The 72,089-nt window shown below is 39.5% G+C and overlaps 1 long non-coding RNA gene across 2 annotated transcripts; it reads left to right on the forward strand.

Annotated features, from left to right (window-relative positions):
- Window positions 1–13,568: 13,568 nt before the first annotated feature.
- Window positions 13,569–41,295, forward strand: LOC138741847 (uncharacterized). 2 transcript variants are annotated; one of them, XR_011343812.1, is made up of 3 exons: window positions 13,569–13,773; window positions 16,615–16,817; window positions 41,187–41,295. It is a non-coding gene; the product is annotated as an uncharacterized lncRNA (long non-coding RNA). The 2 variants fall into 2 exon arrangements; XR_011343811.1 differs by lacking the exon at window positions 41,187–41,295 and adding an exon at window positions 22,929–23,130.
- The last annotated feature ends 30,794 nt before the right edge of the window (window positions 41,296–72,089 follow it).

A 72,089-nucleotide genomic window follows, 5' to 3' on the forward strand; every position in this document is an offset into this window, starting at 1 on the left:
GCCTGTACTGTCCAATGACACCCAATTAACCAACAACCAGTGTACGTTTTGAAGGGTGGGAGGAAACTGAACACCTGGAGGAGACCCACGGAGACAAGGGGAGAAAGTAAAAGCTTACAGACAGCACCAGATTCAAACCCACGTTGCTAGCGCTATAACAGCGTTGCACTAACTGTCATTCAAACCCTTTATCTATTGTCTGAACAACAAAGAATATAATCAGAACCTGCCTCAGAAGAGTTAATTGTGTGAGTGAAATTTAATTCTCAGTTAACCCAAAGCATGTAGTTAATGACTGAATATGCTGTAATTAGTGTATCTATTTTGTACTGTTCAGGTGGATAACCTCACCAAACCAGCAATCCTGATGGCATCATTAACACTCACTGCTTAAAGAAATGAAAGGATTGAAATAAATAGCATATTAGCATTGATTTTAATTGCCTTGAATTTACATAGATCTCTCAATTATGGATTATCTATTTCTACTATATTGAAAAGGATAAATAGCTCAGGAATATGTTATTTGATCCTCTTCACTGGGGCCTAGACCTCATGCTGTTTACAATCAAAACCCCCTGTTTCAATTTATTATTCCTTTCATTTACTTAACCTGTGCTCTGAGAGTTTTAAATTAATATATTAAATATGCAAATATAACATGTCAATGGTAATTGCATTTATCACAACCAGGCTTAAAACATTGTTTCAAAATAGCTTGAATAATGAAAACAATTCCTTTTAGTTTATAATTGAGAATTAAAATTGTATAAACCATTGAAATGACAGGAGGAGATGAATCCATTTGCACAGTGGAGCTAAGATGTGCATTATTTTGTATTTGTTATTTTCCTTTAAACAAAATGCTTACAAAAGCACAACTTCCACATAATGCAAACCTCAGGCAGCTGTGGAGAGACACATATGCTGCACAGATTTTATGCAGCGGAGAAGCTGAAAGGTTTCACAAAAGTGTTTTCAAGTCACTTTAGGATGCCTTTGATTTACATATAGCAGCTCATCTTAAATAAAAAAAAGCATCCTGAAATGCAGGGGTCTTTTGTATGATAGCAACCATTGCTGTGCACAGATTTTCTTTAACCTCTCCCTGCCATTCTCAGACAGTCTGCAGAGAAACATGCTGCTAAAGTGGGCCTGAGGTTGCTTGTTAACTAAAACAAACACAGATGCAAAAACAATGTTTTAATCACTTTGCAAAGCATGATAACTATGTTACAGCAATAAACACTGCCACAAACAGCTAGTCTCACCCCAAGAGAGTCTGCCTCGTGGCTTACAAGTCACATATTTATACAGACAAAATTTCCAGTATTCCATATAAATATGTTTCTTAGAATTCTCTTGGGATTTGTTAATCAGGTTCATGCCCCTTACCCAATGGTTAATTGTCTATTAATGCTTTGTAAAGTTCCTTTTCAGTCTGAGCCTTGTTGAAATGAACAAAAAGGAATGGAATGCAGTTTGTTTCTCTCTCCCAGTCAAAATTTTAAAACATACATTTTCAGTGCCTCACCTGACTGGTGAGGAATAATTTATATGTAGCCAGTCCAAAGAGCAATATCACGTGGCTATAAATTCACTGCAACAGTCACAGATCCAATTTACATGGTTGCAAAGAAGCCCAAGTTGCTAATAGAACATTACCAGATAGAACTTGGCTACCAGCTGGATAAATAGCAATTAGTGCACATGCAAAACTCTAGGGTTTGAGGAAAACTTTAAATAAAAATCTGGATGGTCAGAGGTTCAGGGAGATAAATGTTGATCTTAGAACCTAGAATTTGAAGACCAAGCTGCTGTTGGGGAAGTGATTCAAATCAAGGATGTTCTGGAAAACATAGCTGGAAATTGGAGGAATGGAGGATACAAGGGAGGGTCAAGACATGACAGGGATTGAACTCAAGATTCAGAATGATAAAACTGAAAAAGGACACTCCAGACTGTGACCACAACTGTCCAGGATGGTGAGCACCACAGTCCAATCCAGGACCACCACAATCCAGGTTGGAGACCATCGCAATAGAGTCAGTGAGCTTTCTGCATTTTTCACCAATACAGGATAATTGGTGCAACTGGCCAGGTTGAATTTCCAGAAAATGAGTTAATTTTGACTCAAACCCACATCCTTGCATTTTTGAAGGCAATAATTACTGTGATTCCTAAAAAAGATAGTGACCCTTTGAAACCTTCATCTTATAGTCTTATTTAATTATTAAATGTGGATTATAATATAATAGCAAATGTTTTAGCAAATATAATGAATAATTGGTTACCTAAATTAATTAATATGGCTCAAAAAAAAGCAATGTTCCAAAAATGTAGGTAGATTGTTTAGTATAATTCATTTAGCTCAAAATAGAGATGACTGAAGTGTTGCTTTGGCTTTAGTTGCAGAAAAGGCATTTGATAGATTAGAATGGGATTTTTGTTTAAGACATTAGAAAAGTTTGGATTTGGATCAATTAAAAAAAAAGGATTAAAACACTATATAATAGTCCCAAAGCTAAATTAGTAACAAATGGACAGGTGTCTGTGTCATTTAAATTAACAAGATCAAGTAGACAAGGATGTCCCTTGTCACCATCTTTATTTGTTTTAGTTATACATTCACTTTCCCAGGTGATTTGTTCTGATTTACAAATTAAGGGCTTTATGGTAGGTCAAGAAGAACATAAAATCATTTGATTTGCAGATGATATTTGACTGAACCTGAGTCATCCATCTTTACAAAGATTATATGCCCAATTTGAAGAATATGGAAACGTTTCGGGTTATAAAATAAATTGGGTTAAAAGTGAAATTATGCCTTTAAACAGTAGGTGACTATACTCAGTGTCAGAGAGATACACATTTTAAATGGCCAAAAGAAGGTATGAAATATTTAGGAATATGTATGGATAACAATTTAAAGAATTTATATAAATTGAATTATTTGTCTTTACTTAAAAAGATTGAGGAAGATTTTTTAAAATGGATAAAATTACCTATAACTTTAGTTGGAAGGGTGAATTGTATAAAGTCAAATGTATTTCCAAGGATACAATATCTTTTTCAAATATTACCAATATTAATACTTCAAAAAATTTTTCAAGAATTAAATGAACAAATAAGGAAATTTCTCTGGGAAGGTAAAATAGCAAGAATTTCTATAGAGAAGTTAATGTGGAAATATGAATTAGGAGGATTTACAGCTTCTTAATTTTAAGAATTAATATTGAGCAGCACAGATGAGATTCCCTGCTTCTTTTTTGAAAATGTAAAACCAGCATGGGTTAATATAAAACTGAATGAAATTAGAGAAAAGAAACCAGAAGAATTTGTATATAAGTGGGAATCAAAATCATTGGTGGTTATTGAAACATTTAATTAATGTTTAAAATAAAATAAATCAAGATATTTGTGGAGGGTTTTTAACACCTAAAATGCCATTGATTAATCCTCTTTTTGTTTTTTCAAGAGATAATCAGTTCTTAAATATATGGTATCAAAAAGGGATTGTTAATGTGGAAGACTGTGATGAAAGAGGACAATTAATGTCATTTGAACATTGAGGGACAAATATGTTATACCATGTAATGTTCTTTTTTGTATTTTCAATTAAGGGCATATTTGAGAGATAAATTAGGGTTAACAATATTTTTGTCTAATTGTACTGAGGTAGATATTCTTATTGGCAGTGGGATGGTAAAAAATGTATCTCTTTGATCTATTCGTGATTGCAAGTAGGAACTCCTAAATTAGGATTGTATAGGCAGAGATGGAAAATGGATTTTAATATTAAAATAGATCAATAAATTTGGGAAATTTTATGTTGAGATTCTATGACTAATACTATTAATATAAGGTAAAGATTAGTTCAATACAATTTTTTACATCCATTAAATCTTAAACCACAGAAGTTGAATAGATTGAAATCAGATTTATCAGATCAATGTTTTAGATGTGGTGAGGATATAAGATTTTACATACATTCAACATGGTCTTGTCCAAATGTGAGACCCTTCAGGGTGTCTATAGGTAATTTTTTTTTTACAACAAGTTACATGAGTTGTTTTTCCATTAAATCATGATCTGTTTTTATTAGGTACAAATTGAAGGTACAAATCCTAATTGAAATGACCAATTTTTCAATTGAAATTTGTCAAATTAACATTAGCAGCAGTGAGAAAATGTATTGCAATTACTTAGAAATCAGATATATCTTTAACTCTGCCAAGGTAGTACACTAAAATTCAAAGTTGTATTCCTTTTGAAAATTTCCCTTAATTTAGGAAATAAATATTCTCTGTTTTTACAAATTTGGCACCCATAAACTCAAATAATGGGATTAAACATATTGATATCCTTTCTATCCCTCTAGCCCTGCAGATTTTTCCTCTTTATGTTTAAGTTAGAACTGATTAAATGTACTGCACAATATCTTCTTTCTTTCTTATATCTTTTTTTTTTACTTTTTAAAAATGTTTCATTCTTTTTGGGAGGGGGTTGGGTGGGAAGGAGGGGATTTTCGGTTTAGGATGAAAACCATCATGTATGCAATCATTTTTTTATTTATATTGTGGTATTATAATGATTGTTGTTACTGCATGTATGAAATAATAAAGCATATAAAAAACCCACATCCTTACACATAATGATTTTCAAAGCCATTGTATATTACTTTCAATTTATCATTCCAGTTTCCTTTGAAGAAATCATCCCTGATTCAAATAACATCCAGCATTTATCAAGAATCCTTACACTGTAATGTCATTTTGCAATTTTTATTAAAATCTATTCAATAACATTTTTTTTCAGCAAGTCCCATTTAGGAAAATTTTGGTCAGGTAAATGGATGGTGGGGGGATATGGAAGGATATGGTTTGATTGCAGGTCAGTGGGATGAGGCAGAATAATAGCTCAGCACAGACTATAGGGTCTGGTTCTGTGCTGTAATGTTCTATGGTTATCTCACTGGTAATTTGTGTGAGTTGGCACCTCAGTGCTTCAGGTAATCTCTTGTGATGTGAAGACTGCATACCTCCATCAGTGTGGGAGTTTACCACACCATGAAAATGGACACATCTTCTCGTCCTCAAGTACCTGACTCAACAGCTTGCACATTTGTTAAACAGTGTCATGAATATCAACACAACATTTTCCAGTTGGATGATATAGATTATGATGCACGTGATGGATTAGGCTTATAATTATGATTATTTTGTTTTCATTTCTTTTTACTTTGTGAAGTTTCTTAATTCCCAGAATGCCTTCACATTTGTTGTGTCATGCTACAGATCTCCTGATATGCTGGTTTAGACTTTGCTGAGGTGGCAAGTTACATAGGGTTTGTGCCTTTTAAGTTGTTTCAGATCCTTGATAAGAATAGCAAGAACATCATCCATTTATATCAGTGGTGTTCAAACTTTTCTTTTCACTCACATGCCACCTTAAGTAATACCAATGCCATAGGTTCTCCGTGATTATTAAGGGATTACTGAAAGTGTAATGTGCGTGGAAATAAAATGTTTGAAAACCACTGTTTTAATCGTACTTAATTGACTCATTATGTGCAAAGTTTCACAACTCCAAAATGGGCCAATGACAATTTTTCTCAAGCAAAATATTTCAGTAACAATTGGGTCTAGAGCAATGATTCTCCACTTTCCCTTCCCACTCACATACCACCTTAAGCAATCCCTTACTAACCACAGAGCACTGATGGCATAGGGAATACTTAAGGTGGTATGTGAAGGGAAAGAAAAAGGTTGAAACCACTGATTTATATACAGTAATATCTTTCTGATTCTATGTTGGCAAAATTGTATCTAAACTCGACAACAGCTTCATGAAACAACATATTGGCACCCAACCACATCAGAAAAAGATGAGGATGTAAGACAAGAAGCTTGGTCATAGATTCAGTTTTAAGGAGTTTCTCAATGGAGAAGAGAGAAGTAGAGAAAAGGAAGTCTATGGACAGAAGTCTGAAGCTTGGGACCTGGCACACCCACTGGTGGTCGAGGTATTAGGGATGTTGAAGAGGCTAGAAATGATCAAGTGGAGAGTTGTTGGACTGGAGGAGATATCCCATGGGAGATGTGGAAATACATTGGGGAATCTTAAATCTGATGTTTTGTTTAACTGGGAACCAGCTTATTTCAAACAAGTTGGAAGATAGGTAATTGGGATGGAGTGAACCGATGGACAGGTTTGGAATTATCTTGTTTACAGAAAGTGAAATAAAGACAGTGGAGCTGCATGAACGGTGGAAGCGCAGGAGATACACAAGTCCTTCAGGAAGACAAAGAGTTGAGCCAGGCATGACTAAGCAATGGATTTTGGAGATCAATAGAAAAATGCATGTGAGATCCAAACTCAACTCAAGGTCATGAGCATCAAGGTTACAAGTAGTTTGGTTCAGCAATGAATGGATGCTCATAGGAGGGATGGAATCAATGACTAGGGAGCAGAGTTTACAGCAGGAAACTGGATTCAGCCTTGCCAAAGAGGTAAAACAGGATAATAAATTGTTCACAGCTGTTTTGGGTATACCATCATTAATTATAAAGACATATGGAATGTATATATTTCAAGCATTTTATGAATTTGTGCAAGGTATCAAAGAGGAATGGAGAAATATCTTAGTTCACCTCCACCTGTGGAAAGGCAACATAATTGCGCATTCATCTCTCCATAACGCCTCCAGCTGAATGATGTCTGTTCAGATCCATCCTCAGAGTGAGGATATGGACATGATCCAAGGAATAAAGAAGCATTAGAACAACTCTGATATTTCTGCAATCCCTGGGCAGACTCATTGTTTCTGTATGCTCCTGCCTACTGCATCCATCTTCTCATATCTGGATGTTATCTGATCTCCCATTGAGCAGTCCCTTCCCACCTCTATTTCTGACATCTCATTGCTCCCACCACCTCACCTTCACCATAAATAATCCTTGTACACATCTATTTTAATCAGGGGGGGCCTCATGCCTTCCCTCTCTTTCCTGAATGCCAAGCCATTCAGTCCTCCTCAATCCAACACTCCCATCCGCTCAGTGGAACATTATCCTTAATAACTTCTTGTCTCAATAATGGGTCCATAGAAGTACTTCTAAAGTCATAAAAAACACTGAAGGGAGGACAGTCAGAATTATTTTCCCAGGGTCACACATGAAGGGGCATGTGGTTAAGGTTGGGGGGAGGAAGTACAAAGGAGATGTTCTGAATAAATCCACCATTACTCATGGAACAGGTTACCAGGAGTAGTGGTGGTAGCAGATAGAATCTTAGCATTTAAGAGGTTTCTCAACAGGCACATGGATGTGTATGAAATGGAGGGATATCTATTGGGGCAAACAGTAGAGTTTTAATTTGATTTGGACATCATGTTTAGTATAGACAGGTGGGCCAAAGGGCCAGTTCCTGTGCTCTATTGCTCTAGAGGGTGTCAAACTGAATTGTTAACTGACCATTTCTCTCCCTAGATGCTGCCTGACCTGCTGAGCCCATCCAGCTTCTCTTTGTTGACTCAAGATTACAGCAGGCCCAGTTCTTGTGCTTCTCTTATTCCTGCACTGTTCCCTGTAGTCATATCCTGAATTTTAAAAAAAATTATGCATGAATGAGAGGTCACGGAGAGAACTAGTTCCTTCTTGCAAAGTTCTTTGCTGTATAAGTAAAAAGAAAGCAGAGTCTATTAATTTAATGACATATTTAGGTTGTACCACAGTTGAGTACAATTTGGCCACATTCTGTCCAATGCACTGTAGAGCAGCCTTTGAAAGCAGGGATAGCAGACTGTGACTGCAATGGTTCAGGAAAACAACTCACCACCACCTTATCAAGGGGAGTCAGAGATGGGCGTGCATTAGTGGTCTTGCCAGTGACCCACTGATCCTGGAAAATGCTACATTACAGAGAGATCTGAACTGGTATTTTAGTGCTGTACTGAGGGAGTGTCTGCCTGTCCCACATCGGACTTGCCAGCCACAAACGAGCCTGCAGCTGACGTGGATATTACCCCCCCATAAATCTTCGTCCGCGAAGCCAAGCCAAAGAAAGAAGAAGAGGGAGTGTAACACTGTCAAGACACGAAGAGTGGTTTTAACCATCTTCATTGATATTTGAATGGGACTGGTCTGTTTGTGATGAATCACAGAGGCAGTAGAGAAATCGCAGCAGCTCTGTAACGTTCTGAGGTGTTGACCCAATTTGGAGGGACAGCTTCCCCTGAACTGAGATTACTAAACCTAGTCTTGTAGTAAGAGCTGAGCAGAAATTCCTCAACACAAATATTTAGAACTTTCTATCCCATACTGAATCAGTTTATTTTCAAAAGATGATTGTTTAGATTTTTGTACAGAGAGGAATAGGAGATTGGCAATTTAGTGGTTCCTACTAAATAAAGAAAGAGTCTCAGGACACCTTATGGCCTAGTGTTTTTTATGAACATTTTCTTATTAACCCTGCATCTCCTTACTGAAAAGTCTGAAGAAGAATCTGTACTGGGGGGTGTGGGGGAGAAGAGCAGGTTGGAGGTGCTGTTCACTGGAGTCTGCACTGGGGGTGTAGGGGAGAGGAGGACATTGGGGGTGCTGCCTACTGGAGATTGCACAAGGGGAGTGAAGGAGAAGAACACAGTGGGAGTGTAGCAAGGCTGTTCCGATCACTGACTAGATCCATATTCCTCCCTATCCCCCAGTGACTTAGATTCACCTCTCGCCCAAACGTCTACCAGTTATAGACCGAGCATTCTCTACATCAGAGTCCAGTACCTTGACCTGGGCCTCCATTTTAAGTGTACTGAGATTCAGAACTATGCAGTGAGACAGGGCTAACAGCCCTCACATAACCAGAAGAGAACTTGGTGACCAGAGTGTGGGTTAGTTCACAGAAATTATTGCTCTTAGGGTCATCAGGATTGGGCTAGGCATGAAGGTCAGATTATATCTGAGCAAACCTCTGCACCAAATCTTGGCAATCTCCAGAATCCTACCAATCTTCACTGCGCATCCAGGCAAACTCCATATCGTGTCTCTGCAAAAGTGTGGCACAGTTAGAGTAGTGTTTGGGGTATTTGGGATGCACGATAATAATCAATATCCTGATGTTGTTTCAAATGAATCTCAGGTCAGATTGTAATACTAAACCTGAGCAAACTATGATGTTATTGCAGATCCAGCAACCTGGATTCAAATCTGATACTGTCGGTAAGAAGTTTCTATGTTTTCCCCATACAGTGCTCTGCTTCCATCCAACCCTCCAAAAATTTATGGGTTTGTAGGTTAATTGGTATATTTAGGTATACCTGGAAAGGCCTATTACAGTACTCTATGTCTAAATTAAATTTAAAAAAATGATTAATTACCACACTGAATCCTAGCAAATTTTACAGCCGATCTTGGCAGCCTCCAAAAATATCCTGGAAAACGCCACAATGAATCACGACATTATTCAACAAATCTCCCACCACATTTCAGAAAACTCCAGCAGTGTCAGCCTATGTTTCAGAATATTCATCAACCTGGAGATTATTCTCTCTGTGGTCATGTTAAGATATTCATGAATATCCTGAGATTTTTGGGAGCTCACAGAGAGGAAAATACAGGATACTCCATGGAAGTAAATGTTTCTCCATTTCTGCTGTGGCTTCTTTCAGAGTTGCATGGTGTTTGGGAAAGTAATCACAGGGTTCTCCCAATGAAGGTGAACCTGGATCCTGGGAATCTGGTGGAGCAGTGAGCTACCAGGGACCTTTACTGAACCCTCCCTCACCACCGGCTCAACCCACCACAAACGTCCCGGATTCTGCTGTCGTCAATTACCATCAAATACCTTGACAGCTGATGGACCCTGCCTCCAGGCTGCACTGTCTGACAAAACTGTCCAACATCTTTCTTTTTCAATCTTTTGATTCATTTTTGAGAAAATAATAATATCAAATAAAGAAAAACAAAATATTTTTATTAAAGAGCAAAAAATAATTGACCTATAAATTTTGAAAATAATTGAACCCCAAAGAGAATTTTTTTTAACTCGTTTTAGTAGTTGAGGGCATAATTTTCTCCACAGAGAGGGATGCCATCACATCCAATAATCATTGAGGACATGTGGGAGGGTCGTCTTTCCACTGCAGCAAAATGAGCAATCACGGAAGCAAAAGCAACTATATGGGATTGAGATGAGGCAAAATTAAGTCCATTGGTCCACTCATTCCAAAAATAGCAATAGAAGGGCTCGGAGAGAGATTTATATCAAGAATTAAAGACAGTGAGGTAAATACCTCTTTCCAGTTATTATAAAGGGAGGGACATAGCCAGAACATATGATATAAAGTACCTTCCTGTCTGACAAATTGACTATGTATATCTGAGACAGTCAGAAAGATTCAAATTTTATGATCAATGTGCTTAAAATGTAAAAATATAAAAATAGATGAAACACAAGATTCATTTAAAACCAATTAAGGACAATTATATTTATCATTGTTCACATTTTAAAATGCAACTTACCTGCAGCACTGAATCACAAGATTGGAACAGGAAGCTGTTCAGTCCTTCAAACCTATTCTGCCATTCTGAATAGCTAATCCTTGTCAGTGTTCCTGCCTCCTCCCCATGACTTTTGATTCATTGATCAGAAATCTATCCATTTTATTCTTAAATTTACCCAAGAAGACTACACACATAACTGCCTGTGACAAGATGTTCCAACTCTTTGAGAGAACAAATTCTGTTTTATCTCAGTCTCAATTGGACGCTCCTTACTTTCTCCTTATTCACGTGTGGAAATGTCCCCTCTCCATTTATCCTGTATAGCCTCCTCAGAATCTTATATAAGACTTTGTAACTCTAATAAAATCACTTTTCAGTCTTTAATCTCCAGGGAGTCCACCTTGTTGAATCATTCATTGTCAGACAACTACCACATGATCATCCTCATTGAGTCTTCTCTGAAACATCTTAAATAAATTACTTCTTCTCAATCAGAGGCTCAGAATTATTTGCAGCATTCCAGATAAGGGTTGTATAATTGCACCAAGACCTTCACACTACACCCTCTTTCAGATAAGGACCAATGTTGATCCCCTTCACCCATCAGCCCCTGCTGCCATCATATGCTCATCTTCTCTGTTTTTTGTGCACAAGGAAATGAATATTCACTACATGGGTGTCAGGTGGAAGCCACTGCATGTTTAGTAGGCCTGGCCCAGGATGGACATTCACAATCCATCGTGGAGTGCGTGCATTTAGAACAGAATGGCCAGCATTTTTTGGGGACACTTTTGTCCCGGTCTGGCCATGCAATAACAAGTGCTGGATGTTCATTTCCAAGATGATTGCACAGCTTCCATTCACACAAGCATCAAATTTCATAATGCATATTGTTCACGATAATACCTCACAAGAACTGAGAGATATCTCATTTACACTGCATGTTCACCATCTGTTGGACAAGCAATTCCCTGTTGATATGTGCACAGATCTTGGAGCTAATGAACTGGCCCTCCTACTAGTTCCCAACACATTTTGTAAAGACTGGCAGGCTTATGGGGTGTGATCTGTCCATTCACTGAAATCATTGTTCCTGGTTATTTTCTTCCTGGTCCTTCACTAGCTTGTAAAGAACTGCAGCTAAAATCCAGGCAGCACATTTCCAAAATGTGTCCAAATGCAGATGTTTGAAAATGACTGATACTCAGATTATGGCCCTGAATTCTCGGAAAGTCATCCAATAGGCATGACTCTGATATTAGTTCAGCAGAGGTGTCCAGGTGACTGTGAGACTGAGAGGTGGTGCAGGAATAGATCCTGTTGAGGGATGCCAGCATCTCCTTGTGTAACTGTGCACACAACTTCAGCGGAAGTTGCCTTAGCACCTTGGGGCACAATGGACATTAAAATGATCATGACATTTTCTGGTGCAGTGATCCTCTGCGATGCTCTGGGACTCTGCCGGGATTTCTCGGAAGATTGGTGAGATAATACATGGCAGTGTTCCCAGCAATAGAGAGAGTGCAGAAGAGATTCTCCAGAATGTTTCCTGGAATAGAGCATTGTAATTCTAGTGAGAAATTGGATGGGTCAGGTTTATTTTCATGAAAATTTAGGAGGCAGAAGGATGACCTTGTGAGGTTTATAAACTTATCTATGGTAACTCTATTTGCTGTATCCCTATACATCTTTCGTCTCCAAGTAGCTGTCCAATTGGCTTTTAGTTATTCTCCAACTCATTAAGGAGTTTATAAAGTGCCTAATGCACTAATGAAAATGCCGAAAGGAAAGGAGTGCTGCTCATTTTAAATATCAATCACTTCAATGTTTGTCGGGTGTTGTAGAGTGTGTTCTAAATGATACCATCATCATGCAGTATACTATACTGCGCCATTAGATGAGATAGATGGTCAGAGTTTTGGTCCCAGCATTAGGGGAGTCTGGAACAAGAGGGCACACTTTTAAGACAGGAGGGAAGAAATTTAAAGGAAATTGGGGAATCCTTTTTATACAGAAGGTAGAGCTTCTCTGGAGCGAGCTGCCAGAGGAAGTAATGGAGGCGGATACAATTCAGGTGTTTAAAAGGTATTTAGGTAGGTGCTTGGACAGGAAAAGAGTAGAAGGATATGGGCCGCATGCTAGCAAATGGGACCAGTGTCAAAGGTCATTACGTGAATATGAATGACATGGGTCAAAAGGATGAATTTCTTTGCTGAACAGCTCCCATGAGAAGTAATGACGGGGAGGAGAAATCCCACAGCCTTGAATGACTCTGAGAGAAATGTTGTGAAGAACAGATTGTGCAGAGAGTTTCATTTCAACTGAAGTTCTGAATGGTATGTGGTGTGTAGAGGAAATATTTGAAGATTATAAGTGAACCACAAATTACAAAACAATGGGCCAATAACAGAAAAAGTAAAAAGAGAGCAGCGAGGAGATTGGCAGCATTGAAGGTTGCAAGAATTTAGCTTTCGAGCTTCATTCACCTCTGTTGATTTGGCTGCAACCAACCAAATTGGCCTGGATTCCCCCTCACCTCCCCCCCCCCCCAACCCATTCCCTAGCTTTGAATGAAGCCAGACTCTGAGAAACCCCATTAGATGCTGCATCACACTCTGATCTCAGCACTCGCTTAACTGCTCTCTCTGCTCAGTGGAAGCAATAAGAGGATGGCAGTGCAGTCCACTTTAAATACAGGAAAGAAAAATATCATTTAATATTTCATGAGCCAGTGAAAGTGAGACAAATGATTTGGTTTATTAAATGATTGTATCAGATTGATGCAAAAATTATTCAGATAGTCATTTACTCTCCCGTTATGAACCAACAAAGGAAAATGCTTAAAAAAATCTAATTATTCTTTATGACCAATTTATCTTCTCCAACTCATTAAGAAATTTCATAAAGAACTTACGACACTAATAAAAATTTAGAAAGGGGAAGATTGCTGTTCATTTTGAGTATCAATCACCAATATTTGATCAGGTGATGCAGAGATTGTTCAGAATGGCACTAACCATTGTCCCATTGTGCAGTCATTAGAATTGTCATCGGAGGGGCTGATATAACATTAGTGATGAACAGTTCCGCCTAATACCTTTTGTAGATGAAAAGTTATGAGACCAGCACCCAGAGGCACAGGTCGTTGATTGGAGTTTAAATCCCACCAGGTTTAAATGCAGATAGGAATTTTTAATCCAGAACTAAAAGAAAGCTCGCAGCTCACTGGACACTATCTAACTCCTAACCAACAAATGGTTGACCTCAGTTCAAGGTGAGTGGCAGATAGGTATCAATACTGTCATTGCCAATGACCTTCACATCATGTGACCCATAATGTAAAAGCAAGAAGACTTTGGGTGGGACTCAGTCTGGCGTAGTTTAAAGCTTCAATCTAACTTAGTCAAGGGGGTGGATATAACTGAGTGATGATAATGAAGAATTTATTGCCATACACATTGTACAATGTACATATGCATCAACATTCTTGCTTGCTGCAGCCAAATAGGTTCCTGTTAAAAAAAAACTATGAAAGTAAACCTTCTGTAGCCACCTGTCTTTCTGGGCACTTTCATTTCTATAACCAGGCTGCGATGCAACCAGTCAGAATCCTTTCTGCGGTGCACCTGTAAAAGTTTGATGGAGTATCCGTAACTTGCCAAATCTCCAGACTCCTTAGAAATGAGAAGGCGCTTGTGTGTCTTCTTCACAGTGGCTAGCTCCAGGAAGAGTGCTATGAATTATGGACTCCCAGGAATTGACTTCCTTCACCTCCTTCCCATCAATGTGGATAGGTGCATGGTCCCTCGGCCTCTCCTTACTAAAATGAACCAATGAGTGGGCTCCTTGTCCACTCCATCACTATTGAATTAATGGAGTAACAAATCACTCTCTTTCTGCAGGAATTAGCTAACTTCCAACTCAATGAGTAAAGGCTTCCAAAGAAAGCCAAACATGCCTTTATTGTGGGAGTAATGCCACAATTTCAGAAGTACATTTATATCATGTTTGTTCATTGATAGAACACTGCTTTCAGTCATTCAATGTAAGCGCTTGGAGAGGTTATCGTAAAGTGTCCATTTTGTGAGCTGCCTCACAACGCAGAGCACAACTGATTTTTCTTTGAACTTTGTAGCTTATAGGAACAATTTTAATCAATCTTTTTTGAATTCTCTGAAGAGACTGTTTAATCATTTGAAAAGCTTCCTTAAACCCCACAATCTTTGAAAAGGATGAAATATAATTTCATAACTTTGAGAAAGGCAAATCAGGATGGCACAAAAGATCAAAGTGATTCTGTGGATGGATGACAGGATTTGCAAAAGTATAAAACTCTCAGGACATGATGCTATATGCTATTTCCCAGATAGAAATAAAATCTATCCTCATGCAGCTCATCATCGATATATTTTATATATATTTATCTCACACACACACACACATATAAAAAGCCATCCCTGGAGGCCTGGATCCACCAATTCATCTTAAATGACAAGCAAGAAACAGTACTATTGGTAATGGGGTAACCTGATGCAACATCCAAAGGATGTAATTCTCGGAACTTACAATCCAGCCATTTCATTTTGATTGTTACTTCAAATTTCCTATTATTTTCGATCAATGTCCTGACCTGTGCATGCATGCCAAAAATTCAGTGCCAATCCTTTCCATTCTGTGGTGGCAGCCTGTACAAATTTGATTTTATTAGACATTTCTTCAATACACAGTTACTATAATATTGTTGAACGTCTGTATGATAGGTCCAAGGCCAAGGCCAAACATCAGATTTGAGGAATTTTAGCGTAGAACTAACTGTGCAGATTACTGGAAAACAATAAGATTCAGTTTCATTGTGCCATCTAGAAGTGACATCTCCAGCTCCTGGCATTTTGACAAGTGAGGGTCCAGCCTGCTCGAAGGCTCGTTAAAACGCTCAGAGGCATCTGTCATGAGTTGTGCCATAGCTCAGACATGAGCTTATTAGGAGAGTGCTAGAGGTCGCGCCTAATTTCCCAATCCACTGGTGAGACCAGGAAGAGCCAGGTGGGCTGGAAGAGTGGTGCCCTTCCTAATCTGATACAGAGCCTAAACTGGGCTTAAATCTGGTAGCTCGTTTTCTATTGGGAGCAATGTTTCAAATGTATTTATGATTAATTGATTAATTACAGGTTATTTGTGCTTAAATCATGCCAGCTTGTTGATATAATCTCACACCACCTATGAAAAGAACGGTGAAGATCACATGATTTTACTTTACGCTGTATAACTGAGGTGTCTCATTCAAGGAGCTATTACCCTGAGTGGCATTAGATACTGGGCAGTAAAAGTGTCCTGCATATGGACAAGGCAAGTAAGGTGAGATTGGCATTGACTCACACCTATAACACAGGGCACAGATTGGATGGGACAAAGATTTTGCAAAGATGAGCCAAACCTTGAAGCAAAGTAGCAAAATGTTCCTTCAGTGGTAAAACAAATCTGGGCTTGTTTCTCTCCCTGTGATGAGGGTTACAGAAGCAGAGAAAGAACATCCATCTGCTTTGTAAGCAGCTCAGCTGGAAGCTTTAAAGCACATGATCAAGGGTAACTTCAGTTGAGCAATATAAGCCCTAACAACTTCCAAGGAATCTGAACAACTGAAACAAAAGTGTAATAAAAGACTCCATGCTCCATGTACCAAAGGCAGTAAAACAAATATTGATTCAATGCAAGAATCTACTTCACTTTTAATTTTTTTCTCTAACTTTTCCAAAATCTTGCTTCTTTGTGGGACAGTACTGTGATTCTCAGCGCTCTGTTAATGACTCCTCATAACACATGAAAGGAGTTTGAAGGAGCTGCATTTGAATGTTAATAAAACAAAAGAGATTGTATTTTACTTCAGGAGAGCCCGGGGGGAGGTGGTGGGGGGGGGGGATCACTCTCTGCTGACCATTGATGGCTCCATAGTTGAGGGCATCAAAGGTACCAAGTTTCTTGGTGTGCACTTGGCAAAGCATCTCACCTGGTCCCTTAACACCAGCTCTAGATATAAGAAAGCCCAGCAGCGCCTCTACTTCCTACAAAGGCTGAGGAAAGTTCATCTCCCACCCTCTATCCTCACTACATTCCACAGGGGAGGTATCGAGAGCATCCTGTGCAACTACGTCACCACCTGATTTGGAAGTTGTACCACCTCAGTCCGTAAGATCCTGCAAATGATAGTGAAGTCAGTGGAAAAGATCATTGGGGACTCTCTTCCTACCATGATGGACACCTACAATACTTGATGCAGGCAGGAAGCAATAAACATTGTGAAGGACTCCACACACCCCTCAGGTAAATTTTTCTCTCTTCTGCCATCTGGTAAGAGGTACTGTAGTACTGCTCTTGCGTTCAAATTGGGCAACAATTTTTCCCCCCAAACCATCAGACAGCTAAATTCCCAGAACATATGTGGAGAGTGTACCATGGACTTTTACAGTATATGTCTTAATATTTTAACTTCTATTTTATCATACTTATGTAAATATGCTCCTTGGTCCTGGAGAAACGTTATCTCATCTTTACTGAGCAATGCATGGGATGAATGACAAATAAAGGTGACTTGACTTAATTGCTGCAGGTAGGGTTTTTTTGGAGGATGATATGGTTAGATGAAGATTTCTTTGAAATGTATGCGATTCTGAAGATCTTGACATAGTTGATTCTGAAAGGATGCTTCCCCAAGGGCCAGGATTTCAAAGTGAGGAGATACCCACAGAAAAGCATCTTGTCTCTGAAGTACATGATACTTTAGAATTATTTACCCTAAATGGCTGTGGAAGTTGGATACTTGAATATTTCAAGGACAACAGAGAGAGTTTTCAAAAGGCAAAAATTTGAAGATGCTGAAATCTGTAATGAAAACAGGCAGAGGGAGAGGGACAGAGTGCAGGGTCATAGTCTTTCATTAGAAGTGGGCAAAGTTAGAAAACAAGTAGCTACAGTTTAGAGGAGCGTTACACCTCACAAAGGAAAATGGAGCTGAACCCAGGTGATTTCAGCCAGGGTGTGAGCGACTAGTGGGGCTGGTTCAAGGGATGTATGGCCGCCCGTCATGAGCTGTAGACTGATATTTTATTGAAGAAAGGAATTGCAATGTAGTAGCACCTTTCTCATCCTTTAAAATTAAAAATAAATCTCAAACAATTAAAAACATTCAGTTTCCAATAATGCTAATCAACTCAAACCTCAGCTCCCAGTGACCAGCCCCCTTGACAGACATGAGGAACCATAAGAGTAGAAAAAGGCTATTCAGCCCATCGAGTTAGGGTCACCTATCATGAGTTGATCCATTCTCTCACTCAGCCCCACTGCTGACCTCCTCATAACCTTTGATGCCCTGGATAATAAACTTATCAATCTCTGCCTTAAATATACCCAATGACTTGGTCTCCACAACTGCCTGTGACAACAAGTAGATTTACCAACCTCTGGCTGAAGAAATTCCTCCACATTTCTGTTCTAAATGGACGCACTGTAATTCTGAAGTTGTGCCCTCTTGAAATAGACTTTCCCACCATGGAAAATAACCATTGAACCTCTACTCTGTCCATGCCTTTCAATATTTGAAATGTTTCAATGAACCCCCCCGCCCCCCCATTCTCTTAAATATCATCAAATACAGGCCGAGCTGTCAAACGCTCCTTTTATGATAACCTTTTCATTCCCAGAATCAACCTAGTGAACCTCCATTGTACCCTGTCCAATGTCAGCACATCATTTCTTAAATGAGGAGCCCAAAACTGCTTCCATGTGAGGTCTTGCTGGTGCCTTAAGAGCTTTAATATCACATCTCTGCTCTTATATTCCTCTTGAAATAAATGCTCGCATTGCATTTGCATTCTTCACCACTAATCTGCAAGTTCACTATGGTTATCTTTCACGAGGACTCAAGATCAAGATTCAATTTATTATCATAATAATAAAATAGTGTCATGTTACATTAAATTTCTTTTTGCCTGCTGCAGAGCAGACAGATTCACCACTGGCGGGAATTGCCTTAAGTGCCTCTTACAGTCAGACTTACAGTCAGAGACAGAGAAGCAAAAGAGAGTCCCAGGTCCCTTTGCAGCTGGGTATTTAAAAAATAGTCTGCACTATTATTTTTTCTACCAAAATGCATAACCGTACACTTTTCAACCTTATATTTAATTTGCAACTTCTCGGCCCATTCTCCTAACCTGTCTGTCCTTCTGCAGCCTCCATACTTCCTCTATATTACTTGCTTTTCCACCTACTTTAATATTGTTTGCAAACTTGGCCACAAAGCCATTCATTCTACAATCCAAAAATTTAACATACAGTGTAAAAATAAATGGCCCCAACACCAACCCCTGTGAACACCACTAGAAACTGGCAACCAACCAGAATATGATCCTTGATTACCAACTCTCTGCTTCCTGCCAATCAGCCATGCTACTATGTTTCCTGTTATACCACGGGCTCTTAACTTGTAAAGTAGCCTCATGTGTGGCACCTTGTTATGTACCTTCTGAAAATCCAAATACACAACATCCACATCCACTTCATCTCCCTTATCCAGCTTGCTTGTCACCTCCTCAAAGAATTCCAAAAGGCCTGTCAGGCAAGATTTACCCTTAAGGAAACCATACTAGCTTTTGCTTTTCCTTTCTTCTGTTTCCAAATACTCTGTAACCTCATCCTTTACAATCAACATTTTCCTAACCATTGATATCTGCTGCATCAGATTCAGATTCAGATTTCAGGTTTATTGTCAAACTACATTCATGACATCACATACAACCCTGAGATTCTTTCTTTCCTGCAGGTGAGGCAGAATTATCACATATTGGCAGTGCAAGAATAATGTACTCACGTAAGCATATCAAAATGTAAACAAACTGTCTGTGCAATACAGAAAAAAAATAAATGAATGAAGTGCAAAAGTAAAAGTCCTTTAATAAGTCCCTGATTGAGTTTGTTGCTGACAAGTCTAATGGTGGAGGGGAACCAGCTGTTTCTGAACCTAGTGGCTCAAGTTTTGTGGCACCATTAACTCTTTCCATTTGGAAGCAGTGAGAACAGAGCACATACTGGGTGGCTGCTCTCTGATGTTCTTAATAGGGGGGAGGGTTTTACCCATGATGTCCTGGCCTGTGTCTACTACCTTTGGCAGGGTTTTAAGCTTTGGGGGGGGGGGCGGGTGGGAATTGGTATCCCCATATCAGACTGTGATGCAGACTGTCAATACACATTCCACCAAACATATGTAGAAATTTGCCAGGGTATCTGTAGTGCACATCGAAAGAACCAAAGACTTGTTGATCTAAACCAAGGCTTCTATTAACTAAAAGACTGAAACATATCACAAGTAGGTCGACCAGACCAGAATGACCTGGTCTGGCTAGGAACAATCCTTTAAGACCTGTCAGTAGGTGTGGCTACACTCTCAACCAATCACAGTCATCCCACACTACCATCTGTACATATGTACATGTACACATTGGTGATAGAATCTGTACTATCACAGTGTCCGATGTCATACCAAACCTCTTCAAACTCCTGAGGAAGTAGAGGCACTGATCCACTTTCTTCACAGGAAAGATCCTCCGACATAGTGACTCCCAAGAACTTAAATTTACTCATCCTCTCCACCTCTGATTTCCCAATGATCACAGGATTGTTCACCTCTGATTTTCCTTTCCTGAAGTCAACGATCAGCTTCTTGGTTTGGTGATGTTGAGTTGTTGTTGGTGTATCATTCAGCCAGGTTTTCAATCTCCCTTCTGTGTGCTGACTCATTGCCCCTTTATATACATCTACTACCATGGTATTATCAGCAAATTTGTAGATAGTGTTGTCATAATGAGCCACACAGTTATTGCTATGAAGTGAGTAGAGCAGGGGCCTAAGTACCTAGCCCTATGGTGCTCCGGAACTGATGGAGATTGTGGGGGAGTTGTTCTTACCAATCCTCACTGATTGTGGTCTGGAGGTGAGGAAATCCAGGAACCAATTACACAATGGGTGTTAAGTTCCAGCTCTTGGAATTTGCTGATTAATATTGAGGGGATGGGGGTGTTAAATGCTGAACTGTACTCAGTAAAGAGCATCCTGATATTTGCACCTTTGCAGTCCAGGTCTTCCAGGGCTTTGCTGCTATGATAGGTGAATTGAAAACAATCCTTGATGCCACTCAGACAGGAGCTGGTATGTTTCAACATCAGGCTTTCAAAACTTTTCATCGCTGTTGATATGAGTGCCAATGGTTGAAAGTCATTTAGGTAGATTACCACATTCTCCTTTTGGTCACCAGTGCGAGAGATGCCTGTTTGAAACAGATGGGTACCACGACCTGCCACAGTGAGATGTTGAAGATATCTGTGAATACATTGGCGTTGGTCAGTATAGATTTTTAACACTTAGCCAAATACTCTATCGAGACTGGATGCTTTCCTTAGATTTAATCTCCTGAAAGCAGCCCACCTGCCATCCTGGGTTTCAGAGAGGAGAAGATCATCAGGGGACATGGGAGTAGGCAATGGTGGTTCTTCTTTGTTCTTATGGTCAAATTGGGTGTAGAAGACATTTTAGGCTTCCCCACACCCCGCACTTCATGAATAGAGGGGTGCATTTGCGATTTTCCAGTCCTCCAGGACCATGCCAGAATCTACTGATTCCTTAAAGATCATTACCAAGGTCTCCACAATCTCTACCACTACTTCTTTCATGACCCGAGAGTGCAATCGACATCTGGATTATTTGCTGGCTGTGGAGTCTGCAAATTCGCACCCATTTCTAGGTCAGAGGACATATAGCTAAACAGACGCAGAGAGGCACTGTGTCTAAATTTGAGAAAAGGAACCACTTTCAGAACTGTAGCATAAACAAGTGAACAGGACTGATGAACATCAGCAACTCTTTATTTCTTTTATTTAATAGGGCACTAATTAATTAATAATTCATTAGTTAAAGCATGTAAAAGGCTGGCTTGTTAATTATCGTTCGAGTGATTTTTAGTCAGAAGATTATATTTAGTGCTTTAAACAAATGCATGCATGTCTTTCCCTGGGAAATTACACTTATAAGTAATACAAATTATAATTATTTTATTTAGCGAAGTACTCAATACTCAGGGAAAATATAAGGAAAACAATTTTTATAATTACTATTTTCTGAAGTTTGTCCTTTTTATTGTCACTTCCCCACTATTTATCTACCACACAGTTTTCCCAAATAATCCAATGCATGTATCTGCTCATCTTGATGTGATGCTACACCATTGCTACTTCACAGTGCACTGCAAGATCACTTGTTCCAACACTTGTTCCAACACTGCCCTCACTAAGTATTCACTTTCCACAGGAACAAGTGACTGGAAGCCAGGAGCAGGAGCTAACAACAGGCACACCTTCCAAATCAAGGAGGGGCTGTCATACAGCTCAACAGATTTATACAAGGTGGGGGGGGGGGGGGGGAGGGGTGCTCAGACCTGCCCTTATTGATCAATGTAAATTCTATTCACAAAGGAATCAACAACACAGAATGTTCAGTCAGGTCAGCTAACAGAGGTTATTAAAACGTGAGATCACCTATGAGAGATTACTAAAATGACAAGGTCAATAAATTGAAGTAATGACAGATAAGGAAACCACCATTAAATAAATAAAAGGTTTTCAGAGAAACTTCATCATTTGGAGAGATTTGAAACTTAATTAATTTTCTTATAATTGACTGGAAGTGAACATTTATGGGAGGGCTAACATTTGGTGATGAGCTGCCACAGTAAGATTCTGATACCCTTCTGGTGAAGAGATTCTCACTTTGGTGCAAGCTACAGAGTGGCTGAATTTGGGTTCAGGGTGAAAAGGAATTGCTTAGATAGTCTTAAAAAGGGATCTGGATGGGTATGTGAGAGAGGAATAGATAAGGCAAAGGAAATGAGAAGAAGAGAGCAAGAATCATTTTAAGCATAAACATCTAGATAATCTGAAATATTGGCAATTGAAAGAATTTAATATGCAGGAAATCTGAAATGAAAACAAAATGCTAGGAGCATCAGCAGGTCAGGTGGCACCTGTGGACAAACAGAATCATGGAGCTGATCAGCATGTAAACAGGCCTTGCGGCCCATACCCATGTTTTTCAGGTTGTCCATCCATTATTTTTCCATTTGCATCTATTTGGCTCATATCCATTTTTACGTTTTCCATCCAGTTACCTATCAAAATGTCTTTAAAATCAATTCATGTGGATAGATCCAGTCTTTCAGAATACCAGCCACTAACTTTCCCACCCCTAATTTGAGGCTCACTGATCTGTAGTTCCCAGGTTTGCCCTTGCAATCTTTCTTAAATGACAGCATTACATCAGCCACCCTCCAGTCCTTCAGCATCTCAGCCGTGGTTCATATTTGTAAGTGCTAAATCTTGTCTCCTTCGGCAGATGAGACTTGACCACTGAGAGTTTCCAATATCTTGTGTTATCAAACCAAGGTAGAGGAGTTGCATTCTTTCAAGCCAATGAGCCAAGGGTCAGGATGTGAGAGATACAACGATCAATACCCTTTCACCTGTCTAGCCTGCTATTCAAGGAAGATTTCTTCCCCCTTCTCCCTTGTAAGTATTGGATACAAAGTGACTTCTAAAGGGACCCTGTCATCTCAATAAAGCTTTGAAGCACATGCATATAAACTTCTTTCTTTCATCTACTCTGTTATTATTTAACACTTGCTATTTGTAATCCCAAACAAAGGAAATAGAGGGATGATTAGAACACGGGCATTGTTAACTCTGCAGAAACTGTCAGTTTGACTTTGAGAGCCTATGCTTCCAGCTGTGCAGTGCAGGTGACTTTTCAAATATATATTTTGTTTGAAGTTGGACATATTGCTGTCTGGTTTAATTTATACTTGTTGCTATTATTACCTGGAGTCTGCCATATATTTTGCCGCTTATCAAAATACTTTAATAATGGAACTATTATTCATTATATAATAGAGCTGGAGAAATCTTTTGTTTTAATTTCTCTATGGGACACCCTGACAATATGTTTAAAACCCTGCCAACAGGTAACAGGCAATGCTTTAGATTTTTCCAAGAGCATTTATCTTTCATTCAGCTCAATAATTGCCCAATACCGTTCCTGTGTCTCTCACTTTGTGTTGTTTCTGCATCATTATATAAACTACCGTTCATAGCCTAGTCAGAATATTCCCCTCAGTTCCCATTATGAATTTCCACAAATGACAATCTACAAGATCTGATAAACTACCTGTCCAAGAACCAACCTTCAAATCTCAGGGGTGCATTTAAAAATCACAATCAAACTGTAAACAGGACCAAAGAAAAAAACCAGCCTTCATTCATTTTCATAAAACTGTCACCAAAGCCTTATTTTAGAGTTTCATGGAATCATGAGAATGAAGGAAGAAAGCCATTGAGCCCACCATGATGATGGTTGCTTGCTGTTTTGTCCACTCGCCTACCCAGCTCTTCAAATGATTAATTATCAAAGCTATTCACACATCTTGCCATCTAATTACCTGCTCATAACAGATGTGTACTGATTTTGAACAGTCCCTTTACACTGTATCCTAGAAAATAAGCATTTTATCTTCAGGAACTGAAATTGTGGAGGGTTTCATTTTTCTTTGGTAACAACAGAAGAAGTGGTCGTGGAAATAAAACCTCAGCAAGGGCGTGAAATGAGCCATTGGCCTTTTGCATCTTTGACCAAGACAACCTTCATCTCCATGAACTGATTTTAACTTGTAGGCTGAGGTTTGCTCCAGATATATGCAAATCTTCAGAATCAGAACACCTCCTTTCCTTGCATCTATTAAGGGAACAGTTTAAAACACAGCGACTTATGCTTTAGCTGTTCATGGTGTTAAGGTACGACTCAGTGAGGTTCACATTAATTGATACAGATGAACATGTTATATGGAATGCATAGTTCTAATGAACACAGCGTGAGTTGATGTCCTAGCCACCATCACGTAGCAGAACCACACTGAAGACATGTTGGCATCACCAGTGAGTCCTTCATCTTGGCAGTGTGTCACACTCACAGGATGTTCGCTGGAGAATGCAAGCAACCAGATCTCTGCTCTCTCTGATTTCATCTTAATGGGACACAGAGACTGTGGAAGAACCTCCAATAGTCCTACAAAGACTATTACTCAGTAAGCAATGCTTCAATTTCTGACTAAACTAGTTAGTTCAACACTCCTGGATGTGCACAACTCCCACCCATTAGAACAGCCATATGATCATTCAGCTAGATTTCATACAATGAAAGTTCCTTGAACCGCATGCACGTTAATATAATTCAAAGGGCTTGAAAAGATGGATCTCTCAAACTGGCTGTGTAGTAGAGTCAAGAAATGTCATTTCTAATTTAATTGGAATGCATGACAGCTAAGAGATCTCTGGTTTAATGAATTTTACCAAGCACTAATTATAATATTCCAACAATTGTAAAACCAAAAAACTCTAAATGCTGCAAATCTGAAATTAAAAAAAAAAGAAAATACTGGAAAGACCTCACCAGATCAGATAATATCTGTGGAGAAAGTTTTTAAGCTGAAAGGGGAAAGGTTTAGCGGGAACATTGGGAGAGAGGTCTTTTCTCAGAGAGTGGTGTGAGTGTGGAATGAGCTGCCATCTGATGTGGTGAATGGGGGCTCAATCTTGAGTTTTAAGAACAAATTGGATTGATACATGCATGGGAGAAGTTCTGGAGAGTTATGGAGTAGGAGCTGCTCAGTGGAATGATCGAAATAGCGGTCGGTGCTGATTGGAAAGGCTGAATGGCCTGTTTTCTGTGCTGTAGCGTTCAATGGTAATATGGTTCTATTTGCTGAAAAGCTCACGTTCTGGGTCAATCACCTTCAATCTGAGGTGGTTTAAGGAAAGATTCTAAACCTGAAGTATGAACATTGTTTCTCCTTCTGCAGCATTTTCTGGTTTTATTCTCAGGTAAGAGAGGTTACTGGGACTGCCTGCCTGTCTTTTTGAATTAACATTTCATTTGTAAGGGATGAGTGGAGATTGGATGAAAGGGATTAGCATTGGTTTCATTGCTTCATGGAACAAATGAAAGGACTTTTTTTTGCTTATTTGTCACATTACACCTAGAACAGTAAGAAGGTTTTTTCTGTGAGCAGTCTAGCAAGTTAACTTTAACATTCCCACAGCCATATAAAATGGAGGAAAAAGACCACACTTACAGAGTTATAATGAAACTAAAGGGAGACATAGTGGTTAGTGCAACACTATTAACCGAGTTTGAATCTGGCGCTCTCTGTAAGGCGTTTGTATGTTGCTCCCGTGTCTGTGTGAGTTTTTTCAGGATGCTCTGGTTTTCTGTCACCTTTTAGAATGTATGGGGGGTGTAGGATAGTTGGGGTATTTGGGCGGCAGGGGCTCGTGGTCTGGCAGGGCCTATTACTGTGTTGTGTATTTTAAAAATCCATTCATGAAAAGCAATGGCATCATGAGAACACTCTTGTGGGGTTGGTTGTGGAGCCTGATGATTGTGGGGAAGAAATTGTATCTAAGCCTGTTGGAGAGAGAAGAGAGAGTAGCTGGGTTTTAATGTGTTCGAGTGGGGGGATGTAGATGGAGTCCATGGAGGGCAGTGAAGTTTGCATGATGTTCTAAGCTGCTTTAACCACCTTCTGCAGCTTCTTTTGATCTTGAGCAGAGTAGCTCCTGTCTCACACTGTGATGCATCCAGCAAGTCTGTTTCTGATGGTGCATTTGTCGGGGTTGATGAAGGACGGTGGGGGGGGGGGGGGGGGGGGAGGGGTGTGGGGGGTGCAGACATGCTGAACTTCCCTAGTCTTCTAAGCTGAGGTGTTGGTAATTTTTTTTTTCAAACTTTATTTAAAAGATAATAAAAAAACATAACATACAGTATAGAAATAATCAAGAAAAGATTTAACATTAACATCCCTCCCACCCTCCCACCCCTACAGCCAATTCCTTTAAAAAAAATAGAATATATATATAAATATAAAAAGAAAATATTATAAATGTTAGTAACATTTCAAAGTATATCTAAATGCATATATTTCAAATACAGAGATCACTTACAAACAAAAGAAGAATAATTATCATGCAAGTTATAAGTTATTTTTTCCATGATAATACATACTTTCAATTCATTGTGCCAACATGCTATATTAATCTCAGTATCATCTTTCCAAGTACTAGCAACATATTTACGTGCAACTGATAACACCAAATGTACAAAAGCAATTTGAATTTTGGCCAATCCCATTCCCCTTAACAAATACCAATTTCCCAACAAAAAAATCATTGGAACTAACGGTAATATAAAATTATATAATTTTTCCAAAACTACTTTAATTCCTTGTCAAAATGATTGAACTTTAACACAAGTCCAAACAGGATGTAGAAAAGTTCCAATACATGAGCCACATCTAAAACAAGAATCCGAATTACTAAACCCATTTTTAAAAACTTTTCCGGGGTCAAATATAATTAAAGTAAAAAATTATAATTAAGCATTCCATATCTTACATTAGTCAATTTAATTACATGTCCTGACACATATTCACCCAATCATCTTCGGGAAAAATAAATACTAAATCACTCCCATTTAAGTTTAGATTTCTCCCAATCTGACTTATCCATACTATCTTGTAACAAATTATACATAACTGAAACATAACCCCTTTTCGGTATAGAGGAAATCAAAGATTCAAATCTCAACAAAATAGGTAAAATCATCTCTCTACCATAATTATATTTTATCAAAGCTCTAAGTTGATAATATACAAACAAAGAATTTACAGGTATATCAAATCTTTCTCTCAATTGATTAAAAGAAAGAAATTTCCCCTCTACAAAACAATCTTGCATTGTCTTTATACCTTTAGAATCCCAAATCTTTAAATGATTATTAAACAGTGAAAAAGGAATAAGCTGATTATTATACAATGGAGTTAAAATTGATAATTTAATTTAAACACCCTGTTTTTTAATCCAAATCTTTAACAAATGTTTCAATATCGACATATCATATTGCTGTAACAAAATCAAATTCCAATGAAATATAAATTCATGCATCTCAACCCTAGAAATGCACACCATCTCCACTTTAGCCCAGCTAGGAGGCTGGTCTAAATCTATCAATCTACTAACAAACTTCAACTGGGCCTCTTCATAATTGTTTAGAAAATGTGGTAATTGTAGTCTGCCCAATACATACTTCCATGTAAGTCTATGCATCACCACTCAAGCTAATTTACCTTTCCAAAAAACTCTCACACTGCTTTATTCAAATCTTGAAAAAAGTCCTTAGACAGTAAATAAGGTATTGACTGAAATAAATATTGAATTTGAAGAAAAATATTCATTTAAATACAATTAATCTGACCAAAGTTAATGGAAGACCTTTCCACTTAATCAAATCTGCTTTCATCTGTCTTAATATAGGTACATAATTTAATTGATATAATGATTGATAATTAGTATCCATAAACACACCTAAATATTTAATTTTACTTAGCCACTTTAATTTTGTAATAGTTTTAAATTCAGAATAATCTCCCACTCCAACTGGTAAAATTTGACTTTTATTCCAATTAACTTTATATCCCAATAATTCTCCAAATTTCAACAAAGACTCTTGCAATTGTTTCAATGACTGTTCCAATTCTGTCAAGTATACCAACACACCATCCACAAATAAATTAATTTTAAATTCTTCATTCTTAACCCTCATCCTTCTAATTTCTTCATTTTTGTCTAATAGCCTGAGCTAACGGTTCAATAACGAACACAAATAAGGCTGGTGACAATGGGCAGCCCTGTCGAGTTGAATGAGTCAATTTAAATGGTGAAGAAATTTGTCCATTTGTCACCACCCTAGCAATCAGGTGGCAGAGGCCGACAGCATCGAATCCATGCTGCTGAAGAACCAACTGCGCTGGGCAGGTCACGTCTCCAGAATGGAGGTCCATCGCCTTCCAAAGATCGTGTTATATGGTGAGTTCTCCACTGGCCACCGTGACAGAGGTGCACCAAAGAAGAGGTACAAGGACTGCCTAAAGAAATCTCTTGGTGCCTGCCACATTGACCACTGCGAGTGGGCTGATATCGCCTCAAACTGTGCATCTTGGCGCCTCACAGTTCGGCGGGCAGCAACCTCCTTTGAAGAAGACCGCAGAGCCCACCTCACTGACAAAAGACAAAGGAGGAAAAACCCAACACCCAACCCCAACCAACCAATTTTCCCTTGCAACCGCTGAAACCGTGTCTGCCTGTCCCGCATCGGACTTGTCAGCCACAAACAAGGCTGCAGCTGACGTGGACATTACCCCTCCATAAATCTTTGTCCGCGAAGCCAAGCCAAAGAAGAAAGCAATCAGGTTTGTATATAAAGCCTTAACCCAACCAATAAAAAAAGGGCCAAATTTAAACTTCTCTAACACTTTGAATAAAAAATATCACTCAACCCCATCAAAAGCTTTTTCTGCATCTAATGGAACCACCATAGGATGGTTAGGTTGCTTTCGATATGCGTTCACCAGAGTAATTAATCAAAATATATTATCTGATGCATTTTTATTCTTAATAACACCTGTTTGATCAATATGTACCAATTTGGGTAAATATTTAGCAAGTCTATTAGTTAATTCTTTCGCTATAATTTTATAATCTACATTTAGTAAATAAATAGGTCTATATGAAGACACTTTTAATGGATCTCTATCTTTTTTTGGAATGACAGTTATTAAAACACTTGAACATGATTCTGGTAACTTCTGATCTTCAGTAACTTGATTCAACCCTTGTTCAAATATTTAGAAAAATCATCATAGAAAAGTTTATAAAATTCCACAGGGAATCCATCATCCCCTGGAGACTTTCCATTGGGCATTTCCTGAATAACTTCCTTAATTTCAAAATCCATAAATTGAGATTCCAATTCCTGAATATCATTTCCATCTAATACTGGTAACTTTAATTTAGTTAAGTAAGAGTCAATAGAACCATTATCCTGTTTCCACTCAGAAGTATATAATTTCAAGTAAAATGAATAAAACTGGTCATTAATTTCCTGAGGTTTGTAAGTAACTTTTGAATTATTCTTAACAGCATTAATAGTCTGAGATTTCTGTTCAGCTTTCAATTGCCAAGCAAATACCTTATGAGCTCTTTCCCCAACTCATAATAATGTTGTTTAGATTGATTAATTAAGTGCTCAAACTGATAAGTTTGTAAAGTATTTAATGTAATTTCAACCTTGCTAATGCAACTTTTTTTTATCTTCTTTTACACCTTTCTGAAAATCTTTCTCTAACTCAGCAATCTTATTTTCTAACTCTAAACTTTCTGCCATATATTGTTTCTTAACTTTCGTAGAATAACTAATAAATTTCCCCCTCAAATAAGCTTTTAAAGCATCCCATATTACAAAATTACTGTCCACAGACTTAACATTCTCAGTCAAAAATAAAGAAATATGCTCTGTAACAAAAGTAATTAAACCTCCATCTAAACGATGGATGTACTACCTCTGAACTTTCACAAGAAAAAAAGTAATAATGAATAATCTGATATAACTCTACTTTTATATTTGGCTCTTAATACTCTACCTTGTGAATGTGCTGATATCAAAAATAAATTTATTCTAGAAAATGAATCATGTCATGAAGAATAAAAAGAGAAATCTTTCTCTGTAGGATTAACTTTTCTCCAAATATCCACCAAATTTAAATCTTTCATTAATGCATTAATTTGTGTTGCCATCTTTGATTTCCTTATACATTTTGGATTTCTGTGCAATAAAGAGTCCAGAACACAATTAAAATCACCACCAACTAAGACATTTTCATTAGCTTGAGTTAACAGTAAAAAAGCTTCTGAAATAAACTGCTCATCATCTCTATTAGGGGCATAAAGATTCTGCAAAGTCCAAGATTCAGCAAAAATATTACAGTTCACTCAACACTCTGCCAGCATACCCCTCTGAAGATTCCAATTCAAATGGTAATTTTTTATGAATCAAAATTGCTACTCCTCTTGCCTTAGAATTAAAAGAAGAAAAAACATGACCAACCCAATCTCTTTTCAATTTCAAATGTGTTTCTTGTAAAAAAGTAATTTTCATTTTTTTATATAAGCCAATATTCTCGCTCTTAATTGGATTATTTAATTCCTGAACATTAAAAGTTGCAAAATTCAATTTAGACATCCTTTTTAACTACTAATATATTTACACACTATAAAATAATGCTCCCCTCTATAATTCTTTAAAAAAACCCTAAAAAAAACCCAAAAAAACCCAAAAAATACCCACCCAAAGATAGTAATACCCTAAAAATCTGGGTGTGGTAAACCCACTAGCAGCAGATGACTGTCAAAGTTTTCAGTGTCATCCACCACCCCCCCCAGCATATTTATTATTTAATTAAACAAATAAAATATAGTCCATATATTCAGCCCAATGACTCCATGCCCAATGACTGCTCCAGATCTTCAACATCAAGGAGACTTTGCACAGATGTAAAATAGCATGTTCCCTTGCAACTTTAGTAACATGTTGCTCAAGAAAGCTATCATGGATGCTCTCTTGTACTGAGTCTTGTTGTTATCTGATACCTGACTCATGAGTGTGGCTTCTTTGGCATATTTGAAGATGGAGTTGGAAATGGTATTTGGCTGCATAGTGGTGGATGTAGAGGGAATACAGTAATGGACTGAGTGCACATCCTTCATATCCTTCAGCAGGGCTGCTGGTGAGTGTGTTCATGGAGGAGATGGTTTTCCCCGTATTCACTCATTGTGGTCCTGTTAGGCAGGGAATCAAAGATCCAGATGTAGGGAGAGTGCTGAAGTTTTGGGATGAATTTTCTGGGGCTATAGCATTGAAGGCAGTGTGTGAATGTTCATGAATACTGGTCTGACACAGGTTTCCTTGTCATTCCGGTTTTTCAGGGCTGGAGGTGAGGGATTATGGCAACAGTGAACTTCTGTGCCCAATGAAACAGTTGATGTATTGAAGACATGTCATATTTTTTTTTAATTGAAGAATTAAGGGTTATTGCGGGCAGGCAAGTAGGTGGGGCTGAGTCCATGGCCAGATCAGCCATGACCATATTGAAGACTCAGCAGGACAGATGGTCTACCCTTGCTTCTATTTCTTAAATTCTCTCACATTACCCTACACCCTCTAGTCTTAGACTCTGGTGATCCATCCTATCTATGTACCTCTTTATTGGATAAACCTCTCAATTCATCCTCAGGCTCTGTGCTCTAGTGAGAATAAAGCCAGTCTACCTTATCTCTCCTTATAACTACAACTCTTCATTCAAAGCAACATCTGGTAAATCTCTTCAGTACTCTTCCATCACTGCCACATTCTTCTTGATGAAGATTCCAATGGATATTCTTCAAGGAAGACTTCAATACATATTTGAATCTGTTTTCTGCAGTCCAGTAATCTCTTCCAGGAGAGGGTCGAGATAAAGCTTTTGTTTTGGAAGTCTGGTATCGACATGTGGTTGATACGGCCTGATCTTGAAACTAACTGAGCTTAACTTGGGCCTTGGTTCTGGCATTGTTGTCCCTGGTAAAGGACTCTGAGGTTGGTTTGCTTCTCCTTCCAGTGAACTGGAGGGTTTGGCAGAGATGATCTTCATGGTATTTAACCAGAAATTACTAAGTCTAACATTCAGATCTTGGATGTTGACTGACTATGGAAATATGCTGTTCAAAGAAATCCAATGAACTTAAAAGGCAGAATTAGAAGTGGGCATGCCAACCACATGGTTATATGAAGAGTCAGTCACGTGAATATTGAGGACGTGTGATTGGGTGTAAATTCCAGAAGAAGTCAATGGAAGAAATGATGCAAGGTTTTAGTCAAGTCAAGTTTATTATCATCTGATTTCACAAGTACAACCTGATGAAACAGTGTTCTCTGGTCTTTAGTGCAAAACACGTGGACACACAACCAGACATAACACACAAACAAACAGTACATGTTGTTTCATAAATACAAGTCTTGAAGTTACTGAACTGCATCAAGAGTCATCCACTCAAGGGAGTCATGTGAAGGAGTAGTGGCCGGTAGAAGAATACTAGCCCTCTCCAGAAAAGAAGAAAAAAAGTGAAGAAAAAGCAAAGCCCCAGACACACAAATCACAACAAATAAAAAATAAAGGTGTAGACAAAATGGCACCTAAGAAAGAAAAACCTAAAACAATAGGAAGAAAAGAAGAAGGAAAGACGCCGGAAGAGAAAGATGAAGGCCTTATCTGCACGAAAAAGCAGGGAGCCACCGTGGAAAGAGAAGCCCGCTCCCCGAGATTAGTGGAGACCCCACAGGGTCGCAACCCACCGACTGCAGGACTTCAAAAATGGCTCACTGTGCCAAACAGAGGTGCGCAACTGTGCACGACAAGGAGAACACCGACGGGAGAGGGCACCAGCTGTGGAGTGAAACCCAAGAGCAGACACAGAAGAAGAAGAAGACCAAGCTCTGCACAGAGGAATAGGAGGTAAAATGAATGGACAGTACATAGATAAAAAATTTTTCAAGAACAAATGAAAGCATTAAAAGAATGGTTGACACTAGAATTTAGTGAAATGAAAAGAAAAATGAAAAGTACAGAAGAAAAAGTGAGTAAAATAGAGCTGGTCATAACAGATGTAGGGAAAGGATTAGAAAACGTAGAAGAATGTGTAATGGTGGTAGAAATGGAAGTGAACGACTTAAAAAGAAAATTGAAAGAAAGTGACAAAAAAGTTAAAGAAACACAGAGTTGTTAGCTCAGAAGATGGATATAATGGAAAACGATAGTAGGCGAAACAATATAATGATAGTGGGCCTTAAGGAAGATGAAGAAGGCAAAGATATGAAAGAATTTATGAAAGAATGGATCCCAAAAGTCCTAGGAATGCCAGAAATGCAGGAAGGAATGGAAATAGAAAAGGCACACAGAACATTAACCCCAAAACCACAGTCACAACAAAAACCAAGAACCGTTTTAGTAAAATTTCTGAGATACACGATAAGAGAAAATATATTGGAGAAGACAAAGAATAAAATTAGAGAAGACAAGAAACCACTGGAATACAAAGGTCAAAAATTTTTTTTCTACCCAGACATAAGTTTTGAGCTCCTAGTTTAATGCAGCAAAATCGATCCTATGGAAAAAAGGCTATAAATTTATGTTAAGACATCCAGCAGTACTTAAAATAGTTATCACAGGGCAGCAAAACAGACTGTTCTCAGATCTAGAGAAAGCACGAGAATTTGCAGAATGCCTGCAAGACAGAAAGAGAGATGAAGAGATGTAAAAAGAACAAAGAACAATGACAAACTACATATAAAGATGTAAAAATAATGTATAAGTAAGAACTAAAAGAGGGAAGAAAAGGGAAGTAATAGAGAAGGGGGGAAAAGAAAGAGGAGAGATTAAAAAATAAGAAAAAGAAAAAGAGAAGAAAAGAGGGGGAGCTTTGTTGTAATGTGAAGATAAAAGTCTTTTCTGGAGAGGGCTGGGTGGGAGAGAATAACAGTCACTGCGAAATCAGTTGACACTTGCGAATGAGTTCGCAGTCCGAATGGAGAGGGGAGTTGTGGTTGCCCTTCAAGGGACGAGGGGCAACTCAGAGAAGGGGGGGACACTTGGGGGTAAGGGAATTTTAGATGTGGGAGTGGTTGAAATATTTTATGTTTTAGAAGTGTTGTCATACAGTGTGTTCAAATAAAGAAAACTGAGAAATGAAAATGGGGAAAAGGGGAAAGGTGGTGGTGACGAAGCAGAAATGAGATGTAAACAGAGTATGAGATGCCATGTTGAACTATATGACTATAAATATTAATGGAATACATAACCAATCAAACAGAAGAGGCTATTAAATTTATTGAAAAAAGAAAAAATAGATATAGCATTCGTGCAGGAAATGCATCTAACTGAAGTGGAACACAATGAATTAAGGAGAGACTGGGTAGGGCACATAACGACAGCATCATATAACTCAAAAGCCAGAGGTGTAGCTATATTAATCAATAAAAATGTACCAATCAAAATAGAGGAGGAAATAATAGATTCAGCAGGGAGATATGTAATGATAAAATGTCAAATATATTCAGAGCTCTGGAATGTGGTCAATATATATGCACCTAATGAAGAGGATCAAACATTTATGCAAGATATTTTTTTTGAAGATTGTAGATACGCAGGGGAATATATTGATAGGACAGGACTTTAACCTTAATTTGAATTCAAAGATGGATAGAACTGGACAAAAGACTAGCAGAAAGAACAAAGTAGCCAAATTTATGATTAAATCAATGCAGGAAATGCAACTTTTGGATATATGGAGGAGACAACACCCAAAGGAGAAGGAATACTCATATTATTCGAGTAGACATAAAACATACGCAAGGATTGACCAGTTCCTGTTGTCAGCCCATATCCAAGGGAGAGCTAGGAAAATGGAATATAAAGCTAGATTGTTATCTGATCACTCACTCCTGTTATTAGCAATAGAACTGGAGGACATTCCACCAAGAACATATAGATGGAGATTAAACTTCATTCTACTTAAAAGACAGGATTTTAGAGAATTTATTGAGCACCAAATTAATATGTATTTTGAAATAAATACGGAATCAGTGAAAGATAAATTTATATTATGGGATGCAATGAAAGCCTTCATCAGAGGGCAGATAATAAGTTATGTAACTAAGATGAAAAAGGACTACAATTGGGAAATAGAACAGCTGGAAAGGGAAATAGTAAGTACAGAAAAAGAACTAGCAACAAGGGAAGATACAACAAAAAGAAAAGAATTGGCGGACATAAAAATAAAGTATGAAACATTACAAACATATAAAGTGGAGAAGAACATAATGAAAATAAAGCAAAAGTATTATGAGCTCGGAGAAAAAAACACACAAAATATTAGCCTGGCAACTTAAAACAGAACAAGCTAAAAGAATTATATTGGCATCAAGTAAAAAGGACAAACAAATTACATAGAACCCAACAGAGATCAATGAAAACTTTAAGGAATTCTACGAGCAATTATACCGAACTGAGAACGAAGGGAAAGATGACAAAATAGATGAGTTTCTAGCTAAAATTGAACTACCGAAATTGCAAGAAGAGGAGCAAAACAAATTGATAAAACCATTTGAAATAGAGGAGATACAAGATATATTAAAAAAAGCTACTGAACAATAAAATGCCTAGGGAGGATGGACTCCCAATAGAATTCTATAAAATAATTAAAGAGTTACTAATTCCTCCTCTCCTGGAAGTAATGAACCAGATAGAAGAAACACAAAAAACTTGCCAGATTCATGTAAAACAGCAATAATTACAGTAATACCAAAGACGGGGAAAGATTCACTAACACCAGCATCGTATAGAACAATATCTCTACTTAACTCAGATTATAAGATAATAGCAAAACTATTGGCAAACAGATTGGCTGACTGTACCAAAAATAGTAAAACTAGATCAAACTGGATTATTAAGAAAAGATGAACAACGGACAATGTTTGTAAGCTCATTAATTTAATCCATGCAGTACAAGGAAATAAGACGCCAACAGTGGCTGTTGCTTTAGATGCAGAGAAAGCCTTTGACAGGGTAGAATGGAATTATTTATTCAAAGTATTACAGAAGTTCAACCTAGCAGAGAAAAATATTAATTGGATTAAAGCATTATATAAGGGTCCAATGGTGAAGGTGACAGTAAATGGATATATATATATATTGAACCAATTTAAATTAAGCAGGTCAACTAGGCAGCAATGTCCACTATCTCCCTCACTGTTCACTTTAGCAATGGAACCACTGGCAGAACTGATAAAAACAGAAAATAACATAAAAGGGATAAAAAGAAAAGAGACGGAATATAAAATCAGTCTATTTGCAGATGACATCATAGTATATTTAACAGAACCAGAATTATCAATAAAAGAATTACATAAGAAATTAAAGAAATATGGAGAAATATTAGGGTACAAGATCAACACAAATAAAAGTGAAGCAATGCCAATGAATAATGCGGATTTCATAAAGTTTAAAAAAGAATCACCATTTAAATGGCAAACACAAACAATCCAATTCCTAGGTATTAGACTAAATAATAATCTAGGCCATCTATATAAATTAAATTATCATCCATTAATGAAGAAACTATAAGAGGACTTAGAACATTGGAAAGATTTACCACTAACACTGATAAGAAGGGTAAATTGCATTAAAATGAATATCTTCTCAAGAATACAACACCTATTTCAATCATTACCAATTCCCTTAACAGAGAAATTCTTCAATGACCTAAAAAAAACAATAAGGAAGTTCTTATGGAAAGGGGAGAAACCAAGGATAGCGCTAGATAAATTAACAGAATGAGAGAGGGGAGTTATTATAGAGTTATAGAGTTATTATAGTTATTATAGAGCAGCACAATTAAAATATTTATCAGATTTTTATCAAACAAGGGAAAAACCAGATTGGACCAGAATAGAGCTAGATAAAATAGGGGAGAAGGTACCAGAACATATTCTTTATAAGTGGGATGAAAAACTGGTGGAATATAGAAGTTCACCAGTACTGCACCATCTGCTCAACATTTGGAAGAAGATTCACGTAGAAAGGGAAAAAAAAACAAATTACCAACTACCAAAATTACTACTGATGCAAAATCAACTAATCCCTTTCACAATAGATAACCTTTCCTTTAGAGAATGGAAGAGAAAAGGGATTAGAAGAATAGAAGATTGTTTTTTGGGAAATAATTTATTATCATTTGAACAAATGAAGTACATATATGGTACAATGTTTACATACTGCCAACTGAATACCTACTCGAAGGACAAATTGGGAAGCAGACTGAGATTACCAGAAGGAAGCAGCTTTGAATATGTGATTACAGCCACAATGATAATTAAAAGATTTATAACAAACATGTACATCAAGCTGCAAGAGAAAGAAAATGATGAAATAAGCTGTAAACCCAAACAAAAGTGGGAACAAGATCTAAACATAAAGATAAAAAATGAAATATGGGAAAAGCTATGCTCTGGAATTATGAGAAATAGAATAAACACGAGGTTATGCATGATACAGTATAATTGGTTACACAGGCTATATATCACGCACCAAAAGTTAAATAAATGGGATCCAACAGTATCAGACAGATGTTTTCGCTGTAAGAAGGAAATGGGAACAACAGTACATGCAATTTGGGCATGTGAGAAAGTGGAAAAGTTTTGGGAAGATCTAAATCAGATATTAAATAAAATCACAAAAAGCAACATACCAAAACATCCAGAGATCTTTCTTCTAAGTAATATAAGAAGTAAAGAATTAGGCCTTGAACTGGATGAAGGGCAAAAAAAGATATATTGTGATAGCCTTAGCTGTAGCAAAAAAATGTATAATCTCAACTTGGAAATCAGAAGAGAGCCTGAGAGTACAGCAATGGTACATAGAAATGAATAAATGTATTCTATTGGAAAAAAATAACATATAATTTAAAAAATAAAGTCACATTATTTGAAGAAATTTGGGAACCGTACATGGAACACAACAGAGAGGACCTACCGCGGACCTCCATCCCCTAAAATGATAGAACGAGAAGAAGACGAAATGAACTGACCCAGTGTGTAACAGTAGATGAGACAATTTTCTTGTTTATTTTCATTGTGTGATTATATTGTTTAATGGGTTTATTGCATTGTATATGTTGAATGGTTAATGGGTTTGGGGGGGTGGGAAGGAGAGAGGGAAGTGAGGGGGAAAAATTGGAGAAAATGACACTGTGTATATTCAAGAGGGAAATGTTTGTGTGTATTTTGATTAATATGGTTCATACCGTGAAAAATAAAATATTTAAAAAAAATGTCATCCACTCAAGTCAAGAAGTGATACAAGTTTCTTTGACTTAAAAATATATGGAAAGGTTACATCTACAAATAATATTAATGGGATGAATCACTCTGTACTGAATGTAGAATCTCTGAATCTGTGGCATACAGTACATGCACACCATAGCTGGGGAGATTTGAATGAAAATTATCTGTATGTTTGAACAGTTCTCTGTGTCTGCAATTGATTAATTATAGTGAGAGCATGTCATACTATTAGAATAATTATATAATTGATTCAGGGTACCAGTTTGTACAACTCTGAAACTGAGAGACTTGGTTTAGATGATCAATTGTGTCCTTGTGAGAGAAATCCTGGTCATTGTTTGACCTTTGATAACTTGGACTATAATGAGGACATGCAGGAAATGACGCAGTTTCACAATGGCTGTGCTTTAAATTTGATCACCACATAACTACAATACTGTTGGGTCCCCTCTAGTGTCTGGCCACAAATCTGCAGAAAACTTGAGAAATGTCTCTCTTTTTCTGAGCAATGCCATCATAATTTGCTGAAAACTGTTTTACTGTTTAAGTCCATAAGACCAGAAATAGGTTATTCAACCCACCAAATCTATGAGCTGAACCATTTTCCCACTCCACCCCCCCCCACCCCCGACTCCCCACTTCTCCTCATAACCTTTGATGCTCTGGCTAATCAAGAACCATCAATCATTTCAGTACATTGTGAGTTTTCTACATTAATATTTGTGCCTAAAGCTTTTCGGTGCAAAAAATGTCCTTTCAGAGAAAATGACTTATTTTGAGAAATTAACACCTCAGTGTTGTCCTGACAGGTACTACAGGTGCATAATTTAAACCCAGGGCTGCCGCTAATGAACTGCTAACAAGGGGAATAAGTCAGGATTTAATATTTTGATCTGGTATTGGAAGGAGTTTCTGATGAATGTCATGGTGGGTTGATGTGGTGCAAGGGGCATGTCTGGGTATGATTAAAAGGAATGTGGAACAACATGGGCAATCAATTTACCTTGATTATAGTTTAAATGACTAAACTTTCCAATGACTATTTGTTAACATCCTCAACTTTCTCTTTATTTAAATCCATGTTTTTTTTCACATTTCCATTTTCTTCCTGGCTCATTCAATTATCTCTTCAACTCGTTGTACTTGGTATTTTGTGATTTCTTCCTCTCCAGTACCAAGCTTCCTCCGATAATTACATTTACTTCTCTATGGGAACAGGAAATATTTGTCTCTTTGTTGTTCCGTCAATTCACTGCTCCATGACCTTGGATTTAGCGACCACCACTAGCTGCTCTGTGATACAACTGAGGGATTTGCTCATGGAGAGTTTTCATTATCCTTGAACCAAACTGATCTTTGCTACAGACTTATTCCCATCAGTGAGTTTAAGGCAAGTAGCCCCTTGTACAAACCTCCCTTTGATGTGTTTAGTCTGTGTGGGGTCTTTCCATGCAATTGAAAGCAAGTTGAAAGTAACAATTTGCTCCCTGGTTAATCTCTCTAATTATTTGTACCACCTCAATAAGGTAATAGAGATTTTTAAAGTGAAAAGTGGATGTAATCAATGGACTTAGCCAGAGATCCTTCATTTATTCAGTGACACAGGCAACATCCAATGCTACATTCAGTACAGAGCAACATCCAATGCTGTGATGAGATACCAGGTACCAGTGATAAGCAACAAGTAATGAGGTCAGGAAACCTTGAGGAAGGGGGACTGAACTGACCAAGTTTTTCCCCAAACAAATGCTCAAATCTGTAATGTCATGGTTAAAAAGGCCAAAATACATATAATCCTGCCTGACCTGTTGAGTACTCCCAGCATTTTCAGATTTCCAGCAAATGCTTTGCAAAGAAATCAATGAATTGTGAATTGAACATTTGATTAACTGATCAATTGTGATTGAATGGGATCATGGTAAGATCCGAGGGGATGCATTGTCTCCTACTTCTATATTCAGATTTTCATATCAACTTGGTTATTTTCACTTATTTTGTGTAAATTGAGCACATTAATCCACTGTAAGGTAAACCAACAGATTATTGCAGTTACAGATGGGGAGGAAATCACCCAGATAAGGTGCAAAGATTTACTAAAATATTTTCTCTTGGATTTACATGATCATTTTTATTTCAACCTTCCTGTTTTGTGAAACACTGTCACAATTTTGTTAACCTGTGCAATTTTTTGTGTATTTTTCAAATTTGGCTGGAGTTTTAGGTTAAATTCATGGGATCATGAATTGAAAGCCAGAGAGGCTGCAAAAGAAAGAATGAGATTTCTATTGCATTCTAAAAAAAATGAAACTCCCTTATAGTTCCATTTAAAAGCAGCAAACACTGCGGCCAGTTTGTGCACAGAAATCCTCTGCATGCGGCTACGTTATCAATACAAGATTTCCCATGAAACCATAAACCATTAAGACAAGGAGTTAATCTGCTTTTTGAGAAGTTGATTATGAGATGGGTGTTTGCCAGGACTCCAGGGATAACTCCTAAGCTCTTCAAAGTGATTCCACTGAGCCATATATGCTAATTTTCTAGGCGTTTCCTTTTCTATCAGCTGAGTTCCAAGTAAACTTGCTGTGTTCCTCAGTGTTGGGCAAGAGGACCATCTTCAATTTCTCTGCTCTGGTCTTTGGGCTGGAATATGAAGCAAGAGTTTCAATTCCTTCAAATCCGCAAGCCCACAATTAATATAATCTGAAACCACACTGCAATAACTGGAAGATCCAACTTGTTATACCAATCTCCTTGAAATTAAATTTTCCCCTTCAGGGACTGTGGACGTGAGATGCTTGTGCAGCTTTGAGAACAGCAGGGAGCTTGCCAGCTGTAATTTCCCTTTATGCCAACTGCATCTTTGAAGATCTAGTATGTGTTGGACATGAGAAACCAACTTTTCAGGAATTTGCTTCACAATAAAGCATTGCTTTTGGTCTACTAAGTAGTTATTTTTCACTGTCTCACAACACATTGGAATCTTGTCTGGACAGATGTTTTCAGAGATCAGATTTTTTGCTTGGTGTAAGTTTCAGTTTGTGCAGAGTGTACCGTTCAAACAATAAATCATATCTTGCCTTTGGTTACTTCTCCCAGTTCAAGACTTCATGAGACTTCTGCTACACTATTGGCAGTCTTTATGGAACACTCCATTGATGCTTCCTGGATCTGAAAAAATACTGCAGTTTTACGTGCTTCTCGAAGCAGTCATTGAATTTAAATCCCTCCCAGGCAACTGAAAAAGAGGAAGAAAATCCAATATACACTGAGATAGAAAAAGCAAAAATAAATTGTACGTTGATTTCAGGAAAGGATTAAAGATGCAAATATCAAACAAAACAGCACAAAATCTGCAAACACAAAGACTTTCTGCAAAATCTGGAAACTTTGGCATGGATATGTGAGCTAATTACGCCCCTTTTGAGGAAGTACTGATTTCAGCTATGCCTAGACTTGGGTCAGTTGCTATTTCAAGGGCCTAGACTATAGTCAGTGCACTTTAATTAAATGGTGTCTGTCTATGTCTCTGCATGTGACCACATCTATTGAAAAGCTTTAAAAATATTCTCCTTCCCATTTTTATTCAAAGAGCTCGAACACATTGAGCCTCCACTTGCATGACTGTTTCGATGGAATTTAACACAGTGGCTTCTGCTGTCCCACTGCAAGTTGGGCTTCCTCCAGAGGGCTCTCATCAACCAGTCTCACATCTCTGCATTGCACTCCTGTCTCCTCACTCCCCCAACCCTTCTCTTTCTAATTAGAGAATTGATATGCACCCTGTGGCCTTTCCTGCTGGTTCCTGCCTCTCAGATGAATGTACTTTTTTAGATGCAGGGCCCTCTTCAATATTTTAATAATCAAATTAAAATCATTGACACTTTAAACATCCTCAGGAGATTTTCTCCAAGCATAAGCAGCATTCAGGTGGTCAAAATAATTCTTCGGTATTCCATGACAATCCAGATGGTTTATGAATGCATTGTTGCCTCAGGATCATCACTTCCCTCCATTCTGAAGCTGCTAGTCACCAAGGAATTAATGCCGCTTCAATTTTTAATGAATCAATGTACTTCTCCGTCGCCACAGATGCCACCACTAACTATATCCACTCTGCCAGGGCTTGGAGAACTTGGTTTTGGTGCAGAGATAGTTGCATCACTTTGCATCACAGACAAATCTGAGGGTAGATCAATGTTTTTCGACCTTTTCCTTTCACTCACGTACCACCTTAATTAACCCCTTACTAACTTCGGAGCACCTTTGGCATCCTATGCTATAGCTGCTTCGTGGTTAGTAAAGGATCACTTAAGGAGGTACATGAATGGGGAAAATAGTTGCAAACTACTGGGGTACATATCCATCTCCACCAGGACTCCTGGGAAGCTCTTCATCTTTGACAGATCTCATCTTTAGTCCTTTTGGATGTTCCCACCTTTTGGATGTTCCCACCTATCTGATGGGAAGGACAAGTACAAGCACCTGCTAGATGATACCAAAATGCTGGAGGAACTCAGAGGTCTCGCCATGTCCATATGAAGTAAAGATATATAACAAATGTTTCAGGTTTGAGCCCTTCGTAAAAGTAAGAAGGGTTCAGGGCCAAATCGTCTGTAACATATCTTTACTTCTTATGGACGCTGTGAGACCTGCTGAGTTCCTCTAGTTATTTTACTACAATCACAACATCTGCAGACTTTTGTGTTTCACTTCACTCTTGGATTACACCATTCCCTTAGTGATGGGGTGGAAAGATGAGCACCTCACCCACACTATGACAGGCACTAACATGTCCTGGATGACCAGCACTTGCCCAATCTGCTCTGTTATCTCCAGCAACCGCACATTGGTGAAAAACTACAGCATGATGTTGTGCAGAGGGACTTGGGAGTGTTTGTGCATGAATCGCAAAAAGTTAGGTTGCAGGTGCAGCAGGTTATTAAGAAGGCAAATGCAATGTTGGCCTTGATCGCTAGAGGAATTGAATTCAGGAGTAGGGAGGTAATGTTGCAACTGTATAAGGTACTGGTGAGACCGCACCTGGAGTACTGTGTCCAGTTCTGGTCTCCATATTTGAGGAAAGATATACTGGCTTTGGAGACGGTCCAGAGGAGGTTTACTAGGTTGATACCTGGGATGAAGGGGTTGACTTATGATGAAAGATTAAATCGTCTAGGATTGTATTTGTTCGAGTTCAGAAGAATGAGAGGAGATCTTACAGAAACATATAGGATTATGAAGGGTATGGATAAGATAGATGTAAGAAGATTTTTTGAGCTGGCCGGGGAAACTAAAATGAGAGGACACAGTCTCAAGATTCGGGGGAGTAGATTTAGGACAGAGATGAGGAAAAAATAGTTTTTCCCAGAGAGTAGTGAATGTTTGGAATTCTCTAACCAGGGAAGTGGTTGAGGCTGCCTCATTAAACATATTTAAAATTCAGTTAGATAAATTTTTACATGATAGAGGAATTAGGGGATATGGGGAGGAGGCAGGTAGGTGGAGTTAGGTCATAAATTAGATCAGCCATGATCGTATTGAATGGCGGAGCAGGCTCGATGGGCCATTTTGGGCCTACTCCTGTTCCTACTTCCTATGTTCCTATGTTCCAACCTGGCTCCACATCTTAGCATCCATAGAATCATCCTCATTAGATGAATGTCAGCACTCTGAAGGACATCATGATTCTAGCTCTTTTCATGCAGCTGGTCAACTCACCACCTGCAAGCTCCTGGTGCCAGAGAACAGATGGCAGGAGAGTATGCAGCAAGCCCAGTGACACAGACAACCATGGGATGTATTGCAAAGTCCGTCCACAGCTCAAAACCCAAGACTTTTCCCCAACAGTGAGCCCTCAGGGACCAGAGGTAGAGTGGAAGACCAAAAAGACCTCCTCATTATTGCCTCATTTGTTAACTGGTGGAGTCTTCGTGAAGAAGAAACATTCAGGATGTGAACATAAGTGCTAGCCGTCAGGAGTTGAAAAAGACATCAATCAAGTCTCAAACTACCACTCATCCTGTCAGTCACCAATTGCCAAACAACCACCTCAGATTCTTCCCAACCAGAGTTGAAATGTCCCATCTTCAATCCTGAGGAGCTTTCTGAAATGTAGGGAGTCTTGGAATCATTGAATTGATACAGCAGAGAAAGTGGCCACTTGACATGATCATCACCAACAGGTATGAGCCAATCATCTCATTTTAATTTCCAATTTAGAAACAGGAGTATAGATTGAAATTATCACTTGGAGAGGGAGACATTTTCTGAATTATTTTACAAACCAGGATGTTGTCAAAAATAAATTGAGCATCATATTTCATTACAGACCCAAGCAAGGAAGTAACTTTCAAAGCAAAAACATTCCTTGAAGTTCATGCCCTACTGTTTTGTTCCGTGCTGGGGCTGAAACATTCCTTCGAGGTCTCCCAGGAAATCCTCTGAATCCACCCAGCTGTGGGAATCTGGAATAGTAGGTTCCAGAGAGTGGAATATGCTTCTGTACAATCTCAAAGTGGAAGACAAATGGTGAGGAAAACAAACCTAGGCAGTGTATAGCTGCATTTTACATGACTCTGAAATGGCTGGCACTAATTTTGTTTAATAAGGTGCATTTTAGACCAGTCATTACGTTAGAGGAGCAACAGATGGGCTTTGTTTTCTCTTGGCTTTTTGAATCATATGTCTATTTAGTTCTTTTCATCCGCTGTGTGGGCACTGAAAAGGTTAGCACAGACATGCTAAAGTTCAATTCCCATAAATAAGTCTACCCTCATCTCTATTTTAATAAATGAACGAAGAGAATGATGCATTAAGGGAAAAGTTGCAATTGTGCATTGCTATAGCAACCAATTAGGGCCTCTTGAATGTTGCTGCCGAAAGAACATATTGATTTTTCATTGGATGTGACATCTTTTCGAGAAATCCTGTGGTGCACAATTGCAGAGTCGTTAACCCTTTTGAGGCAACCACTGTTTCCTGTCAGCTGTCCCTCCGAATGTAATCGGCAGCGGAGAAAGATTGATTTGTGCTGTTTCCCCTTCTGCAGGTTAAATTCATCATCGAAGATAATGATTAGTCACTGGAGTCACAATTAATAGCCATTAAATTATATCTGTGCAAAAGCATTCCATCCCATTAAAGGATGATGCAGCTCAATGCCTCACTGGAGAAATGTGTGGGAAAGCTTGACATGCTGATTCCATTCTGAGTGGCTGCAGCCAGTGGGCTTTGTGATCTCGTGACCAGTGCAGAAGCACAAAAATTACAACTTATTTTCTTTGAAAGTTTGAATTCTCCGTCTGGTTTCCGAAGGTCGCTATTTGATTCATAACTTAGCTTTTTTAAAATAAATTAACCTTAATTAGAGGGAGAGGCTAGATTAGATTTAGTTTTAGTTTTTATTGTTTATTTTTCCTTTTTTTTCATTCCTATTCTTAGATTAATCATTTAAACAGGCATAATTATGGTTGTCCTAGATCATATTATCACATTTGACAGATATTATTTGGTGTTACGACTAAGTGCACTATATTGTAATTCATTCGGTTTCTATCCAGAAATTTTTTCAAATAAATAATGTTTAATTAACAATTATGTATGGATATGATACCTACCTCAGCTGCACCATTTCATCTGATGCAAAGATCGACAAAGAGATAGACAACAGACTCGCCAAGGCAAATAGCGCCTTTGGAGGACTACACAAGAGTCTGGAAAAACAACCACCTGAAGAAACACACAAAGATCAGTGTGTACAGAGCCGTTGTCATACCCGTGCTCCCGTTCAGCTCTGAATCATGGGTCCTCTACCGGCATCAGCTACGGCTCCTAGAATGTTTCCACCAGCGCTGTCTCCGCTCCATCCTCAACATTCATTGGAATGACTTCATCACCAACATCTAAGTACTCGAGCTGGCAGAGTCTGCAAGCATCGAAGACCCAACTGCGCTGGGTGAGTCACATCTCCAGAATGGAGGACCATCGCCTTCCCAAGATCGTGTTCTATGGCGAGCTCTCCACTGGCTACTGAGACAGAGGTGCACCAAAGAAGAGGTACAAGGACTGCTTAAAGAAATCTCTTGGTGCCTGCCACATTGACCACCGTCAGTGGGCTGATATCGCCTCCAACCGTGCATCTTGGTGCCTCACAGTTCGGCGGACAGCAACCTCCTTTGAAGAAGACCGCAGAGCCCACCTCACTGTCAAAAGACAAAGGAGGAAAAACCCAACCCCAACCAACCAATTTTCCCTTGCAACTGCTGCAACCGTGTCTGCCTGTCCCGCATCAGACTTGTCAGTCACCAACGAGCCTGCAGCTGACGTGGACATACCCCTCCATAAATTGTCGTCCGCGAAGCCAAGCCAAAGAAGAATATTAATTTGATATGACATGCTTATTTGCTATATTGTTATACTTTGTTTGTAGGATTAATATGTTAAATTCAATAAAAATATTTTCAAAAAGAAACTTTGCAACCTCTAGACCACAGAAAGGGCAATAATATCAGTAGGTAAATTATTTTTTTCTTTGGGTACGGATGCAGTTCCATGTGGGCCAAGTTTTTCTGTTACTACTTTGGATATCTTTGACAATGGTACATTGGCCTTCATAAATCAAAGTATTGAGTACAGGAGTTGGGATGTTATGGTAAAGTAGTAACTTAGGGGCTGTAGGTCAATTTGGAGAGACCAAATTTGGAGTATTGTGTGCAGTTTTAATCACTTAACCTACAGGAAAGATAGCAATAAAATTGAAAGAGCACTGAGAAGATTTACTTGGATGTTGTCAGGAATTCAGGAAATGAGTTTTATGGAAAGGTTAAAAAGGTTAGGACATTATTCCATGGAGCATAGAAAAATGAGGGGAGATTTGATTGAGGTTTACAAAATTATGAGGGATACAGATAGAGTAAATTCAAGCAGGCTTTTTCTGCTGAGGTTAGGTGAGATACAAACCAGAGGACACAGTTTAGGGGTGTAAACGAAAAGGTATTAAGGGAACATTAGGAGGAACTTCTAGTGGTGGGATTGTGGAACAAGCTGCCATCTGAAGTGATGAATTCAGGCTCAGTTTTAACATTTAAGAAAACTTTGGACAGGTACATGGTTGGGAGGGGTATGGAGGGCTAAAGAGTGCAGGTCAGTGGGACTAGGCAGAAAAATATTTCAGCATAGACTAGAAGGACTGAAGAATCTGTTATCTGTGCTGTAATGTTCTATGGTTCTTGTGAGCTCTGCTGTGCGAATAATTCTGATGCAAAGTCCACACACTGTACAACAGGCTTTAATTAGATTAAACTTATACACACCAGTTTTAATATCTTTGCTGGATCCACGTGTCTGACTGTCCCTGAAGGGGCCAGCTTGAGTCTTTATATGGGCCGATGATTGACAGCCGGCAGGTGGGGCCAGCCTCCTTGGTTGCCTACCTGAAGCTACAGGGGTTGCCCCCTGCAGTAATTGATAGGAGTGTGGCCAGTGTAGTGGTTGCATCACTACAATTCTAATGATTTGTAGGACCTGCAACCCTCAATCAGCATTTGGTTTCTCCATGGCAGGGGAGGCCACATGATGATTATCAAATCCCATACCCTAGATTGGAAGAGGTACCAGCGAAGTGCTGCTTCATTTTGAAAGACTTCTTGGTCCCATGCATGGTTGGAAAGGAAGAGGTAAAAGACCAGGTGTTGCACTTACCGCCATTGCAAGATAAAGTGTGGTGAGAATGGGAATGGTGGCTTGAAATGGCAAAGTGCACCAGGGATTCAGAGGGAATAGGCCTCTGGGAATGTGAAACAGACAATGGATGGGAGGTGTCTTTTGATGGACTTGTATCTGTGCAGGATGATCCATTTTGTGTACAAGCTGCTGAATGGGGAACCCCCTTACTACTGTAGCAGAGAGGGCTGATGTCAGAAGTGTGGCAAATAGAGGCCAAGTACCTTGCCAGCTATGGTTGAGGGAAAGTGACATTTATGGACAAATTAAGACATCTCAGAGGCAGAGTTGGAGAAAAACCTCATGCCCAGAGCAGAGACAATGGAAAATAAGAAACTGATGGCTGAGGAAGAAGAGTGGGAGTGCAGTGTACCCTGTGAAAACTCAGGAAAGGACATTAAACAGGTGATTGCTGAAACCTTCTCTGGAGCAAAGCATCCGAGCCGACACCTTTATTCCCACCACTGGGACATCATGCTGGATTTAGAAACTGAACAAGGCACCTCCCAAAACTGTTATCTGTTCTACTAAAAGGAATGAGGAATTCAGGATCTAGGGACCATCATCTGCTCCAGGCTAACCAGCACCCTGATGAGAAAACATATCACCAAAACAAAAACCTGAATCTAATCTAGTTTCCTCATTGGTAAGTCAAGATGATTGCCCAAAGGATAATGGTGACGCTGATTGATCACCTGAGCTTAATTTCAGATTTCTTTTTAAATGAAGTTCCCTCCCTATTTGGGTAGGATTTTAAATAAACTCCTCTCACTGTGCTGGTCTCAATACATCACTCCTTGATGATGTTTAATGCACAATAAAGATTTATTTCACATGTTTCTGTACATTGATATGAATGATTCACTGATTAAATCTTCCACCAGAGCTGTGAACATTACTTCTCACTAATTTCAGGCATCACATTAGAGCACTGCTTCCAAAGAGCTGGAACGCAATCAACAATACACATTCTCAATGTGACTGACGACATTTTTTCTGTTGCTTGGCAACCTGGAGATGTGATGTAAGCATCCAATTCCTCACAAACCAAGTGATCAGTGAATGATTCTTGACAGCAGTTCAGTATCATCCATTCTTTATTGACAGCCTTCTGTGGGTTTATCTCTCCCCAGTTCCATTCATCCAATCTACCCCCTCCTCCCTCACACCAACCCCTTGAATAGTTGGATGCCTCTCACTCATCACCATTCACCACCCCTGAGCTATGTTCCAAACCTTTTCTTCTACAAGGTAGCCTGGATGCAGACTGTTCATGAGCTGAGTTGGGGACAGTTCTATGTGCAGAAGGTGGTGGAAGTTTAGAAACCTATCAAATCCTCTTGGCTTGGAAATCTCATTCAGGTTATTTGAGAGAGCAAAGACCAACACGATTTGTTTTGTGGCTATATGCTGAAGAACTGAAGGTTTACTTATAGATTTTAACATTTTTAAATAAAAAAAAATAAATTTAGACATACAGTATGGTAACAGGCCATGACCCCGTGCCACCCAATTGACCTGCAATCCCCAATACGTTTTTGAATGGTGGAGGGAATCCAGAGCCCCTGGGGAAAACCCATGCAGATATGGGGAGAATGTACAAACTCCTTGCAGATAGCATGGGATTCAAACCTTAGTCCTGATCGCTGGCGCTGTAACGACATTGAGCTAACCACCACGCTAACTGCGTCACCCTTTTGTGGAAGCTTGATTTATAATTAGAGATCAGTCTTAAGCCACAGTTTTGGACAAGGCAGGGAGCTTTGCACAACATAGAGGATGTAGTTGCTATGATACAGAGGAGATGAACTGCCCTTTGACTTAATGCTGACTACATGTCCAGTTCATCTCAGCGCATTCCTCTTCTGTCCTGCAGAACAAGTACCTATTCCCTTTGAAGGGCCTGTCTCCACCACCCACAATGACAATGAGATTTAGGTCTTAAGAGTGTTTTCTTCATCCTCCTTTACCTTCTATCTGGGTCAAGAAATCTTCCTCCCCGAACTGATGGGGTTTTTTCGGATTTTACTCCGGAATCAGAATTTATTATGAATATGTATGAAATTCACTGTTTTTGTGCCAGCATTACAGTGCAAATCTTCCTAATAACCACATTTCAAAAATAAGTAAATAGTGCAATAACAGGATAAAGTGAGGTAGTGTCTGTTGTTCATTGCCCATTCAGAAATCTGATGGTAGAGGAAGAAGCTGTTCTTATGTCACTGGGTTTTTTGTCTTCAGCCTCCTGTACTTCCTTCTCGATGGAGGAATGTGAAGAGGACGACTTGGGTGGTGGGGGTCCTTGAGGATAGAGACTTCTTTCTTAAGACACCGCCTCTTGTAGACGTCCTTAATGGAGTGAAGATTGGTGCCTGTGATGTCACTAGCTGATTTAACAACTCTCTGGAGTTTTTTCTGTCCTGTTCATTGGTGTCTCCATACCTGACAGTGATGCAATCAGATAGAATGCTCTCCATGGTCCACCAGTCAAAATTTTGGAGTCTTTGGTGACATACCGAATCTCCTCAATCTCCTCACAAAGTCTAGCCACTGGCAAGCCATCTTCATGATTGCATTAACATGAAGGCTCCAGGACACATCCTCAGAGATGTTGACACCTAGGAATTTGAAGTTCTTTACCTTCTCCACTGTTGACCCCTCATTGGGGACTGTTTCGTGTTCCCCTGATTTTCTCCAGAAGTCTTCAATCAGCTCCTTGGTTTTGCTAACATTGAGTGGAATATTATTGTTGTGACACCGCTCAACTAGGTGATCTACCTCACTCCTGTATGCTTTCTCATTGTCGCCTGTGATTCTGCCCACAACTGTTGTTGGAAAATTTGTAGACAGCATTTGAATTGTGCTTAGCCACACAGTCATGGATGTACAGTGAGTAGAGCAGTGGGCTAAGCACGTATCGTTGAGGTGTGCCTGGTTGATTGTTAGTGATTCACGTTGACTGTGGTCTTCTGATGAGGATGTCAAGGATCTAGTTGGCAGAAGGGGTGCAGAGGCCCAAGGTTTTGAGCTTGTTGACCAGCACTGGGAGAATGATGGTGTCGAAGGCTGAACTGTATTTGATGAAGAGTAGCCATATGTATGTGTGCTCACTGAACCCTGTCCAGATTTTGTTAGGCTCTGTGAAATCATTTCTTGACCTTCTGTGTGACGAGGACGATCGATGATTCTTCAGTCTAACTTAGCTGACAACCAATTCCCTTTAACTGTCCTTACTGGGTCTCCTAGGCAGGCTCTCTCAGGTCTTTACTTGCTTCCAAAGGTGTGGTGAGCAGAACTAGATACAGTGATGCCATTGTAGCTTCTGAACAAGCACGAAGCAAGGCGGTGAAGAAACTTGGTAAAATGATGCCATCTGTCAGAGAGTAATGCAGGAATCTCGCATGCCATAGGTGACTGACTAATCTTTATGCAAGGTGATACCACATCTACTTCATAGTGTAACTGTGGAACTTGTCAAAGAGTGAAGAAACTACACATTTCTATTAAAGAAGACGATAAGGTTGAAACCTAAGGTGCATTTCATTAAAGTTTTCCTGCTGGTTCATGCTTGCAGGGAAGAAATAATTGTTTTTTTTTGACATTTTAATCACAGATTGGAGGCTGAGTATACCTGCAGTAGTTTACCTCCTTGTGCAATGCTTTTAAGATTTTTTAATCTCCAAGCCCCCATTATGCTTTGTATTTGGTTGCACTAAAATGATTCTATTCAAATAAGCCCTAAGTTAAATGTTGTCCTGAACAGTGACCAGCTCTTGGTCTTGAAGGCACCAGTCTGCCAAAGACACTGCCTTTCTTGTCTTGGATGCACATTTAGAGGGGCAGGTAGTTGGCACAAATTGTCTCTCCCAAGGTCTGGCATCTGGTACATGGGCTGGCCAACAAGGAGATCCATCCACCAATCAGAACCCCTCCCATTTACTAGCAGTTAGACATCTAAGATACTTTTCACTTGTCCAGCTAATGAATTGTTTCATAAAGTCACAGAGTTTATTATTTTTGAATATTTTATTTGTTGAATCAGGATGCATATGTTGAAACATACAATTAATGAATGAAAAACAATACACAAAATACATACATGATATTTTAAGACAATTCCCCACCCCACTTACCTAACCCAACTACGCAAACCTACCCCTCTCTAACCTACCCCCTCAGAAAAAAAGAAAGAAAGAGGCGGTCACATGACTTCAAAATTCATCAGTTAATTCCCATGGTTTGGAGTAACACCACTACTGTGCGGCAAGGAGATTTAATAATTCAACCCCATATAATCCAAATACGGGCTCCAAGTTTTACGATAAAAAAGATAATTATCACGAAAATTATATGTTATCTTTTCCAGTGGAATACAAGACCTCAACTCCATATGCCATTTCTGAATTCTCAAATCAGTCTCATTTTTCCAAGTAATTGCCAAACAATTTCAAACCACAGCTAATGACAATCTCAAAAAAAGGAATTTGAAATCTATTTAATTTTAATTCTAAACTAATCCCTTAATATTACCCTGTGGCGGCGTGCAATTGCGGAGATTGGGCCGACACATCGCGCGGCAGCAGACACAGTCAGAGATCGCTAAAGCGACTCCCATTACAACGAACCAGCGGGGGTAGAAGCTGGGACAGCATTATACCAGCAGCCCTAAAATGGCATTGGTCAAGCTGCCCAGCTAACTCAGCAGAAACAGGTTGGGGAGGAAGGACATTCATATGCATTCATATGAATGATTCATATGAATGACTCAATCAATCAGCAAAAAAAACGGCAGGAATTTGAACAGTATAAAAGCAGCCTTTCCATCCCTAAAGGCACTTTCAGGTGGCCAATTGACCTGCTTGTAAAGCTGCATATTTTGGCAAAATGTGGCTGTGGGAAGGCCACGTGAATGTGCAGGAGCCTAAGTGGCTGCATTCGAATGACAGTCAGCTGGCCAGCACCTGACAGTTCCTCTCCCAGTCCCCACACTGTCGGGCAGCTGGTGCAGGCTGTCAGCGCGGGGACGTCTCCACACTGATCCTGCTGCCCCCTCCCTCCCCACTCATGAAATCAGCGCTCTCACTGTCAGGCAGCCGGCGCGGGCTATCCCCACACTGTCGGGACTGATTTTGGGAGTGGGGAGAAGGGGGCTGGCTGAGACAATGTTGGTACCCAACTCGAGGGCCTCCTTCTCCCCCACCGGCCGCTCCAGCCTCTGTAATCACCCATCAGCGCTCCACCCTCCTTTCCTCTGCTGGCTGCTCCAGCCCCCATACCCCCCCACTGGTGTTTCAGCCCCTGTACTCACCCGCCAGCCGCTCCAGCCCCTGTACTCACCCGCTGGTGCTCCAGCCTCCTCCCCCGCCAGCTGCTCCTGCCTCCTCCCCCGCCGGCCGCTCCAGCCCCGTGAGTGGGGACAGAGCGGGGCAGTGGGGATGTCTCGCGGGACACCCCCATGCTGATAGCCCGTGCTGGCTGTCCCAGCTGACAGCCAGCCATCTTGAATTGACAGCCCAAGGGACAGGAGCCTGAATGCACTCAGATGTGCATCCCAGTGCAGCTGTCCTTTCAGGTGGCCAGCGCTGCGCTTTCAACGCTGCCACCTGAACTGCAAATTAAAGGGCCGTTTCTGCTTCTTCAGGTGCATTCTTAGAAAATGCCTTAATAAAGGAGTGAGCTTAACCTGCCACACTGTGTGTGTGTGTGTGTGTGTGTGTGTGTGTGTGTGTGTGTGTGTGTGTGTGTGTGTGTGTGTGTGTGTGTGTGTGTGTGTGTGTTTGTGTGTGTGTGTGTGTGTGTGTGTGTGTGTGTGTGTGTGTGTGTGTTACTTTGTAGCGGTCAGCTACAACCCAACAAAAATACTAAAGGATCTAATGAAAATTTTACTTTCAAAATAACTTCTAAAAATTTACTTAAGTTTATTCTAAAAAGATTTCACTGTTTCACATGACCAAGTAGAATGTAAAAAAACAACCTACGTCCTTATGACATCTAAAATAAAAATCCGAAAGGTCACACAGTTGGAACTGGCCTTCTATTTCACCAAATCCACATCCACTATTTACAGTCATGTTACATCATTCCAATCACTCTCCTCAAATTCTACCACTGTCACCTCACTCCCCTATACAAAGGAGTAACGTAACTATCAACCTGCACACCTTTACGATGTGGGAGGAATATAGATCACCTGGGAGAAAGCCTTTCTGTCACAGGGAACATCACTCAGCAACAGGGGCAGCTTGTGGACCTGGACTTGCTGCATTTGGCCTGTTTCCCAACCTGAAGGGCTTAGGAGACTTACCCATTGCCTGCAGTAACTGCCTTCGGAACTGAGTTTATGGACCCTAGAGGAATGAAAGTATGTGGGAGCAAGTCAGGAAACCAGTGTTGAAGTGGAAGATCAATGCTGAGTGGCAGAATTGATCAAATTGACTGAATGGCCTCTTCCATTTATAATTTGTGATGTTTTGATTACAATGGTTACAACACTTTAGGAGTGCTTCTTTGCCTTTGTAGTAAGATCCTAAGGCTTGTGGGGAGATTCGATGGGTAGACAAAGGACAGTTCTTACCTCCTGAAGTTTGTTCTTCTTGGGGCGAAAAGAAAGTGGGCAAAACCATATTCTCTGCCAAGCAGCAAATGGCCTGGTACTGGATTTATTTTTGCATGTTCACTTGTATTATTGACACTGTACAACACTTCTCATTCATGTAGTTCTACCAGTCCTTCTGCATTCACTTTCATTAGATTTCTGAAGAGATACCGGTCATTTCACAGTACCCATATTGGGTGATGTAACATGGTGAAGCAGAAGCATTTCTGTGCTCTTTGTTACAACTGTATCACAGAAATCTTGGCCACATTGCAAAGAGCACAAAATGAGTCTGTGGGAAATTACTTTGGTATTTCAAGTGAGACATGAAGCCATTTAAAACCTTGAATAGTTTTCATGTACTAATGTAATCAGGAGTATTTTCCAAGCTGAAGGAACTGACTTCAATCTTAGCTGGCAAACAAACTCAATATCAAATCAGGCCCAATTTATTACAAAAAAAAGCAATGCTGAAAGCACGATCAAATAAACAGCTGTTGTTTCATTTTCTAATGAATGAAATTCGCACCATCTGAGCCAAAACCTGACTATTGCACCGAATAGCAAGTGGGGTGTGTTCTAAGGTTGTTTTCAACTTGTCATTATTTGGAGTTCAGTCTAGCCAAGAAGGGCACTGCAATTGCAATCATATCTGGCAATAAAATACTCACTTGAAGGATGTGATTCAATCAAACTTACCTTTTTGACCTGTCAACAACTCCCTGAAGAACCTCTAGTCTATAAGGAACAAAGATGTGATGTCGCAATAGGTATCTGTTTGAACTCAGCCAACAACATTGTGACGGAATGTTCTATGTACCCAGTCTGTAATATTGCAAGGGGGTATCAGTACATATGCAGGCAGCACTATTACAAAGGAGCATCTGCCCCAATGCAGCCAGCTAAATGAACATTTGCACCAATGCAGCCCCGCTACATTGCCCAGGGCTCCGCTGCAGATCCAGCTCCAAATGTAGAACATGTGAACATAAGGAAATGGGAGTAGAAGTGACCACTTGGACCCTCAGACCCATCTCACCATTCAATATGATCCTGGCTGATCTTCCCCAGGGCCCATTCCTCTTCTCTGTCAGTTCCCCATAACCATTGATATTTCAAGAGCACGTCTATGTCCCCTTTAAATTCAACCAATGATTTGGCTATTAAACTTCCCTGGGCTGAGAATCCCACAGATTTGCCACTCTCCGGATGACCGAGAGCATGCTTTTAATTTTTATTTTCAGTTAGAAAACTTTGAAAATCTTTATCTGTATTATCTAGCTAATCCAGTTTCATTGATCTTAACAAAAATGACCCACCCAACCTCCATTCCTTCACTCATTGAAAGGTTTACCAAGGAGTGGAATAATTCACTATTTTTATCTAAGTTTTGGTTAGGGATAAATTTGCAATCAAAACACTGAACAAAAGATGAGAGACAGAAGAGACTGAAGATGCTGGAATTAGGAGTAAAAATCCAAGTGCTGGAAGAACTCAGCAGGTCGAGCAGCATCTGAAAAGGGAAAGGAATTGTTGATGCTTTAACCTTCCCATCAAAAGATGTTGGGGTGAAATAAATGGTCATCATGTTGAAATGGAAGAGGAAAGATTGATGATGGATAAACTGGATGGAAGTAAATGAGTACTGTAAAACAGACATAGAGAAAAGAGAGCAGAGTTTGGGCAAGGAAGAAGCAGAAAGATGGGTGTTAAAGAATAACAGTAACAAGGAGATTAGGATGAGGTGCAGGGTGGATGAAAATGGAAGAATTAGAGAGTTCTAGAGAAAGGAAACTGAAGTCTTCACTTCTATAAATTGAATTTATAAATGCATTGAAATTCTATATATTGAATTGGGTTGTTCATTGCCAAAGATTCAGTGAAAAGTTTTGTTTTCATCATTTCCTGGTAAGAGTAATGAAGCCATAGAGGAACATAGCAAAATAAATATTTATCCACAGAACAATCATTGAATGCATTATCGCTGAAGGACTTTCAGAGTTCAATAACTGATCATTACCACTAAGTGCTTCAGTCCCTTCCACCAGAGCTCCCTTGGAAAGATCAATATTAACACTTCGAAAGCAGCCTGTAATTTACAGTGCCACTGCCTGTATTTTGTCAAACATTGGGGCCAGATGATATTCTTTTTTAAGAAGTCAGTTATTATAAATTCAAATGAGAAGATTTTGAAGAACTCCAAATAATATCTTCAGTGGGAGAACCCAATGAATCAAAGAATGATCAGATGCCTTGTTAGGTTGTTGATTTGTGGTGAGATCTGTCTGCAGTTCTCTAAGGGGCAAGACTTTTCAAGTGTGATGGTAATAATCTTCCAAGTCCTTGAGCACAAAAATCAATATGTAATAACATTAATGAGCACAGGTTATCATTAAAGTCAACAGGATAAGTACACAAAGGCACAGAGCAGTGAAAAACTCCTTGGTGTCTTCTCAACTTCATCTAAAGCCATTACCTTCTTTTCCACTTCAATCTGTTGTGTCAGCTGTCAATCAAAAAACTGGTCTGAAAACTTTCTCCAAGTTTCAGATCTTGGTATGAGTTTTTGTGATTCTGTAACCAGAGTGTGTGTATGGCCTCCGCTGAGCTAACATTTCCTGAGCTAATACTTTAATTTACGTACCTTGCTCTGAAGGTCATTTTGCCTTTTCATTGTTTGATGAGAGTTGATGATACTCCCAGTATTGAGGTGAGATAAATTGTGGGATTTCATGCATTGGTCATTTAAAGGTTATTGCTTTAAAGTTTTCATTCTGGTTTTGTAAGAATGAACCTTTCACTCCAATAAGTGTCACAGCATCTATGTAAGGAAAAGCTTCAAGTGTCCAACCAGTTCATAATTTTTTCCAAATGACAGCTTGATAAAACTTGTTGCTGGTAAAATTAGGCCTGAGTACATCAACAGTTTTTTGTACAATGTTCTTCTAAAGTATCAGCACTTTTGAATCTGACTCTAGATAGTCTGCAAGTTTACTGACCATTGATCTTCCAGACTGGGGACTGAGTATCAGCTTTATAGAACCACTTGTTGTCACAGCATTTTCATATATCAATAAAGGGTTTGATTATGGTAAATATTGTCAAATAATAAAGCCAGTACTGAGGTAAATATCAGGATTGAAAAGCAAAAGGATGAAGTGCGAGAAGTTTGGCTTGGGGAATGCTTTTAAGTCTCTGGGCTGCTGCAGGGGTTTGGTGATGGCTTAAAATTAATTCACAAGGATATTACCAGAAGTAAGAAAATACATTCATCGAGAAATAGGTTAGATCTCTTTTCTCTGGTGGAGACTGTGAACTGAAGGCTTTAAGGTAACTAAAAGCTGAAACTGGGGAGAAATGAGAAAAGAACCTGATACAGTGAATCCAGAACTAGAATGATGGCTAAGAAATCAAGTGGGGGAAGCACAAGCTGGTGGGAGTAGCTGAGAGAGGCTAAAAGGAGAGCCACAACCACAGCACAGAAAGCCACGATTTGATTCTAAACTAACATCGAGGGAATCTCCAGCAAGTGAAGTAACCGTGGAGACTGGCCACCTTGAACTCTCACAGATTCAGTCTTCCTCGTGAAAGGATATTCTCAGCAGCATAGCATAATTGGAAGTTCACGGGACAGATCTACTAGCTTCTTTGGCTTGGCTTCACAGACGAAGATTTATGGAGGGGTAATGTCCACGTCTGCTGAAGGCTCGTTGGTGACTGACAAGTCCGATGCGGGACAGGCAGGCACGGTTGCAGCAGTTGCAAGGGAAAATTGGTGGGTTGGGGTTGGGTGTTGGGTTTTTCCTCCTTTGTCTTTTGTCAGTGAGGTGGGCTCTGCGGTCTTCTTCAATGGAGGTTGCTGCCCGCCGAACTGTGAGGCACCAAGATGCACGGTTGGAGGCAAGATCAGCCCACTGGCGGTGGTCAATGTGGCAGGCACCAAGAGATTTCTTTAAGCAGTCCTTGTACCTCTTCTTTGGTGCACCTCTGTCTCGGAGGCTAGTGGAGAGCTCGCCATAGAACACGATCTTGGGAAGGCGATGGTCCTCCATTCTGGAGACGTGACCCACCCAGCGCAGCTGGATCTTCAGCAGCGTGGATTCGATGCTTACGGACTCTGCCAGCTCGAGTACTTTGATGTTGGTGATGAAGTCATTCCAATGAATGTTGAGGATGGAGCGGAGACAGTGCTGATGGAAGCGTTCTAGGAGCCGTAGGTGATGCCGGTAGAGGACCCATGATTCGGAGCCAAACAGGAGCGTGGGTATGACAAAGGCTCTGTACACGCTGATCTTTGTGTGTTTCTTCAGGTGGTTGTTTTTCCAGACTTTTTTGTGTAGTCTTCCAAAGGCGCTATTTGCCTTGGCGAGTCTGATGTCTATCTCTACTAGCTTAGAAAGGTGGAAACAACCACTCCTGGTCTATTTCTAGTCCTTCCTGGAAACCATCAAAGAAGGTATCACCTTTGGGACCTGGATTTGAATCCAACCAAAGCAGATGGCAAGAAATTTTTTAATAATTAATTGAAGGCATTAATGAGATTATTTTGGGCAGTCTCAACATAGTTCCCAGCTCATATTAATTCTTATCACAACTTGGCACGAAATGTTCATTCATTAGTAAATCTCATTTAGTGTCTTCAGGGAACAGCAAAAGCAACAAATGAAAAATATTAAATGAAGGTAATGAGATGATATAATTCAGACAGAAGAAATACTATCCCACTATAAGATTGCCCTTTGTCCTCCTACACTCCTGGGAGAAAAGTCTGAGCCTCTCCTTATAACGTAAATGCTCCAGTCCCAGTAACATTGTCATGAATCTGCTCTGCACCTGTAACAGCTCAATGGTGTCCTCTTATAGTGGGGAGCCAAAGCTTACAGAGATCTACAGAATGCAAATGATGCATAAACACCGTCCCAGGAATGAGCAGATTTCCCTTTTTAATTTCAGATACAAACAGATGAGTTTCCCCTCAGTTCCTTAAATAACAACAGGAAAAAGTGGAAATACTCAGCAGGTTATGCCCTCTGTGGGATGAGGAACTGGAGTTCCTTGAATAATACTTACCCTCAGACAGCCTCACTGGATAACACAATGCAAACATTTTTACATCATTGTGTTGAATGAGTGACAATTCTTCAAAGATGCTTCATTAGTTGTAAAATAGAGTCAAAAATGGATTTTCAAAACATCAATCTTCAGTTTATTTAAAACAGTTCATTATATTTGTCTAATTCTTCTCTTGAGCTCTTGGTGAGAATGTTGGTCTTAAAGGAGTGACAAAAGTAGAAAAGCAGAGAAGATTCCATTGTAGATGTTAATGATTCAGCAAGGCAAAAGCTGATTGTGGACAATGACTCCATATTTGGTAAAGACAGTAAAACATTATTAGCCATTGGGTAAGGGACACGACCAGATGTAACAAATCCTAAGAAACGTGATTATATTGAAAAATCTGTTTGAATGTTCTGGAAAATTGAAAGTTTGTCTGTATAAATATGGAACTTGTAAGCCACATGCAGACTCCCTTGGAGTGAGATGAACCTGCTTGTGGAAGTGCTTCTTGCTGTTGCAAAGTTTTCAAGTTTTGCAAAGCAGCATTTGTAACCATATTTGCATTCATTTGTCAAGAAAGTGCATGTCTACTTTCACAATGAAAGACTGAATACTTGCAGTTATTAACATTAATGTTTATAAACCCACCTGAGGGCCATGGTTCATGAGAGAAAGTTGACAATGCTTGTTAGGAAATCTCAGCACCTCAAAACTTTGCACCGCTACTCGAATATGCAGAGGATTGACATTCTTGTTTCATTCACAGAAGGTTTATTTAAAAGATTAGTGAAACACAACATCAGAACTCACAACTTGGTAAGGCAATCAAAACCCATTTCCAATCAGGCAATCAGACACAGCAAATCAAAGTGCCAAGAATGATTATGTTACTTCCCAATTACAGGGTCTCAGACATTTTACAGGTCAAAGCAGGGAGCAATACAGCTAAAACACTGCTCCAAATATTTAAATCCATAAACAAAAGCTGATCCACTGGGAAAAAAATGCATTACACAGTCTTTATTACCAATCATTCTGCCTGAGAGCAGCCAAGTATTTCAAAGCAACTTATGTACACTTGCAAAATATCAAAGAAGGAGAAAAATATACTAATGGGCAAAAAGCTAATCATTAAAAACATTTGAAATAGAGGCAAGAGTAGGACAATTGTTCCATTACACATTCTCCACCATTCATCAAGGACATGCCTGATCACACCTCCCATCCGAAGCACTGGACTCCTTGAGTTCTTTCATTTCCAAGAAATCTCTGAATCATGTCTCTGCTACCTAAGTTCGGCATCAGAGGGAAAGCATACTTTCAGATGGTATCAACTTCACGGAGAGCAAGATTGATGGAGGTGTCAGAAGTCACTCATTCCAGACCCAGTCATTATTGGGGGCATTCTTCAGAGCAGGCCCCCTAACCCTCACCATTTTTAGCAGCTTCATCAATGACTTTCCTGTCATCATCTGTCCAGAAGTGAATGCTGGTGATTGCAGAGTGTTCAGATTCCTTTCACAACCAGTACACAGTGATTGGCTAAAAATATATATATCACTGGTCCTTCATCATCCCTGAGTCTAATTCTTTGGGGAACTCACTGCCTAACAGCACTGAGGAGCACCTTCATCAATAGTATTGCAATGGTTCAAGAAAGAAACTTATCACCCACCAATGTAAGGGTGTGGAATATCAGCTTTGACAGCGATGCTGGGATCCTGAGAACAAATGAAAGGTACTTATTGATCCCTCCCATAATATTTCAAAATTGATAGATTTTGAATTGTCTATCAAATAATAGGTCATCTGTTGCTGTTTGAGGAACTGGCTGCAGCACGATATCTCTAGGCCAGGTGACCATCACAAAAATCCAGACTGGTAAGTGTAAAAGGGAGAATTGCCCGTTTGCTCAGTTGGATGTTAAGTGATCACAGGGTTCTGCTTCCTTTTCTCTCTGTTCCCCAGCCAAAGCTCATTCACCAATCAACAGCACCGCCACACTTACCATTGACACACTGCTGGCGGTGGCTGTGTAATTTCCATGTTAAAATGATGACTCCAAACTGTTCTCAACCCTCCTGTGTGTGTGTGCATGAAATAAATTCAAATCTTCTATCTCACAACTGCTGACGTGAACATTGTCCATTGCTCTTAAATTAATGCAGTCAGGATTTCAGACTAATCCAATCAAACCCAAATGTTTTACATTGACACAAACCGTTGTGCTTTGCTTGGGAATGTGGATTGATCTGAAAATGGAGAAGTCTGCCAAGCTTTGGCTGCCGATTGTCACGGTGACTGGAACTGCTTTCATAAAGGCATCAGAACCAGAGCGCTGTCATAATCTACTAGGATCTTGGGATAGCTTGTTGAATTATTTAAGAGATCTATTCCCTTCAAACAAGAGGTTGTGTACTGGAATGAAATCAGAGCACAACAAAGCATTTGAAAGGCAGCATGCTGCATACCTGATGGTCTCTGGGTCTAATTCTTTGGGGAAAACATCTGGGATTTAATCCATGGACTGTTTCCCAGTGTTTCAAGTCATTTATTTGCACTTAATGGGAATTGTATCACTGTGAATGCCAATGGCTCCACTTACAAATGAATCAATCCAAATAAACTTCCAGGCTGTGCAATTGTGCCCTTCCCACTGCTCAGTAAGATGGCCCCCAAATCCTTTGCACATTTTGTACCTCACTTATCCATCCATTCATCAAATGGAGAAATCCAGAGGATTAAATCTCCTCCCATCCACCAAGTCATGTACCTCAATAACCTCCTATAACTTGTCTTTAAAAATCTAACCAGGTTTAGACAACCCAGTTAAGGTCATAGCATATCCAAAGAAACATCTTGTGATAGACTCAATATAGAAGGGCTTCTGCATCGAAAAAGAGGACACTGTTAATGAAAAAAGTAAATCCTCAGCAATGTGTGAATATGGCCACCACTACAAATCTTGGAGGACAGCTGATGTCTATTCACAAATATAAGGAAACATCTGAGAGATTTGTATTGTTTGAAAATCCATGGTTCCCTCACCTCTATGTATATTTATAGCTAACCTTCTCTACCAAGGTAAAACATAAGGTCGGCTCAACATCATGGAGCTATAATATTCATGTGCTATAATATTCAATGTTCTCTGAAGAAGATTACACACCTGAGCCAGAATTCTAGGCCTTAGCATTGCATGATCTTTACAGGTGTATCGGCTGATATATTCTTGTATGATATGTGGCATAAAGGCTGCCTCTCAGCACCTCTCAGGTATCTGAGAGGAGATGTTACCTGTAGGACTACAGATAAGCTCCTGGAGGTGTGGTTACCTCAAGGAGTACAGACCCAGTCCTGAAGGTGAGTATAACTGTCGGGCTACAGACCCAGTCATGGAGGTTTGGTTAACTGTTGTGGCACTGCCCCAGTGCTGGAGGTATGGTAACCTTTAGGGTTAATGCCTCAGTGATGGTGTTGTGGTTACCTTTAGGGGTAACATCATGGTGCTGGAGGTGAGTTACTTATAAGGGTAATGTCCTGGTGCTGGAGGTGTGGCTACCTGTAGGGGTAATGCCCTGGTGCTGGAGGTGTGGTTACCTGTTTGGGTAATGTTCTAGTGCTGGAGGTGTGGTTACCTGTAGGTGTAATGCACTGGTGATAGAGGTGTGGCTATCTGTAGGTCTAATGCCTTGATGCTGGAGTGTAGTTACCAGTATGGGTAGCATCCTAATGCTGGAGGTGTGGTTTGCTTGGGAAATCTTTCTGAACCTGGGCTGGTTAGAGGGTGTCCAGAGGAAAGGAGAGAAAGCACTTAATGGTCAAAGAGAAGAATGAGCTGATTTATCTGGTTCATGGTTCTTGATCCTCCAAGATATGGGATTTAAACTGGGGGTGGGGGAAGATGTTTGAAGAAGGGATTTCTGAAATTTAATTGGGTTTGGTTGTGTGAGGATGGCAGGGTGAAGATTATTCCATTCTTTAATTGTATGGGGGAAGAACGAATGGCTGTACACATATGTCTTGGAAGATGGCACTACAAATTGGGTTGTGTGCTCTCGTCTGCTTCTCACAAGCTTGGGTTTGGTGTAGAATTGGTAGTCTATATCGAGCTGGCAGTTCAGCATTTGTAAAAACAGGTCAGGCGGTGCACTTCACTTCCTTCTTGGAGAGAGCTCCACTTTAATGAATCCAAGAACTTTGTAACACTCCTTTCTCTTCCATATGTATTTATGACAAATCAGGCTGCTATCACAAAAACCTTGCACCATGTCAGCAAAGCTAAGGAACTGATTGTGGAATTCAGGAGGGGAAAATCAGGAGATCACATGCCTGACCTCATCAAGGGGTAAGCAGAGGAGAGGGTTAAGAACTTCAAATTTCTGGATGTCAACATCTCTGAAGATTTGTCCTGATGCTTCCGCATCGATGCATTTGTGAAGAAGGCTCACCAGTGGCTATATTTTGTGAGGAGTTTGAGGTGATTTGGTAAGTCACCAAAGACTCTTGCAAATTTCTACAGGTGTACTCTAGAGAGCATTCTGACCGGCTGGATTACTATCTGGAGGTGCCAATGCACAAGACAGGGAAAATCTACAGGGAGTTGTTAACTCTGTCGGCAACATCATGGTCATCACACTCCACCCCCTCAAAGACATCTACATTAGGTGGTGTCTTATGAAAGCAGCCTCTATCCTCAAGGACCTTCACCATCAAAGCCATTCCTTCTTTACCCTGCTACCGTCAGCGATGAGGTACAGGAGCCTGAAGATGAAAACTCAGCAGCATACTGACAGCTTCTTTCCCTCTGCCATCAGATTTCTGAAAGGACAATGAACCAGAGGCACTTTCTCTTCTTTTGTACTAATTTTTTTTTAACTGTAATTTATAGCAATATTTACACTGCGAATGCTGGCACATAAAAACAATGTTGTGACATGTTAATTTCAATAAATTCTAATTCTGATTCTATTTATGTTTTAATTCATTCATTTTTATTAATTATTCATCATGTTTGTGTTCTTTTAAATTTTTTATTGCTTTACATCTTTATGAACTTTTAGGAATTGTAAGAACATTCTGTCATTTTTTCATATGATTGTCTTTGAGACTTTTGGGGACATCCTGTGGCAGGTGTGAGGGCTGGCCATGTTTCGCCTGTCTGTCAATGTTTCTTGAGCTTTCTCATGGACTGTTTTTTCCCCATCATGTGACAATATGTCCAGATCTGAATTACCATTGAGGAGACGCTGTGGATAATTAGTGTGGTAGTGTGGAGATAATCGGTAGCCACAAGCTCACTGCATGTCAGGTATCCTACAATATTAACTTTAAATTATGGCCATACTGATCTGTAAACTCAGTATAACTATGATTTGCCTAGTTTGCTGGTTACCCACTTAATTCACACTTCAATTGTAGAACTATCCAGAGTAGACTGAATTTCAGATTCAAATCTGCAAATCAATCAACTACATTAAAACAATTGGCCAATTTGGTGAAAATTCAAAATAAAATGAAGGATAACTTAAGGTCATATGTTGTAAGCTTATTGGTTACTGTTATTTCTTGCAAACCATAATGGCACAAACATACCATTGATTACCCATTTTTTCACATTGGAAAGTCATGATTTCATAGTTGACCTCTCAATGGACATAATATCTTCTGATTGTGTCCACATAATTTTCTAATCAGAGATTAATTTTCTTTGCTAAGATTATGAAGTATAGAACCTGATTCAAACTGTACAGTGCCACAGTTCTGGTCAGCTGTTGGGAGAATAACTGAGGTTGGCGACTGATAAGCAAATGGTTGGCATTGATTTTGTGCACAGAATGTACGTGTTCTGTAGCTATCCCCCACGCACTGTGATTCCCATTAAAAAATACCCTGTTTATTGACAAACAGTTGTAGTGTCTGTTTCTTCTGGAATTTTACACGTATTTTTTAAAAAATAAGTCGACTTTGTTTGATAGTCTATTTGCTATTAGTCATTCATCCAACTCTACCTCCAACATGTTAGCTAAGTCAAAAGCCAGGAACTTGTTTCTCATTTAAACATTACAATTTCTGTGAAACACAAAAGTCTGCAGATGCTGTGATTGCAGTAAAAACACAGAAATGCTGACGACAGGCCTTGAAGTATCCATGGGAGGTGAAGATACATAACCAACATTTTGGGCCTAAGCCCTTCTTCAATTTTAATTCTCACTCTGCCCCCGACGGGCCATAGGACTGGGCCTCCCGTACAAACTCTCTCCCTGGCCCTCCTCACTCAACCCCTTCCCCATCTGATTTCCAAAACTCTCTCACTCCTCCTTTGGATCCCTCTGACCCTTTACTACCTTATCCATTCCATCCGCCTTCCCCCAACACCCTCCACACCACTGGCCCCCCACTCCATCCCCTGGCTGATCTTTACTGTCCTATCCAACTTCCTCCTCTCAAAATTGAACGTTTTGTCCTCAATAGAGGCCTCACTTTCAACCCCCTTCACGCACACCTGAACAAGTTCTGTGCACGCCATGATTCTGAACTCTCTCCACTTCTTTCACGAGAATTTTCCAGCTTCCACTACAAAACCATTCTCCCATCTTAAACTTTGTTCTGGCCTTCTACCTGCTCTGGATCAGTTTACAACTGAGCTGAGACATCAAACATCTCGACTTTACCACTCCCCTCTCTTATTCTAATCTCACCTCCTCAGAATGCTCTGCCATCCACTATCTCCACACCCAAACCCAAATACCTTGAAGAAGGACTCGGACCCGAAACATCAGTTATATCTCTTTACCTCCTGTGAACCACTCGAGATCTGCATAGTTCCTACATCAGTTTTGTGACTTTATTACAAGCTTTAATGTTACATAGTTTTGGAACTGCATCGTCAGATAAACTGTGTTGAAGTAGTTCCTAACTAATTTGGCATGGAAAGAGTAACAGTTAATATTTCAAGTCCATCCACAATTTTTCCCACTTCTGGCAAAAACTCAGGAGTAGGGTGGAGAGAACAAAGAAGGAAGAAGACTGAATGACACAAGGTGTGGTATTAAGAGCCGAGTGAGGTCAGTGACAGTTTGGTCAACACCCCTGCCTGGAGGAGATGTAAATGGGCAAATGAATGAGAACAGAGTAATGAGAGAAAAATATATATATATAATCCTAGAACTGCAGAGTGACAGAGTTCTCAGGGTTAACATTTCTGGCTGATGAGCCTTCTTCAAATCAATGTACTGGTTGGGACTTTGGAATCACTCTCACATTCATTGGTCCTGAGGAAGTATTACTGACTTGAAATTTTAATTCTGTTTCTCTCTCCATTCTTACTGCCTGACCAGTGGAGTGAATCCAGCATTATCTGCTTATAACTTGCATTTAATATTGAGGCTATTCACCCTTAGTACAAGGAATTCAATAACGATCCAAATCCTTCCAAAGTAATCAATTGAATTGTGGCATTTTTGTGAAACATTTCTTACAAAACATAGAAATGACTCCTCCAAACTAACACAGCATTACATGTCATTTAATCCTTTACAGGAGCAGATTTAGTTTGCCTTTATTAGATTCCACATTTATTCCTCTAAATGTGATAAGTGTACAACTCAGGAAGGTCCATTATATCATATGTTCTGGCTATGTCCCCTCCCTTTGTAACAACTGGAAAGAGGCATTTACTACACTCCCTTTAATTCTTGATATAAATCTCTCTTTCAGCCCTTCTATTGCTATTTTTGGAATGAGTGGACCAATGGACTTAATTTCGACTCCATTTCAATCCCATATAGTTGCTTTTGCTTCCGATTGCTAGATAGCTCATTTTGCTGCAGTGGAAAGATGTCTCTCCCAGACGTCCACAATGGAACTCCAATACGGGAACCCACTGCGCAGGCACCTACTGAAGACTCGTGCATGCACACAGGAATCAAGATGGCTACGCCCAGCCTACGGACCCCAGGACACTGACTAATAAGGTAAATATACATATTTTGGCTCTTACATGCCCTGTATCCTTGTTATAGATTTTCAAATACAATATAAAACACATAAATGTTATACTTTTTTCTTTTTTTTTAACAAATGTATGCAATTTTGCATACATGCGTTCATTCCGAGATACGACTGATCCTTCAGTTTGAATTATGGTTGTAAGTCGGGGAGTACCTGCAGTTGTGGTTTGTTTCAGAGCCCTCCCTGAATCTCACGGTGTGGGAATTTGTTATTTCTGGAGTCAAACTTCACAAGTAAAAGACCCATGTGTTTCACTTAAAAAAAAATTGAGGCATTTTGAGGTCAATCAGAGAATTTGTTCACTCTTCACAAGTATTGTAAGAATTTTACATTTTCCCCATGTGATGCACTTTATATATTGATTTGATCTTGAGTAAGTATTTAACAAAATTTGATGCACAGATAAAGTTTGATAAGGCTCAAATGTCCCAAAGAATAACCTCATTTTTGTGGTACTCACAAACTTGGGCAGTGTTAATGCTCAGAGAAAAGCAAGGATTGCCAATCTTGAGCAAATAACAGAGACATTATTATGCGTCAGGGCTTATTGAGGCTTAAGTTGGAGAGGTGATATGTCAGGGTGAGGGGGGGGGGGTAAGAAGTGGGGAAAAGCTGGAAAGGATTAAGAGCTGATAACTGTATTGATCCTGCTTCAAAACACCAGTGATACATCAGTGCTGGTCTGGGTCAGACACTAATGCTATACCACTGCTGTATCAGGTCAGTATTTGGATTCATCTGCATTATCCTAATGTGTTTTTCTCTCACTTTCTAAAATGCAGGGCAGCTGCACACAGCAGCACGAGCTACTCGTTGCAGCAGTAACACCCTTTGGAACCTCCAGATGAGGGGCACCACAATTGAGCCTATTAACAATTGGTCATCAAATGATCCATTGTAATCCCCTTCTATTATCACAAACCCAGAGCAACAAACATCTGGTCATCTTGGAGGACAGAACTTGAGAATTGCTTTAAACTCAAGCTCTACCATCCAAACTCCAAGCTACATGACTAGCCTATCAGAAAGAAAGCCACCACCACATAGCTTCTTCTGTGAGGGTCTGGGATCTGACCGTTAAATCATGTTCTGTGGATGTCCTTTAAAAGTTTGCAGTAAGCTACTCTCATTCCTCATACCTTCATGGGCTGTCAAATAGAAATCTTCCTGATAAGTTAAAACTTACCAAATCCTAAAGTAATGTAATATTTCTCTTCAAAGACATTTTTATCTGAAAAAAAAATCAAATAAAGAGATTAGTTAAAGACAAACAAACCCCAATGGTATGTGCCATGAGGTACATTCTGGTAGCAAGATTAAAACTATATAATTTGAGGGGATATGTATTGTGAAAGAAGTTATAATAAGATTACTATTTTAAAGAATTGTAAAAATTCTTAATTTTTAGAACAGCATAATTCAAAAATGGAAGTTCTGTAAAACATATTTAAACCCAAGTTAGGTCACATTCTGAATATATTTCTTATAGGTCCTGGAAAGAGTACAGAAAAATTTGACAACAAAACTGAGACACCTCCTAGGAAACTGAGAACTGGACTGGAGTCTTGAAAAATAAGTAACAAAACAGAGATCTTTAAGATTATGAGAAGGACTTAGTGGGGGTGGGCAGAGAAAGATTTTTCACTTTGCAGAACTTGATGCTTTAAATATACTGGTGCGTGCAGAGGCAATTCAGGAGAAACTATTTTCCCCAGGTGTGATCTGGCAGGGAGGGGCTGAGGTGAATTGTGTCAATGCCTTCATGAGGAGAGTGGATGGAGGAGAACGGAAGTGAAGAGAGTGGTGTGGAGCATGCTGAAGGTAAGTCACGTTGTGGAAAAATCATCAGCTGTCAACAGTTACGCTCTGCGGCATGGTTAGTGTAGCAGTCACCACAGCGCTATTACAACACCAGTGACCCCAGTTCAAATCGGTGCTTTCTGTGAGGAGTCTGTACATCCTCCTTGTGCCTACATGGATTTCCTCCAGGTACTCTTGCTTTCTCTCACCCTTCAAATCAGATGGGGGTTATCGGGTTTTTTTTTGTATCTGGGGGCATGGGCTTGTGAGCCAGAAGGGCCTGTTACTGTGCAGCTTGTACGTCTAAAAAAATTTAGTGGAAATTAAGATTGCATGGGGATATTTCAACAATGCATTAGATAAGACTCACATCTAATTTACTGATTAAGCAGTGTGATTATTGTTAGCTTTTCAGATTTCTGTGGGAGGAATATTGAAAAAGTGCAGACATTGGATTGTAGAAGACCACATCTACTTTACAACTGCTGTCAGCTCAGTGACAGAGTGAACCAGGGAATGTTGGAATAACGATTTAGATTTATTCACCACTGTGGCTTGGGAAGGTTAAAAACGAAGGTGTTTTTTGACTGTTTCACAATCCCATGTTAGTTGTCCTCGCCTCCCTTATCGCTAGAAGGGCCATATTAATGAGATGGAAAGATGCTGTCCCTCCCACTCACACTTGCTGGTTGTCTGATAGGATGGCTTCTCTGACTTCGGGAAAAAAATTAGATGCTCCACTACTGAAATTAATCTTAATTTTGTTTCCTTGTGGAGTTCATTTCTTAATTATTTTCAAAATTGTAAGGTTTTGTTTACTCTTTGATTTTTTTGACCCCATTGATTACTTTCCCTGTTTTACTAGGTAGTGGACTGTTTATGTTTAGCCAAGCAGCTTCTGAATGGAGGGGTTTGACAATTGGTATAGAGTTTTCTTTTTTTTCTTTTTAATGTACGTTGGTCTTAATGCCATTTTTATTATTATATGTGACTTGTTAATACTTTATTATCATGTACCTATGTAACATTTACTTGATGAAACCAATAAAAATATTGAAAGAGAGAAAAATGAGAGTTTTAATCGAATGATTCAGAAAATTATCATTGCCTTTAGTTCTTGTGATCACAACAATGTGTCACAATCAGAGTTAATTACAGTCTGGAGCAAACCCTCCATCACCTAGTCAGTGGCTGCGTGAGCTTGTCACAGCCTAATGGTTCTGAGATGGTGTCTGTAGGAATCACAACTCCCAGCCGCTACATACAGTTCAGCACAATGCATCCAGGCAGGCACAACCTCAGATATCAGTTAAATCAGACCCATTGAAGGTAATGTCACATTTGACATTCACAAATAGTCAATAACACTGAGGTCAGTTAAGATATTATTGTTAAGCAATTTTTAAAAAATTGAGTGCATCCCCACATTAAAATCAAATAAAATGATTGAATTTTAAATAGCATAACTGCTTACTTTTCTCAGCGAAAGTCTCCATGGGATCTTTCTGGGGCCCAACTGCAGCCCCTATGCTTGAGGCAAAAGGTGCCAGAATTGATCAGGCCAATGCTAATGGTAGATTCTGAGACTTGTGGGGAATCCCAGGAATGTCTAGCATTTTAGCTCAGGAGGAGAAATGGAACACCTACCCAATGACACCTCTTCTCACCACTTCTACAAGGGTGCATTGAAGGGAAAGATTGATAGGTGGGGTGAGTTGCTGTACACTCATTAATCTGGCCCCACCCCATTCTGTGACTGCACCCGTGGCTCCTCCCTCTTGAGCCTGTATAAAGCTCCAACACTATAATCCCTCCCCAGAAAGCCTGGGTCATAGCACAGGATGATCTTCAAGTTATAGTAAATAAAAGCCTATAGTTCTGTAACTCCAGTCTTTTGAGTTATTGATACTGCATCAATTTTATTTGCAATATTTTTTCCAATGATGTCCAACTCTTGAAGCCTGATAAGGTGGAGATTGATCCACATTCGCCAGAAGTCTCAACTGCTTTGAGGTCTTTCTACTGAACTCCACCAGAGTTGTGGTCACGGAGGCAAACAAGCTGCACCTCCTCTTCTCCCAGGTCGGACATCAAGTGTTCCCGATGATGAAGGACCAGTACAGGAAGAAAGTTAATGAGGTATACGCCAGGCACATGATGGCCACCTGCAGGCAGCAACTGGGTGAATCGAGTGACAAGTTCCTCAGGCCCCTGCGTGGACTTGCACGAGCTTACAACTTCCTGTCGGTGTTGGCCACCCAAACACGGAGGACATGATCTGAGATGCTTATGTCACAGGCATCAAGTCAGACTGTGTGCGCCAGAGGCTACTCGAGCAGAGTCAGTTGGACTTAAGAGGGGCGATCAACCTCGTGAAATCACTGGAGATCACTCATCATAACATGGAAGCTTACTTGTCGAATGGCGCAGGGTCACCATCTTGGGATGCAGGTCCACAGGCCAGCAGCCTGCTACCACGTTCAATGAGCAAA

This window comes from Narcine bancroftii, chromosome 8 (genome assembly GCF_036971445.1).
Source record: "Narcine bancroftii isolate sNarBan1 chromosome 8, sNarBan1.hap1, whole genome shotgun sequence".
Classification (NCBI taxonomy): domain Eukaryota; kingdom Metazoa; phylum Chordata; class Chondrichthyes; order Torpediniformes; family Narcinidae; genus Narcine; species Narcine bancroftii.